The 72,089-nt window shown below is 34.8% G+C and overlaps 2 protein-coding genes and 1 long non-coding RNA gene across 3 annotated transcripts; 2 read left to right on the top strand and 1 right to left on the bottom strand.

The window, feature by feature from the left end:
- Positions 1-23,302: 23,302 nt before the first annotated feature.
- On the top strand, positions 23,303-23,961 carry LOC127115726 (non-specific lipid transfer protein GPI-anchored 31). Its single transcript, XM_051047197.1, has 2 exons — positions 23,303-23,661; positions 23,758-23,961. Exons 1-2 carry the CDS (start codon positions 23,352-23,354, stop codon positions 23,793-23,795), a joined length of 348 nt encoding a protein of 115 aa, XP_050903154.1. The 5' UTR covers positions 23,303-23,351; the 3' UTR covers positions 23,796-23,961.
- A 6,909-nt stretch (positions 23,962-30,870) lies between these two features.
- LOC127135026 (uncharacterized) lies at positions 30,871-34,939 on the top strand. The gene is made up of 2 exons (XR_007808407.1): positions 30,871-34,437; positions 34,529-34,939. It is a non-coding gene; the product is annotated as an uncharacterized LOC127135026 (long non-coding RNA).
- A 4,863-nt stretch (positions 34,940-39,802) lies between these two features.
- On the bottom strand, positions 39,803-43,677 carry LOC127135015 (beta-hexosaminidase 2). Its single transcript, XM_051061837.1, has 2 exons — positions 42,659-43,677; positions 39,803-41,053 (listed from the first exon to the last, which is right to left on the bottom strand). Exons 1-2 carry the CDS (start codon positions 43,440-43,442, stop codon positions 40,104-40,106), a joined length of 1,734 nt encoding a protein of 577 aa, XP_050917794.1. The 5' UTR covers positions 43,443-43,677; the 3' UTR covers positions 39,803-40,103.
- Positions 43,678-72,089: the final 28,412 nt, after the last annotated feature.

Below are 72,089 nucleotides of genomic sequence, written 5' to 3'. Positions count from 1 at the left end.
CGCGAGGGGAAGGTATTAGCACCCCTCACGTCCGTCGTACTCGACGGGATCCACGTTCTAAGAAAAGAAAAGGTTGCTAAACATCACACACACACAGGGAACGCAGGTGGGGTTAAGAGAAGGGAGCTCGATAAGACGTCGCGTCTTATGCCTACATATCTTGTCTGGAACAAGAATCAGAGCCTCTGTAGTTCGGCTTACGCACGCCAAACAACACAAAACAACACAAACAAGCAAGGGTGGCAAACATGGAGCCCGACAACCACTGGATGGAATTACGTCGGCATCCGAACCAAAACCCAATCAAAACGGCAAACGTGGAGCCCGACAGCCAATTACTGGACTTACGTCGGCATCCGAACCAAACACAATCAGATAACAAGTAAACACACGCAAAAAAGAAAAAGGTTGCCCGGAGTGGTCTCGCACGACCACCTGCCTACATACCTTGTCTGGAACAAGGATCAGGGCGATGTAGCTCCCCTGAAAGGGACTAAATTGCTAACCAGAAACCGGGGAAAGATACACAACTAGGGAGCTGAGACTCGAGCCTAATGTTGTCATGCATCGTTAACCCTAAGTTCGGTTTTCTATCCTACTTGCATAAGCAAACTAACCTAACCAGGAAAGAAGCTAGCACACAAGCATACAATCATATATCATCAAATGAGAACAGGTATCTCAAACAAGCATGTCAATCAGATATCCACATAACACGCACTATAGCCAAACAAGGGGGCTCAATCAATCAGGTTTGACTGCCTAAGCAATCGCCTGTATAGGCTGTGTTTGCTCTTAACCTTGCCATTACGAGGCTAAGGTGAAGCAGATGATGGGATGAAGTGAGGATCAGACCTCACAGCTCTTATCCCTAACCAGGGAGAGCTGACAAATGAGCATGGGTCCAGAATAGGGGAACCCTTCTATACTCGATGACTCTGACTCAATGTGCACTGCACAGGATCTTGGGCTTTTGATCTCAATGCTACAACCATGTAATGGGAGCAAGGAGAAGACTCACTGAATAGTGGGGGACAGACTGCTTGTCCCTACCTTCCACCAATTGCCTTACTTGAAGGACTTTTCCTGCTTGGGCTTAAAATTAAACATACACAATCATTGCCTCTTAAGGAGGACTTCAGACAATTTGCCCGGCCCGGTAACAGCCGGGTCTCCAGACTACATGAAGTCAAGAGGACCTACCTCAATGCAAGTTGCTTAAGCAACGCAAAGCAAAAGTTCACAAGGAACTGAGCAACTAAAGTACCTGGAAACAATCCAACCCAGTTAGTACTCAGACAGACAAAACCAAACAGCAAGTGTTCAATCAATCAAACTATACAAAGCAATGCACAATAAAGCAAGCTCAAAGCCCAAGCCTAAGCTTCACCACCTACAAAACAATGTTATGTTAGTGTACAAACATCAACAACATCAATTAAATTTAACTTGATTCATTCTCCATGTGCATTATGCTTTTGATCCTGAAAAATCAAGCAAACATTAGCAACAAGACCACTAGGCTAAGCCTAGGGTCCAAAACAAGAAAAAATCCTTAAACAGCAAGGCATTCACAAACCAATCTCAAATTAAAGTCAAACAAGAGCAAACACCATTGGTCTCATGTTTATATCATTCATTATGCTCATGTTATGCACAAAACAAGGCACATTGGTTCAAATGAAACACCAAGCATACAAACAGAACTATTGCATTCAAATCCACACCAAAACACTTCCAAAAATTCTCAAATAAATTACACCTAAACAGGGGCTAATCCAGGTATGGCACACCAAATTTGAGCTTAATTGGGCAAATGGAACCATGTCAATGAAAATCAACAAAAACAGACACAATTATAGGCTCCAAATCACAACATCAACACATGCTTCCACTTCAAAAATTCATAACTCAATGAAAACAAAAAAGAAATGGATGAGACCAAAACAGGGATGTCACACAATGTGTCTATTACAAGCATATCAAATTTCATGATCATACAGTACCATATGAGCATTTCTCAATCAATCTACCAACCTATGTCACATGAACTTGTAAATTTGACCAACAGAAATGAAAAATCACAATCAATTTGAAAATGCAATGTAAAATTCCACAAAAATTCACAAAGCATCTTAACATGTTAATGATTCACCATGCAAAATTTCACTTTATTTCAACAAGTATAGGTCACTCAAAAAAATCCTGCAAGTTGACATCAAGAGGTGTGACACAAATTGTCACACCTAAGTTCCATAATTTGCTGCTCAATGACTAGGTATCAAAAATTCATGAAATTTACATGGAAATGAGCATCAATCAGTCAATAATCATCACAAAAATTTTCAAGAATTTATTTAACACTATGAGTATTTCATGAACAAATTGGTAAAAGGTATCAAAACATCATACATGTGAGAGAAGCCTAGGTCCAATGATAATTCTACCATGCACAACTTTGACCAATAGGTCAAACAAATTCTAGAGTCAACAACAAGGTCAAAGAAAAAATTCTCACATTTTTATGAATTTTCTATATTTTTTTATGAATTATTTAAGGTGTTAGTAATTTTTTAACAATTAAACAAATTAATTAAATTAACACAATGGCATTACTGTAATTACAGCACAGTGGCCGCGGGAAACATGCTACACAACTTTTCAAACGAATCAATGGATCAAGCTGGAAAAAATGTCCAGAATTTTCATCATCTCTCTCGCGCGGTCTACACATTCATCATCACCTTCCAATTTCGATTTTGCTCATTTCATCACCAAATTTAACAAATTAATAACCATTGGAAAGGTCTCGACGCATAGGTCACGAATATATAACTTAATCAACCTAAATCTAACCGTGTAAACCGAATCGATCGTTTAAAGTTTCACATTCAAAGCTTCGAATCAACATAACTCAAGCTACAATTCACTATTTTACAAACCAAAAGCACCAATGGATTCTACATTCAATGTTCTATCAAACGCATATAAGCAATCAAGCAACGGTGAAATTCGATTTCTGACCTTACTTTGACGGCAGCGACGGATTTGATGACCTTTGCGCTTGTAGTGTCAAAACAGATGGAGCATGAGGATGTGTGAGGTGAGTGAAGCGCTCAAGTTCCGTTGCAATCGCTCCTAGTGCATGAAAACCTCAATTCACCATTGATGCCTCCGAAATGAACAGTCACGAATGAAGCTCCTCTTGATCCAAACTTCCAAAACAGATGGAGAAGATGATGAGAGGAATTCAATGCAAAAAGAAATTCAAGAATTCGTTGAGATTTGATGAAGAATTGTGGATTTGAAGTTCTATGTTCTTGAGAGAAAACTTGAGAGAATGAAGAGTTTTTGATCCAATCTTGGTAAATGTGATTTTTTTGTTATGATTATTAGATGATTAGGCTTATATATGTGACCTTAATCCATGCTTAATCCATCAATTAACCAAATTGGAGTGTTAAGTGAAAATGGTTAGTTTACAAGAGAGGGTAAAAATGGAATTTCACCATGACAGCTCATGCCACCTGTTTTGACAGCACATACACCTTCCAATCATCATATGTGAGCTGTAGAAACTTGCCTCATGCTCATTGGATGTGTAAATCTCAAAATCACCATGTGGATGCATTTGTCCATTTTTAACCATTCCACTTTTCAAGCCAAATCCCAATTTACAAGGCCTATGCATGAAATGATGATTCAAACAAGCTTAAAATGCCATTCATGAGGTGTAGAAAAAAGTCCCATCTCCAAATTCCAATTATTTCGAGAGTTGGACAATTTTGCCCCTGGTCCAATTCAACTGTCCAGTTGAAAAGTGACTTTTTGCCTTGGCCACTTTTGGGAAAATCCAATTATGCACCCTCAAAGTAAATGTTAAATGGAGTTTGTGCATATAAAGAACTTGCAATTTGGACAAACCATGTGGAAGTTATGGCCTCCTGATTACGGGTCATTTTTGAAATTCACTGAGCCATAATTTTCCAACCATACATTGGATTTTCAAGTTCTTGGACTTTTTGGAAAAGTGAGAACAAGATCTACAACTTTCATGTTGAACAAATTTTCATTTGAAGCTTCCTTGGACACGTGGCTTTGAGGTCAAAAACTTTCCATTTTTGGAAACTTCAATTACAAGTCACTTTCTATTTTTGGCAGTTTTTGTCCTGACTTGATTTTCTTCATTCTTAAGCTTTGAGATGTCATTTAACACTTGTTCCAACATGAATGAAGTGTATCCAACTCATTTCCACCTCCAAATCCACCAGATCATGTACAGTTGACCACAGTTGACTTTTCTACTGATAGATGAATCTGGCAATGCATAGATCAATTTGAACCTCAATCTCCAACTGAAATGGCTCAAGGGTGACACCCTAGCCTCAATGAGCACAATATAATCACATAATGAACCCCATAACCAACATGAACCCCATCTCCTGATTAAACCCTGATTGGCCCAATACAGCTGATTAGGGTTAACCAGTGGTCAAAACCCTAATCTCAAGGAATCTTCTTCAATCTTCTGATGACATCCAACCATAATGATGATGATGTATCAATTCAATCAACATAAAGACCAATACCCTTGAGAATCATAAAACCCTAATTCACAGCCCAATCCTCAGATGGCCCATGATCAGTCAATAAACCCTAGGCTTGCACTTTGACTTCCTCATCTTCTGATCAAGACTTGGGAAGATGGCTTGCACAATGTAACCACATGATATGCAATATGAAATGCCTAATGACCTAAAAATGTATGCAATATGTTAATGCTAGTCCCAAGAGAGGAGGGCAAATTTTGAGGTGTTACAGCTCTTTTCAATATGCTCTCTCAGGAAATGGTGCCGAATTTCTATATATTTAATACATGAATGTAGAACATGATTCTTAGTAAGACTTATAACGCTAGTGTTATCGTAATTGATTGAAACACAACCAAGTTTTAAATCATAATCGAATAATTGGTGGTTTAGTAATAAGACTTATGCACAACAATTACTAGTAGCTACATATTCAGCCTCAGATGTAAAAAGAGAAACACTATGCTTTTTTATTATTGTTCCAAGAAACTAAGCAATTCACAAACAAATGACAAGTACCACTAGTACTCTTCCTATCTGATTTACAACTAAAAAAATCACAAACATAGAATCCTACTAAGCTATACTCGCTTCCCTTGGGAAACCAAAGATCGTGATGCAAGGTTCCATTTAGTTACCCCAAAATTCCTTTTACCATCTTAAAGAGGGATTCCCTAGTTGACGCTTGAAATTGAGTACACATTCACACACTAAACATAATATTAGGCATACTTGCGATTAAAAAGAGTAAAGATCCTATGATACCTCTATATTTGATAATATCAAACTCTACACCATGTTCATCTTAATCAACCATCACATTGAAGCCATGTGAGTTGATATTCTTTTAGAATGTTCATATCATATTTATTTAGGAACTCCAATCAATACTTTATTTGGATGATGAATGTGCAAGCTTTTGTTTTCTTTCCATACAATCATAAGAAATAATTTAACTCTCCCATCAATTGATTTTCAAACTCCCTGCATGATACTAGCAAACTCTCTGCAAATATATTCATTAGTGTCTCAAAATATAATATCATTAACATAAATTTGTTTTACTTAAAATATTTATGAGAAAAAACATTTATTGCAAGGGGAGTTCAATGAAAGAAATTAATGCAACAAAAACATTATTTTGGTGCCTATGAAAAGTATTTTTATGCAAATTAAAAATAGTTTTGATGAAAATGAAAATAAATCAATGAACAAGATGCAAACAAAACAATTAAGATAAATTAAGTGCAACTACATGAAGATAGATAAGAATATAACAATCATACCAACTACGATGATCTAAGACTTAACTTGTTGCACAAATAAAGTTAGCAAATAACAAAAGAAATGTTGCAAAAGTAGAATACGATCAACAAAGTATGATTGGATATATTTTCTTTAACCTGTCTTGACAATCCATTAAGATTTCCAAGCACTCATGTACATGATATCAATGAATTGAAATAGGTACTCAATTGAAGTTGGGTTTTGGGGGGTTTAATAGGAGGACACATAGGTATCCAAGCCATAATACCATTAGAAACTTTGATATTCCTAACATATAAAAGAGGCCTAATGTGACCTTTATCGCCATAATAATGACAAATTGCTTTATATGAAGAAAAAAATTATCACTTTTAGCAACATGAGGGTTTTTCTTAAATATGTTCCCTATTTAACTTGAAGAAGTATAAAAAATAGTAGACAGAGAAATAACCTATGTCAATTGTCCTTTAAGGTTTTTATCGTCAATTTTCAACGCCAGACAATTGTCACACTCCATCTCAACTACCCTTTCAAATAAAATATGTGAAACACAAAATTGCTCGTTTATGAGAGATGCATGACCTTCCTTTAATTATTTTAAGGCACTATTAAAATCACAAATATCTTTCTCAAGTTTTGAAATAAGTTTTCTTTTATGGGAGGTTTTATTAAATGTGCCTAATGAATCTTCATGCATTTCTCTAAACGCTTTCGATAATTGATTTTAAGACGGTTTAAAATCAAAATCAAAATCATATACCTCTGATTCTTTATATTTTTTTGTGCACCACCAAGCACAGATTTGAAAATTCATCATCTGAGATAGAGTTAGAAGATGAAAAGGAGTCGTCATCTTCTTCTTCCTAAGTGAAATAGTCCCTACAACCTTTGGCACGATTACCTTTAGTCTTATATGAGACTTTATTCTTCTTTTTGTTGTTCTTGTTGAGACTCAAACATGTTACACGATAATTACATGACTTTCTAGGAATAAAAGGTCTATCAGTGATACTCATCCAAATCATTTTCTCTCATAACATTAACTGAACGTACATATTTCCCTTCCAATAAGCATAGTTTTCGCCTTTGAAAATTGGGGTATTGTTGTGCGCTCCCTTCGGATCACTGTTACCCACATTATATACTTTTGGAGTAAATTAGACATGATCAAAGGACCAGCTATAAAGCCCATTGTTGGGCGAGAATATGAGTATTCAATAGTTAGAATTGAGGAGGGGTTGAATATACTTACTTTTAAAAAAAATTACCGATTTAAAAATTTATTTATTTCAAAAAGTAGAGTTCAAAAGTTGAAAATTTGGACAGAATAAACACAATTTGATTTATGCGTAAAAATGGATTGGGAACTCAACCCTAGAATGCATAATCATGCGAGGAGCCTCAATAACTATAAAAAAACCAAAAGCTTAATGACAAGAAATAAAACATAAACCTGAGAGGCAGAGGAAACTTCACAAACTATCAATACTTATTTTATAAATGAATAAGAAGAATAGAGTGGCACTCTTTTCCACTACAAGTGAATGGGTTTTTAATGAGATGCCATATTCCTTTGAGTTATCTACTGGTGTCATGGTTTTCATAAAATGTTATGGGTAAATTTTGTATGGATCTATGTGCTTGCATGTATGATATCTTCAATATCCTGTTTGGTTTTGATCATGACAACACTCTAAAGTGAAGTATTCATTAGAAGTTTTGATCAAGTTCATCTGGTGTTTATGATTACAACACTATAAGGTGAATTCATCATCAAGTAATAGTGCTTGGAGATCAAGATATCAAAACTCATCTCTAGAGAATAACACCTAATGTCAAGTAGAGTTCATTGAAGTTAGTGAAGATCTATGATCAACTTGTGTGTCTAATGATGATGTTTATCATGAAGAGTTATTTCGAGCCTCATAAGGGAGAATATTCTAGGTTATACTGAAGTGCTAAAGTTAAAGACATTGAAGCAAGGGACCTGAAGCTTCATAGTTGTAAGAGAGAGGATGTTTGAAAGCTTGTCGTGTCTGTGTCCGTACATGTAGAAAGTTAGCTCTTAAACTTACTAAGGAAAATTAAACACACATTTTTGAATGATCGTAAATTGTCTCTTATTTAATCATATCAAACGAAAAAAAGTTGTGCCTAGCTAAAAGACAAGAGACTCATTCTAATTGATTATGAGGTTGTTTACATGGCATAATCGATTAGCCCATTAGGGTTAATTAATTATAAACTTTGTAACCCTAATAATAAATTAGACGAGGAGGCCTTTAAAAAAATTTCTTGTTTGTATCACATAATCAATTATCTTTATGGAAAAAGCAATTATTGAGTTTAAAAGGCCCATGGTTCATTTCATTTTTCAGTCACATTTTGTCCTATAAATAAAGGGCTTCTCCCCGTGTTTACTGTGTTTTCTTTTCCCTTCCTTGTTATAGTCATGGCTAATATGGGAGATGACTCTCCAAATGTTCTAGACATATCTAGTGGTAATCATGTTAGTGATGTTTCATCTCACACTAAAATAGTAGACCAGGAATTCCAAACATCACATGTTTAACCGTTAATCGGCCCATTGTGAACTCCATCATTCTCAGTGATAGTCCAGGTTCTTGTGCGGGCTCTATGGAAGATGGAAACAAACTCCCGAGTTCCAATCCTAACAGAAATACAAATAATTTTGTTGGTCCCATTACTAGGGATACTGGTGATGACCTCTCTTATGTTGCATATCATATTTAAAATCTATAGCCTATTGAGAGTCACAAGTATGACCTAGAAACGTGCCTTTTTTATTAACTCATTTAGGTTTGTGAATGATTAGGAACCTAGTGATAAAAAGGTTAGGGATAACCTCAACTCTCAGAGTCATTCTTTAATTCATAACAAGTATTAACTTTTTCATTACAGTTAGAATGACATGGTTTGAAAGGATCATCAATGTCTTATCATGCCTCCTGACGCTGCTCAATACCATTCGGTGAAGGCAGGGTTAGTAAGGACAATTTCCTTCTTCAACAACACTCAAAATTTAGAGGGTTCTTATAAAGATATGGGATCATCCTTTGATTGGTATGTCCTCCTGTCGATCCCGACAAAAGGATATGTATCTCTCTCGATGGATGTTCCATACCTTTCTATGAATGTATGTTCCCCAGGATGAGATTTAAGCTCCCCTTCAATAGTTTCGAGCAATGGATGTTGAATCACTTGAGAACTAACCTGTCTCAATTACACCTGGTATCTTGGGCCTTTTTCAAAGTATTCCAACATTTTTGTGAGCATCGGGGAAAGGTGTCGACCTTGAGTTTATTCTTCCATCTCTTCAATATGACATGCATTTTGGCCAGTGAAGATCGGGGATAAGGGCTGCTCTAAATTCGTCAATCATTGCATATATTTGATGTTTACCTAAAAAGTTGGAGAAATTTCAAGGACCAATATTTATTTGTGATACCCCCCCCCCCCCCCCCCCTCACACACACACAAAAATAAATAAATAAATAAATAAATAAAGTGGCTCATTCTTTGTTTTTCATCCTTCACTTTATGGCCCCTCTTTTTCGGAGCCAGTGAAATATTTTCATACCCCAATTTTGTTCAGGCATTTCAACTTTTCACACAACCAACTTTATTTTATTATGTCAAGAATAGCTCTAGAATTTTTCAGATTGACTGGTGGAAGTGATTTTTAATCGCACGGTAAATCAGCGAGCGAGAGTTTTTAGTTCAGGCATGTGACTGTATGATATTACCCGTAGGTCAGTTTGGTATGCTCATTTTATTTTTTTGCATTCATGTGCATTCATATTTTATTCAATTTGAGCCCTTTTATCCGGGTACTTTTAGTTGCGGTAAATAATCTGCGATTGTATGTTTTACTAAACGATATTGCGCGTAGGTTAGTTTGGTGTGTTCGTTTTATTTTTTCGTGTTTGTGCGTGTTCACGTTTTATTTGATTGAATTTCCTTTTCATTTTAATAATAAAATATTTTTTCCATTTTTATTTTATTTTTACTACCAATTCACAAAAATCTAAAAAATATATTTTTATGAGATTAATTGAAATACACTGTCAGTGTAAAAGGATTTTACACCATCACTTAATTATAGACGTTGGATATTAAAAGAAGTTTGACTTTTATTTTAAAAATCTATAAAGTAATACAAACGGGTGATGGTGATGAACCGACGGTGTAAAACTTTTTACACTGACAGTGTATAGTAATTAATCTCTATTTTTATTTCAAAAATAAAAGGGAAGAGGGGACATAAAACCTATTTTAACATTGTTAATTGATTGACTTTTTAAAAACATTTTACATATTATTGCATATGGATTAAATCCATATCATTAGTTTTTTTAACATGTACTCCCTCTGGTCTCATATATGTTGCAACTATGCGAAAAAACAACCGGCGAAAAAAAAAGAAAACAAAAGAGTCGCCACCGTTCATTATTTATCCCAAAAGAGAGAAAGGAAACGATCGAAGAAAACCTGAAGAAAAAGGAAATGACAAGGTCTCGCAACCAAATCTTGGGTTCGGGAGTCGATTATGCGAAGGGAAGGTATTAGCACCCCTACGCATACGTAGTACTCTACGGGATCTACTCTTGTTGTTCTAATCTAAAGGGTGTAGGTATATCTAAGGTACTATTTACTAAAAGAGGGTTAAAATAAAATGAGAATGACTTGCAAGGATGTCGCATCCACTGCCTACGTATCTCATCTGAGTATGAGAATCAGAGTCTTCGTAGCTCGGCTACCTATGGGTTAAAGAGAAGTGTCCTCGATAAGACATCGCGTCTTATGCCTACGTATCTCATCTGGAATGAGAATCAGAGCAAAACGTAGTTCAACTAACTACGGGAACAAGGGTCTCGATTGCAACTAGGGCAAGAGAAAGGGATGGTCTTGATCGCAATGAGGGCGAGAGAAAAGAATCGCACCAAGGGAGAAAGCAAGCAAGGATTAGTTGTTAGTCATTAGTCAAACTCGGCAAGACATCGCATCTCTTGCCTACGTATCTCATCTGAACATGAGAATCAGAGTTATCGTAGTTCGACTAACTAGGGGTTAAGGATTGCCATCTGAACATGGTCTTACAAAAGGAGGACACCAGCTGTGTCAAAGGAAAGTGGGCAATGTGTTCAACATCCTAGCAGTAGGTGTTGCAGCTCACTGAATCGAGTCTTAGGCAGTTACCTCTTTGCAATAGAACGGATTGACATGCCACAAGATCGGAGACGCACGGAAGGTCTAAAAGTGGGGAAGCTCTGCCCTAGAGTTATCATGCAATGTGGACCTATGTGTTAGGATTTATAGAAGGGAACATCTACCTAATGTTAGCATGCAAAGAATAAGGAAATTCTACCTATGTTATCATACAAAGGGTTCTACCTAATGGGTGTTACCTAAACGAACAAGAGTCGACGGATGGAGCAAGGAGAGGAGCCAAGAATAAGGGTAGATGGCGATGTTGAAGGCAATTGGCTTACAGGTAGATGGCGATGCCTAAAGCAATCGACTTACAAGAGAAATGGCGATGCATGAAGCAATCGACTTACAAAAGGATGGATGAATACGTGTTGGTTCTGTTAAGTTTTGAAAATGATTACTCGACGTTGGATCGAGCTTTTGATCTTGTTTTGAAATGATTATCGAATGTTCATTTTAATTCTTGTATTAACAGATGAATAAAGAATGAAAGAATAAACATTATACACTTCATGGGAGAGGGGTACATTTGTTACGAATAGGGATGGTTCATGGCAATCTAACAATAAGAATATATGCCTCATACATCATACAAGTAGGCAACAGTTATCAATCAAATCAAATAAGTAAACTGGTATACAATCTAATCAAAGAAGCAAATAATTAAATAATGGAGCATTAAACAATGCATGGGAGTATGAACATCTTAAACAATCAAGCAATAGTATGCATGGATGAACGAAACAGGTATAACAAATGACAGATGGATCAGACAGATGAAATGATGCACACAAGGATTCACTGAACTAATTTAATCAGGAAATAAGGTGAGGATCAAATAAAATCAAGATGAAAGGCCTCTAATACATGGCATATGAGATGAACAAGGGAGGATCAAAAGATCTCTTCAATTGCCATAAGCAATCCCTAAGTCCAACATCGATCATAAAGAAGTCAACTGAAAATTCAAGTCAACTTAAAAAATATGAAATAAATAGCAAATTAATCAAGAAAATTATGAAAAATTAAACTAAATTAGGTGGGGTCAGGACATCATCATCCCCCAAAACAATTTCAAAAATAATGAAAATTGGTACATGAATTAATTGAAATAAAATAGAGGTCAAAACAAAAGTCAACCAATAAGACTAGGTTAAAAATAAATCCAAATTAAATTGAAAATGGGAAATAAAATTCCAAGAAAATGTCAGTTTGACCATGGGACATTGGTCAACCTTCACCCCAAAAATCAAAAGCTAAAAATAATTTTAAGTCATAAAAATAAAATTAAGAAGAAAATGTGTGTTAAAATGGACCATTTAGAATAAATAATTAAAATAAAATATTAATATTAAATAAATACGAAAATAAAAATTAAATAAAATTAAATAAGACATTAAGAAATAGGAAAATTATTTTTTGGGATTTTTATGAATAAAGAAAATATTTTAAATTAATTACAATAAATGTGAAATAAAAAAAGAAATATGAAAGTGGAAGGTGCATTGCTGATGGGCCAGGCGTGGAGGTGTGAAAAGCAAAGGGCGTAGGCCCATGGTCCAAAACAAATAATTCAGCGTGACACCATTAAAATAAAATTTTAATAAAAAATGGTATGTGAACATTTTTCAATAGGGCAAGGTCACTTAAGTGACTAAATGACAAAAAACAAATGGGTGGCCACGATTAAAAGTTGAGCGATGGATCTAATGGTTCACAGAGTGACACGCCATCGTCTTTCTCACAATCCATAAACCCTAATGCCATGCATGCTGAAACGCGACACATGCAGTGACTTTTTTCACTTTTCCACTCAAGATTACAACCACCATAGGGCACCAAATGAGATGAAATAAAAACCAAAATTCAAGTATGAAATGTGTAGATTATCATGGTGACTTGTTTTAGTAAAAATAATGGCTTAATCATGGAGAAAAGTTGACCACAAGAGGTCAACATGGACACGGGCATGACAAAAACTCAGCATGCAAATTAATAACAAGAACACAAGCAACATGATTGGCATTGTAATGATGATGAGCATGATGATGAGCATAGCATGAAGCAAGCATAGATATATCAAAACATGACCATGGAAGAGATGATTACCTAGTGGAAAATAGAAGTGGAATGGAAGAGGAATGGAATCTGATATGTGATGAAGCTTTGCCTCCTTGCCACGAAATTCCAATGCCTTTTCTTAGGTTTAGGGTTTGCCTCTTTTAAATATGTAGGTCAAGTGTTTAAAATGGGCTTTGAAACAAATGATATCCATAAGAATAAAAGTGCAAAGTCAGGTGTATTAGGGCATGTGAAGCTTGTGTTATTTTGGGCCAAATTTAAGTGAGTAAAATATCCAATGCATGGCCAAAAACGTGGGTTGGTTTGTGCAGCATGACTTGGCTTGTTTGGCAAGCAAGACAACATTCCAAGGTGGTGACTTTATGGCCATGTAACTTGATGATCAAGTCTCCAAATGATGAAATAATGCAAACAGTAGCAAGACCTCATGGAGCATAGAAACTTTCATGTTTAGCACAAGTTGAAATGATGAATGGAAGAAGGTGAAAAATGGCCCTCAAGATCAGGTCTCACCATGCAAAACTGGTTGGGCCAGCTAGGCCTAAAATCTGCATAGAAAATCAAGTCATGATGCCCACTTTAGGTGAATGTATCTCTCAAACCATGGATCCAAATGAGATGATTACAAAATGATGTGAAAGATGATATGGCAAGGTACAATTGTTGTGAAGAAAACATTTTCAAATGATGCTTTGAAGTGCAAGAAAACTGGCCAAGAAGTCTTGACAAACTTTGAAGATCTTTGGACTTAGAAATTTTTCTAAGTGTCCTAAAAATATATCCCACTTTGACTAAGCATAACTTTCTCAATTTTAATCCAAATGGAGCAAACTTTATATCTCTAGAAAGCTTGGAACAAGAGGAACAACTTTAATGTTGGAGAAATTTCCAAATGGAGCTTTTATCTTGATGGAAAATGGGCTTAAAGTGAGTGCAACAATCATGAAAACTTGCCCTAAATGGAAAGTCAACCATTTCCAAATTAAGTAACTTCTCCAATTCCTGATTAAATGATGAATCCATGATCCAACCTTGATCAAATTTCACATGTAGGATCCCCTAGGCATGGATTTTGAGATTCCACTCTCAAAAGGCCAGGAGTTGACTTTTTCGGCCCCACAGTTGACTTTTCCCAAACTGTCTGATTCCCGATTCCAATGATCAATTGAAGCACCTCTGGCTCAAATAAAGAGCTGATTTTTTGTATGTAGACCCTTGTGGACATATGGAGGGCCATGGAAAAGTGTTTCACCCAAAGAATCAGAAATAAACTGATTTTATACCAAACCCTAGTTTAAGGCAAAATTGATCAGGAACTGATTGCACTGCTTGCCAATGGATCCTTCTGAGATAATTGTGAGTCTTCCTAGGCCAAGATGCCTCTCTAATCATGACATGGATAAGCTCCTCTACTTCCAACCCAAACATTTCCTGTTGCAGGTGGCCATGAAATCCTAATTTCCGATTAAATCCAGATGAACACTCTGATAACTCTGAATCCTTCACTGATGAACTGAGGACCATAATGAGATACCTGGAGCCCCCTGAGACCCTTGAGACTTGTATGCTTAAATAATGAAACCCAATTCTCAATCTTGCTTTGTGTGGGCTTCTTTTGTTAAGGAGTGATCAATCAAAACCTGATTTCCAAGTCACTAATGCAGTATGCAATGAGTATGACCTAGTATGATGCTAATGAAGTGTGAAACATAATCCCATGCTTCCAGGAAAAATGAAGGGTAAATTTTGGGGTATTACAATATATAAGAAAAGAAATCTAAAGAATTAAAGAAAGCTCCCAAGAATTTACCCGAGAAATCTTTTGAGCTTCCTATCAACATATCACCACAAGTTAATTCTTCCAATATTACCCAAATAAGATCCCAAGAATTTACCTAAATTATATCTAAATATATCACCACAATTTGATATTCGAGTATTTCCACTTGAAGCTCCATATGTGTTGTAATTAATCCAATTATGACTAGGACAACATCAATTAACTTGTATGATTCTAGGTGCGGGATCATATCAGCATTTGATTTTAAAACATTTAATAATTGTAAACTCATTAATTTAAGAGTATATGTGCCCCTTGAAAGAATATATGTCATAAAGACGAATGATTTAACATGAAGAATGTCTCTATCAAAGTCAATTTACCATTTTGAAACTTGATACCATTTATCGTGTGCCATGTTTTCTAAATGATTATTATGATGAGATTCATTATTATATTATGAATTTCAGAATTCCAACTTCTACCAACAAATTTGAATAAGCTTTCGTAACTAGTTCTATAAATGTTCCGGCCAAAAAATCACTTCATCCAAAGCCAAAAAAGTAAAGTATGCATGCATTTTAGAAATAAATTGTATACAATTTCCACATAATGATTGTAGATGGAGAAACTCTAAATCATATGCATTCCCCTTATAATCAAGTTATCTTTTATTATAATAACATTATGAATTAGTTTCCAAGTCACTAATGACTTAGCAGGCAGTGTGCAGGGATGTCATATAAATTTTGTTCAAAAAGGTTCAATGTGATCCCTCCTGATAAAAGACATCACTATTTGTAGATCAAGTCCGAGTGAGTTAATAAATAGTAGTATTATCAAATGACAAGTAAATATTCAAAATGTCTTCACCAAATTTAGGAGGAAAAAGGGATAAGCCATGAGGAATGTTCCAATTGATGTCTTGGATCATTAAATTGAACTTAGCACTTTGCATAAATTGAATATCCGATGGTAATACTACGTGTAAATTTTAACTTTGTATCTCAACCAATTTTCAGTCCATAAATCAATGTTCTTCCTGCCATTTACTATGTTCCTCTAGAAAGGAAAAGGAATGCTTAATACCAGACCATGTTGAAGAATAAATATGATTCATAATTGGTTTTTTATGCCTGAAGTATCTACTAATAAGCATATAAGACCATTGATTATTGATAGCCAACAACTTCCAACAAAGATATAAACAACCAATTTATTTATTGTCTCAATATCTCTCAGACAAAGACCTCCTTTAGACAAAGGTGAGCAAATAACTTTCCAATATGTAGTAATCAACTTTCTAGTATCTATGATATATGTCCATACAAAATTTCTAATGCAAGAAAATAATTTGTTAAGAAGATTGATTAGTCATTAATAAATCTTAAGATTATATATAATTTTTCCTTGTATGACTGAATAGACCAATTGAACCCTAGCCATCATAGAAAGAATGTGTCCTTTCCAAGTAATTAGCTTGGACAATATATTATTTGCTATGATCTAAAGGCAGTGAAATTTAGGCTTGCCTTTGAATATAGGAACTTGAAGATAGTTAAATGGTGTCTTTTCAACATTTAATCCAAACATATTTGTAATGTGTCTGGGCTTAGATTTAGAAGTGCCTCCATCATAAAGCTTACATTTAGTTGAATTTGTGTACTGACCAGAATTCTGATCATATTTTTAAAAGAGATGGTTAATGACTTGATCATTTTTTCTAGCAGTTTTACAAAATATCATAAGGTGATATGTAAAACCAAAATGTGATTAGGAATGATTTTCTTACCAACTAATATGCATGTAAACTTACCTTGATCAGCCAACATAGATAACTGTCTACTAAGTGCCTCTTCAATAATACAAAAGATCAAGAGAGACATAATATCTCCTTGCCTCACTCTTCTAAAGCAAGAAAAACTCATGTGGGTTTTCCATTTGTCATGATTGATAGTTTTGCTGAGTGTAGAATGGTAAGTATCCAATCACAATTTTTTTTAATCAAAACCAAACAGAACAAGAGCTTTAATAAGATATTTCCAATCTAAAGTATCACAATATTTTGTGATGTATATCTTTAAATTCATACTACCTCCAAAGGTCTTCTTGTCCAACATATTAATGACTTATGAATTAATCTAATGCATTATGTCCCTAATGAAGCATCTTTAATGTTCTTAAACAATTTTAGGAGCTAAGATGAACAATGTGACTGCAATGATCTTAGTGAGGATCCAACCTTGTTCAAATAATTGATTCACTAAATTGATCACATCAGTCCCTACAATATCCCAATAAGCTTGAAAAAAACACTCCTCAAAGTCATCGGGGCCTGAAGTATAATTACCATCCATATTGTGCATTGTATTCTTAATTTCCTCCAGTTGAGGCATTCTAGTGAGATATTCATTATCAACACGAATTATAGGTTGTAGGATAGTTCTCTCCACTATATCAGTATAATTGCAATTATTTTCTAAGTTAAATAAATTTTTGTATAAGTTAATAACATGATTATCTAATTTAATGTCCTCCTCTAAAAAATATTTCCATACCCCAGTCTAGTGATTTTGTTACTAGAATATCTCAAGTTCACTGTATTGTGAAAAAAAACTTTGTATTTCTATCATCATCCTTAAATATTTTATTTCTTACCCTGTTACTCCAAAATTGATCTTGCATATGCAATTCATTATCTAACAGAAGTTGAGCATTTTGTCCTCCAATCCAAGATCATCATTGTAACCTGAACCATTAATAAAACTTTTTATCCTGATAACTTAAATAGCAACTTGGGTGGATTTAAGATGAATATTTCCAAATATATATTTGTTCCATTTCTTAAGAATAAGTTTAAGAGGTCTCAACTTAGCAGATAAAACAAACATAACTCAACCAGCCACGCTGATATTCCAATTATCAACAATCACTTGTCTGCATATATCATATAGAGTCAGAACCTTCATAAATTTGAATGGCCTGGCCGAATCAAACCTACCTTTGTCACAATGAGAAGAATAATGTAATGGTCTAAGTGATTCTTTACCAAATTGGAGTAATTGAATATGTTCCAATTATCTTACCAATTTTGATTACAAATGGATCTATCAAGCCTAATATAATAGTAAGCACCATCTTTCCTCCCATTGGTCCAAGTGTAATAGCTTCCATTATTGTCAAGATGCATAAGCTCATTTTGATTTGTAAAACTAAGAAACTCATTGGTGGAAGTATTTTTTGGAGGGCATCTACCAAATTTCTCATGGGATTCAATAGCTGCATTGAGATTACCTAGCATGCTCAAAAGGCTAGGATTTCCCTATTGAAGATTGATAAGTTCATTACACATAACTATCTTCCAATCACATGAGAGTTACTTGCATATACAACTGCAATGAATAATTTAGGTTGATCCACTTCTGTGGAAAAAGTTACATGTTGCTCAAATAAACATAACACAGTGGGATTCATATATATTGGACAAAAAGAACATACGTTTGGATCATGTTTCTATCTAAAATTTAGTGCAAATATTTTAAACATGATTTGTTTAAAACACTTAGCAGGTAAATGAGCATTAGGAATCATTGATTCAATAATCAAAAGCAAGTCATACTTTTGTTGATCACATAGATTTTTAATAGTCAACCTAGTATCAAGGTTTCCTACTCCTCTAGCATTCTACTAAATGGATTTCATTGAATGGGGTTATGTTTATGACTTGGATCGGGTGTTAATTTCCATTCTAGATAGAGTAACATTATCCATTCCCTTACCTTTTTTCCAGGCCACAGTAAATTCTTCCTGGTGTGGCTCAGGATGACTGTCTTCATCTCCCTAAAGGTTATTATTCTTCTACAAAAGCAAACCATCACGTGAATCTCTCACCAAATTCTTACCACTATTTTTCATAACCACAAGATCAGGTTGCTCCTTTCCATCATCAATTATCTCTTTGTCAATCACTAGATTCTCATTCAAATCATTAGCAATCTCTACTACTATTTCTTTTTCATTCAAAGAACTTATTTCTTATAAATGCTCCTCATTAGCATATATATATATAAAAATTGATTTTTTTTTGTAAGCAAGGTTTATAAAATAAAAATATTAGAGATACTCTAACCCTTGATACAAAAGATCAACCTCGAAAACACAAAACGAGGAAATAAATAATTCAAACCAACTAAAACTACGACATACAAATCAAAGCTTCTTGACGAAAGTCGAAAAAATTACAGTTGAAATAAGAATTATCACCTTCTAAAGACCATTTCCACGCCGATAATTTAGTATCCCACAACAAATTCGAGATAGAACAAAAAATACCCTTAAATAAGATAAAGTTTCTAGATATGCAGATCTTCCAAATCACCGCCATCCACATTATCCCTTCGTTACCTTTCTTCAACCTTTTAAACTTATATATTCCCAACCAGTTCAAATAGCTCATCCATACAAGCTCCTCGTTAACCAATTAAAAACAAATTAATTAACCCACTAAATCCCAAACTAATTTTCGTCATCCTTCACCTAAAGAACAAGTGACTCAAATCTTCAACATCATTAAAATAGAAGACGCACGGGAGCTCATAAGAAGAAAAGATAATACGTTTACGAAATAGTTGATCCTTAGTCGGGATTCCGTTGACAAAACATCTCCAAAAGATGCCCTAACTATGAATGGAGAATTGGATTTTCAAATAGAACAAAAAGCCTTCTGAAGATTAATATCAACCTCGCAATATGTCCTTCCATTTTCTATAACCAGCGTGCATGATTTAACAGAAAAACCATCTTTCAAGTCCGGAGTCCAAACAATTTTATCCACGATTCCCAACACAGGAACTCCATGAGCTAGCACCTGCATTAATAAGTCCAGACAATCCACTGATTCCTCGCCTTCCTATTCCAGCAAACCGAAACAACCCCAAAACCAAATGCCATTATTCCAAACACCCATGTCACACACTTTCGCATCTTTCAAAGAGCTATCCAAAAACAAATAAGAAAAATACTCTTTTAACGGAGTGTCATGCAACCATATAGATTAGTCTTTTTTTAATAAGATTAAATCACACAAAAAAAAGCTTATAAAAAAGAGAGGACCAAACCAAAATGCTCTCAAGAAGTAACGAATCTAAAGAATGGCAAACCAAGACTGTTCTTTACAAAATCAACTCTAAAAAAACCTAGAATCAAAGTGTAGTTAGTGTAATTATTAACCGTAAACCCTATATTAGCAAGCGAATCCGAGCAGCTATTTCCTAGAAGATATGAGAAACCACAAAAGACATGTTCGCATTTATATTCACACAATTAGCCCATCTTGTACGGATTTTCCAAAGAACTTTAAATGGGGTTTTAAAGCTTGCACAACCGTCATAGAATTCGATTCTAACCAAAATTTTCCTCAATCCTTCTCACGAGCAAACTCAATTGCTAACATAACACCGTTGAGTTCGACAATAAGAGAATTAGAAACCCAATTAAATTAGCAAAAGCACCAAGAAATCTACCATCAAAATCTCTAACAATACCACCATAAGCCGAAGACCCTGGATTGCCTAAAGAAGCACCATCACATTTGATCTTGATCCAATCCCACCGAGGCGATTTCCAAATCACTTCCAAAATCTTTGGAGCACAAAGAGGGATAGATTAGTCTTTGAGTCAAAGAGAGAATTACAATGTGCTAAAAATCACTTTCTCAAAAAAATTAACCATGGATTCATTTCTAGATTGAATTTATAGTTTCAACCTCTAGTTAGTCTAGAAGAAACATTTATTATTTTAATTTGACTTAAATTATCACTGAATTATTGGAAAATATTTATTTATTTAATTTTTTTTAATAAATAAAAAAAATTATTTCAAAAAATAATGAATTACAAAGTCGATCCAAAGATTAAGACAACACCAATCAAACAAAAAGGACACAAAATAATCCACATTTGCTTACAAGCTTAGCAAGTTTCCTAATTTCAGCTCTCCAAATAATTATATCTATGATGTTTTTAATGCAAAAGCAATTTGTTGTCTTGTTTTGAAAAATAATCATGTTTTGAGCCGTCCATATTGTGTACACCGTTTCCGCTACACCAACTCAATTCAGAATTCTAATCGCCCGGCTTGTGACTGATATTCATCCAAGCAAGAATTTGAGTCCAAATTCTCCTAGTCTCAACGCAGTCAAACAACAGGTGATTACAACTTTCTTGCAACCCACAAAACACATTTCTCATTTGTTGCAGTCCCAATCGGTGAAATGTATCCTTCGTGGACAACCTATCTTGACAACATATCCCCTTTTGCTGGTTTTGTATATTTCTTTTTTCAATAAATAACCTTGATTAAAAATAAATAATATCAACAAATGATATAAATATATTCAAAAAATATTATATATATATATATATATATATATATATATATATATATATATATATATATATATATATATATATATATATTCCTTAAATATCTCATTTAAAGTTTGAATTAGTTTTAAATATATTTTATTTCAAATTTATTTATTTATTTATTTATTATTATTATTATTATTATTATAAAAAATTCTTTGATGGGTATATTCATTGAATTTTTTGAAAAGAATGATCGAAGAAATATTCACTAAAAATAAAGCATTTGAATATTATATATATCATGATTAAATGGAAATAATTATTTTTGAATAATATATATTAGAATAATTTTAAAAAACAAAATTTTAAATTTTAATAATTTATATTTAAATTCTAAAAGTCGAGGAAAAATAATATGAGAGAGAGATAAATTATATTATATATTTCAATTATTCCACAACAAATGGTAATTTATGGAATAAAGAAATCTCATTGAATATAATTAAAATAATATCAACAAATTATAGTTTGTTGATATTATTTTGTTGAATATAGAATATGGAATAAAGAAATTAACAAATTATAGTAAAACTTTTAAAAAATTATCATAAACAATTTATGCGTTTGATTCCATATTCCAAATTATATTTCTTAATTTCTTTATCCATGGAATAAATGATAATTTAAAATAATATCAACAAATTATAGTAAAACTTTTAAAAAAATGTCATTGAATATGGAATAAAGAAATAAATTATATTAATTGAATAGAATATATTCAAATTCAATGAGTACATATAGACCCATAGATTTATAAAAATGAATTCATAAGATTTGGTATCAAAGATAAAAAAAACATATAATTTTATAAAGTGTTAAAAAAAATTAATTAAATAAGTTTTTGAAGAGTTAAGATTTTTAAAAAACTTTATAAGACATGATTTTATTTTAAAATAATTTTAAAATTGAGAAGATGTGTGAACAATTTATGTGTTTTATTATTTTAAAACAATATTATTTTTCAAAAGTTTTATCTTAGAATTTTCTTTTAGTCTTGAAAAATATACATAATTTAGATGATTCTAATATTAAATAAAAGAGAAATATTAACTAGTGTCCCAGAGACATTCGTTAAAAATTTAAAAAAGTATATTTTTTTGAAAAATATATATTTTTAATGTATTGAAAATTAAAACAATTGACATTTCTAAAGAATAAAAGGTATTTTTTTAATTAAAAAATTTATATTCAATATAATATTTTATTTATTTTGAATCCTTAAAAATGCTAAGTATATTTGAATTATAGTTTATATTCATATCCTAACTAAATATTAAGTATATTTATAACATGTATTTTAATAATATTTTAATAATGCTTTAATTATCATATAAAAATATATTTGATAAGAATCTTTTTTTATCAAATTTTTTACATATTGAAGGTAATAGAAAAAAAAATCATTAAGATATTCTTTATATGAAAAAAGTAAACTTTATACATTAATAAAATTTGCCCATTAAAAATATCTAAATATAACCCATATGTCACATTTAATATAGTTTGTTACACGTTTCAATGATTTTTTAGGACACAAATAGAACAATGAGTTCAGATTTTTTATTGAAGTATATCAAACATATAAACATTTTATGGAATTTTAAAACTATTTGATATTCTATCACAATATTTATTTTAAACATACTGCAAACTATTTAAAAATATATGTAAATATCAAGTATTAAAATATATATCTACAAAGTCTTAAATTATTTGAAACTTTGTATTTAAGATTACCATGTTAAACGATTAAATTAATTTAATTTAATTTATATAAAAGATAATTAAAGGTGTTTTTTAATATCTGGTTTTGTTAATATAATTTTGTAAGTCAAACATAAATAATATTTATTAGTAAATATGTTTTTTTTCACATCATCATTCTACTATATAAACAAGTCTCTAGTGCATCATTTGTTATATAAACAAAAATCTTTCATCATAATTGTTGATCAAACTAAGATTTTCATCACCATGGCAACTAGATGCTTATATTTTGCAACAATAATGCTTACTGCAAGCATATTAGTGTTAGGAATTTCAGCTCAATTTGAATGTGGTGGAAACATAATTGGCATTAGAGCTCAATGTATAACTTTCGTACAAAAGGGTGGGGAAAACTTTCCACCATCAGAATCTTGTTGTGCAGCATTAAAAGGTGCTAATATTTCGTGTTACTGCAAATATGTGACTCCTTTTATTGAGAGTAAGATCAGTATCGAAAAAGCTATATATGTGGCAAACGCTTGTCATGCTCAAAATATTCCTACGGATAAATGTGGAAGTAAGTTCACATCTTTTTATTATCAATCTAAAAAAAATATTAATAATTTTTTATGAAAAATAATATTAATTTCTATCTACATTTTTACTCTTTCAGGTTATGTTATCCCTCATCCTCCTTCATCTAAGGCTTGAAGACAATATTGGATGCATCAAACTGATGCTCATGAATAAAATAAAATAAACGCGAGATGCGTCTTTTTAGTTATAAGTTTATGTATTATGTTCTTTTGATTTGTATTTATACAACTTCAATGACATGGTCTTATGGTGATAAATATAAAAAAGTTGGAAGCTTTTATTTGGTGCATGTATTAATTTTATCTAGTGTTTTTAGCATGTTCTATATTTTCTCATATAAGTTAAAATTACAAAAATAAATAAAAATGAATAAATTTGAAGGGATATGGAAAGAGAGAAAAAAGTAATACAATAAAAGACAATAAATTATACGAATTTTGATTAAAAACTCTAATATTTCGTATAGATTGTAAAATAACTTATAATTTAAGAGACGAATTTCTTATAAAACCGTTTATAATTTGGGAGGGGATTATTAACTACACACCTTTTTTAATCATAAATTACATATGTTTTAAAATAAATCCCCACTAATTTTTCTATAAGATAATAAATAAATGGTTAACATATATAAAGGATGAATAGTTAAATAACATATAGATGTTGAAATACTATTAAATTAGAATTGTTTTTAAAATAACCATTTTTAAAAAAAAAATCTAAAATAATAATTATTTCAATTTTTTTCTAAAATAACCACATTTCAAAACAAATGCGTCAGATGAACTGGCGCATCCATTTTGCATTAGGAGGAGGCGCCATCATCACTGATGCATGCTTTGGAAGCATTGCATGTTGGTGTCAAGTGAGTTGGTGCATGCATTGGGGGCCATTAGGTGGCGCCAATTCATCTGGCGCCTACATGTTTTGACAAGTGAGGCGCCTAGCCCTTTGGTGCATCCATTTTTTTACTTCTCTATAAATACATCGCCCTGCATTCAATATTTTTCACACAACTCTTATCCTACAACCACATTTTCTTTCATTCAACTTCACTCTCCTTCAAGTTTGTGAGTTTTAACCATGTCTGAATACATTCACGGACAAAATGTCGATTTAATCTTTTCTGTTGTTGCGTCTCCGATAAAGATTTGACTTTGAAATATAAGTTCCTTTGAACGTCTTAATCGGACGTTGAACAGTTGGTTAGATGGAGAAATTGGAGATGGTGAAAGGATTATAAGAATCCAATGGCTTGTATCCACGTTCAACCAAAATGGAGAAGTGCGTGAATTTGTGGATATTAAGACTGACCGAGACGTTCATAGGATGATGCATTACATGTTCAAAATTGTTTTGATGGTTGTAATCGCTTAGTTATTGTATTTTAGTTGTTTTAGTTTTGTGTTGTTGTCTATGTAATGGTATTTCCTCACAAACTTATAATATGAAATAAATTTAGTTTTTCATATATTGCAATAGAGGTACATGTGAGTTTATCTGGTTGTGCTCGTGCCAACATTAGGACAATTAGTATGATTGTGACCTGGTTGACGGCATGAACTACATAATTTAACCATTTTGTTCGCCGTATCCATTTCGGTTCGAATGCGGGTGTTGTTTGGGCGACCCTTTTTCTTCCTGCGCATAACTTCATTGTGTCAGACGATATCCCCTTGATATTCTAGCCAGTAATCCTCTTTTGCCACTACAGAAAAACTAATTTTATAAACATTTGATAGGCTGGGGATTTTGTAAACGTCAGATAGCAAGTATGATGGATCCCTTCGAATCTTTGGACATGCCGCAATGACATGGGAGCACGGCGTACGAAAGGCTTGGAACTTTCCTCGCAGTCGCACTAACCTCTATCTAGTTCGACTCTGTATTGTCTCATTGTCATTCCCTCATTGTGATCCATGGACTCGGTAAAACTATATCAACCATTATTGCGGTCAAACACCATGACCACGTGTGTGTTTGCTTTGGCAGCTTCATGTCTAATGAATTTCACTAAAGCATCACTGAACAACTGCCCAAATTGCAACACTGAACTCCATTTGGAACGTCTGGTCTCAAACAGCGCCCCTAGCCTAAAATATGTTGTCTGTACCAAAGCGGTTATAGGTAGGTTACAGATGCCTTTGATGACAAAGTTCATTGATTCCACAAGATTTGTTGTCATGTGGCCCCAATGTTGACTGTTGTCGTATGCCCTAGTCCACTTCTCCAATGGAATATTGTCGATATTGTACTGCATCTGCGTTTGACAATCTTATTTCTTCGCGGTAGTGTTTGAAAGAAGGTTCTGATAATGCGTAACCTGCATTGACAACCTTCTTCCGTGACGTTTTTTCTTTGATCTCCCGCATAAAATTCTGAGCAATATGTCTAATACAGAAGATATGCGTCAAAGAAGGATCTTGCCAACCATTATCAATGTTATTATATGCACTGATGATTGAAGGGTGTCCATCGGAGATCAAACATAAGTTAGGTTGAGATGCAACATGCAATCGGAGATTTCTTAAGAAAAAACTTCATCCCTCAGCAGTCTCCCCTTCAATAAGGGCAAAGGCGATTGAAAAAATGTTGATGTTGCCCTCTTGCGCCACTGCCATCAGTAACGTTCCTTTGTATTTCCCGTACAACCATATACCATCAATTTGTATAATAGTTTTACAAAAATAAAAATCTATGATGCATGGTTGATACACCCAGAAGAGACAGTGGAATATTCCATTTCCAATAGCACACGTCCCGTCTGGTGTATACGCGGGCAACATTTTCAACTTGACAATAGTCCCTGGAGCATACTGTTTTAGAGCCAACGTGTATTTTGGAAGTTGTTTGTAAGACTCCTCCCGATTTCCATACACTTTTTCAACAGCCTTTGTCCTAGCTATCCATGTCTTCCTATATGATGGAGTGTAGTGGTATTGTGCTACAGTATGCAAGATTATTGTACTCACCTTTAATGATGGATTGTCGCCAATGACAAATAATATTTCATTGCATATTAGCTGAGAGCTTAGTTTCCGATGGTCTTGCATTAGGTTTGTGAGCATGCATATATGAACTAGACCCATGAATCCAATCTCCCAAGAATCGCTCCTCTTTCGGTACAAAGCTGACAACCTAAAAAGGCAGTGCTCATTCGGATAATAAATTGTGTACCTCAATGCATTAGTTCTATCAACTCTAAAACCAGCTGATAGTTCCATATGAAACTTTTTAATGGCTTTTACACAATCTTCTTTTGTACGAAATGTGTCTCCTTGTTTCAAAGATCCTTGAATTTGCGCATAAGGATTGTACCATATATCCGATGAAGGTTCATCAGAATCCAAATTCAACATTGTCATGTGTTGAGGTGGACAGTATACATCACTAGCTAGTAATGACTCCTCTTATGCATCAGCATTCACCATTGAATCAACCAAAATCTCGGCTTCTTCTTCTTCATTATCTACAACCTCACCTCAGTTTGTTAGTCGTCATCAGTTTCATAAAACACTTGTGACTGATCATTAAACTGAGACACTTGTTGTTGTTGTTGTTGTTGTGGTAATATATATTTATATCGTTGTACCCAGACTGTTCGTGACCGGATAATTGGTGTCTTTGCTGTCCAAACTGCAACATCATCATGGTTAACCTGATGATCAAGACCCAAATATGGCCTCCAGATAAACTGTACAACAATAGGACATGATTAGATGATAAATAATTTGATAAGTATTTTTAATTAAAATAGATTTGGGTAGGAGTATTACATCGCCTAGTCCAATGTGATCCAATAGATTGTGATAGACTACTATAGTCTGTTTCAGACACCTATTGTAGTTCATCCCTCTAACTGACCACCTAAAACATAAACAATTGAAAAATATTATGTACACTTAATTGTAATATAAAGTCTAATTAATTATATGGTAAAGTTTTAAACTTACTTTGTTTCAAATGGGAATATGAATGGCTTCTCGTTTACCGGGGTGAGTGACGACATTCTTGACCAACCCCATGCTTGTAGAAAATACGCACATGAACAAAAAGTACAAGTATTTTTTTTGGCATTTTTACACATTGCACTATATAGATGGGTCAATACAGCTGAACCCTAACTATATGTACTTACCTTATTAATGTTGCGTAACAACAGTAATATTTTTTCGTACTCGGTTGATTCTTCGGACAATATTATACTCGCATAATATTGTTTGAGATATTTTAAATTTATACATTTCCCCCTAGCTTGACCGGATGACTCTCCCTCAGCTTGGTCGCCACACAAAGGGGCACCCAATAATTCATTGCAGATAGAGTTATTTTGGTTAACTCTACCATTCACGGTGTTACCATCTATACGTAGACCCAACAACATGTAGACGTCCTCAAGTGTGACGTACACTCACCGAAAGAAAGGTGAAATGTGTGGGTCTCGGGTCTCCATCTCTCCATCAAAGCAAGAATAAATTTATAGTTAACTGAGTACGAGACTATCTTGAGGAGATTTCCAAAATCGCATCCTCTATATATATGTTTCTATCAAAGGATCGTGGGGTACATATTCATGTACACGACATTGAAAAGATTAAATCGGCATTTCTCTTGTGAATGTATTCAGACATGGTTAAAACTCAAAAATTTGAAGGAGATTGAAGTAGAATGAAAGAAAATGTGTTTGTAGGGTAAAAGTTGTGTGAAAAATATGGGTGAAGGGCGAGTTATTTATAGAAGAAGTCTCAAAATGCATGCGCCAAAGGGCTATGCACCACACATGTGATCACATGCATGCGCCAGAAGCATGGGCGCAAGCACATGCATGCGCAAGCAGCCTTGGTGCATCCATGCATTGCTTTTAAAGCATGTGTCAATGGTGTTGGCGCCTCCTCTTACTTTTAAATGGATGCGACAGTTGATCTAGCGCATCAATTTTGAAATGTGGTTATTCCGGTAATTTTTTTAAATATTTTAGAAATTAATTTGAAAATTTTGGTTATTTTAAAAAAAAAGTTATATATATATATATATATATATATATATATATATATAATATATATATATATATATATATATATATATATATATATATATATATATATATATATATATATATATATTTATGAATACTATTTTTATTATGAAATCAAAATTTTTTTATATTTGTTTATACATACATACATATATATATATATATATATATATATATATATATATATATATATATATATATATATATATATATATATATATATATATATATATATATATATATATATATATATATATATATATATATATATATATATATATATATATATATATATATATATATATATATATATATATATATATATATATATATATATATATATATATATATATATATATATATATATATATATATTGTTATGCTATTGTCCTAATTATCTATATTTATTATTAAATTAAAATAGATTTTATCATTATATTTGACAACAAATATTTTTTTTTGTGTGTGTTATTGACCTAGTGGCCAATATTAATACTTAAATGTGCAAAAGAGTTCGAATTCTGGCATCACATTGGTCGCCAATAAAATTGTTCTGACACTCAAATTACAAGTATGCAATACTAAAAACAATTATAAATATATACTTTAATAATCAGTAAAAATAAGATAAAATTGTTAATTAGTGTGTTAAAGTTAGTGTATTTTTGTTTCTATATTTTTTAAGATAAAGTTCTTAAATATTTCAATTGATTTTTAATCTTTAAAATTAAAATCTGAAAAAAAAAGTCTATAGCTTTCTTATAGATTTTCCTATTAACTTTTTTTTCGGAGTTTAAACTAAAAGAGTTTTAAGATTCTTTCTTTCTAAAAAAATTTTGATTCCATATAAATATATTTTATGGTGCATTTGTTAGCGCTTTGTTATGTGTTTTTTTAATATAGACGGAGTCAATAGCTTAAATGATTCACTTATTCGAGTAATATCTCTATGACCCAGCGTTTTGACCCGATGGATCATTTATTCAAGTTTTGAACAATTAATTATTTTTTATGTGATTAAATTTCATTCTTTAAATAAAAAGTTACTTGTGAAACCTAACAAATCATCGTATATAAATATATTATTGAAATTTATAGATAAAAATATAAATTAAAGAACAAAATCTCATCGATTTTCTATGAAAAACGCGCGAGAGTGGGACTAAAACTGTTTGAATTTAAAATAGGAGAACCAAAACTGTCTAAATTTAAAATAAAGTCACTAATTTTGTAAATCAGGTCAAATGAGACCAATACTGTAATTTAGCCTACTTAACTATAAGAGCCAATAACAGATTGAGTAAAGTATAGGAATCCAAGTGCTCTAGAGAGAAGGATACCTTCTCTCTCTAGCTTATTGTGTTCTCTCCATCCTTGTGGTGTGTTTTTCCTGGTTCTCCATGACCCTTTCTCTCACTCTCCTTCAAGGACTGTGTTTCTTCTAGGGTTTTTTCATCCTCTCTTTGTTTCGGTGTTCTCAATTTGTTTTTTATTTGGGATCTTGTTTGTCGCTAGATCTAGTTTCGTTAACCTAAGTCTCTCTCGAGTTGTGTTTGTCATGGAGAAAAAAAGGGAAAGAATGATAGAAGGATGTTCCATTGTTAGAGGAAGAGGAAGAAAGAATAACAGTCGAAGAAGATGCGAAAATTGGAGGTGAAATCTTAAGCAGAACTCTTGCGGGCAAACTGTGGACGGATAACCCCTTCAATATGAGTTCTTTCAAGTCTACGATGATTTAAGCATGAAAACTGAGGAACCAGGTGGGGAAACGTGATCTAGGGAAGAATTTTTTTCCTATTCCATTTTTCAACAAAGAAGGATGCCAAATCGGTTTTCAAAGGGGGCCATGGAATTTTGATAAAAACCTTTTTATTTTAGAGAGGGCTTCTGGAGATAAACAACCCTCTGGAATTGAGATGCATTTTAGGAGTTTCTGGATACGGGTCTATGATCTACCGTTGAAGCTGAGGTCTGAAGCAATGGCGAAGCAACTGAGGAAAATTGTTGGGGAGTATGAAGAGGTGGATCTGAAAGAGGCGAATAGAATCGGGAGATTCTTGAGAATCGAAGTTTAGATTAACCTACGGAAACCCTTGAAAAGAGGAACTGTAATCAATTATCAAGAGCGAAGGTTGAAGGTTTTCTTCAAATAAGAGTTCCTCTCTACCTTCTATTTTGTATGCAAAAAAATAAGACATCAACTCAAAGATTGTGAGGAAATTGGGGGTGAAGGTGTGAAGAGTTTTGAGGAGATTGAGTAGCAGGATATGGCTTTCGGACCTTGGTTAATGACATTTCATTTACCAAGGAATGTGGAAGAAGTGCGGAAGTAACAAAGTTCATGATCGTGCAACATGAATCTCTTTGATTCACCAAGCCATAGCAAGAACACTGATGGGAGAAAGGAGAAGATTACCAATAAAGGCTCAATATCTATTTCAAGGGAAAATAATGGGGGACAGAAAGGAGAAAATAAAGAGAAGGCAGTGATAGTGGCAGGGGATAGAGAGGTCGAGAGTGTAGCTGAATCGTTGGGGGAAGTAATGATTTCAAATACCTATGAGGAAGGAACAATAGGGACAAGGAGAAGGGTAAAAAGAAAGAAACCCCAAAATGGAAGATACAACGGGCGAGTAAACCAAAGATTAACTAACAAGCTAGAAGTTTGGAAGAAGAAATGAGGAAAAGATAATTGATAGAAGTTATGGTAGAGGATGATATCTCGATTATCTGTTACTCCTTAAATCACGTAGGGATAACTTTTACTGATGATTTTGGTGGTGATATTGTCGCGTTTATAGGTTTCCATGGTCACCCCGAGGAGCATAAAAAAGACTTTCTTGGTAGTTGTTGAAGGACCTGAAGCCTCAAAGCGACTTATAGTGTTGTTTTGGAGATTTCAAAGACACTGTGAACACTAGGGACAACACTGGTGGAAATATTAGGAGTGCAGGCCAATTGATGTGGGGAAGGGAAGTTATGGAGGAATATGGGCTTTGTGGGTTTTTAAGGAATCCCTTTTACATGGACAAGTCGAAGAGAAAGGGAGAGGAACAACATTCAATGTAGATTGGATAGGATGTGGGGGAATGAAGAGTCTGTGAACAGATTCTCGCCTATTGGGTTCAAGCACCTTCTTAAAAGAACGTCTGATCACGTTGTTATCTCTATTGAGTTGGAAGCAAAAACCCAAAGGAACCAGAGGAAACGGGGGAGAATTTTCAAATTCTAAAAGGTATGGATGAAGGATGCCATACGCGGGGATATTATCCGTAATGTATGGAGTGATGGTCATGGTCAGTCATTGAGAGGATTATTAGGCTCAAGTATCTGGGGATTACCTTCAAAAGTACAGGAGCAAAAATGTTAAGAAGGAGATCACAAACTTGGAGAACAAAATCAAGGATTTGAACCTATAGGCAAATTCTATAGAGGATCTTAACAGGCTGCAAGTTCTCAATGGGCAGTTGAATGAGTAGCTGAAAGTTGTTGAAACTATCTGGAGACAATGCATTAGGGTTGTTTGGTTGCAGGATGGAGATAAAAACTCCAAATTCTTTTATGGGAAATCTAGGAAGAGAAGGAAAACAAACACCATTGTAAATATAAAAAATACTAGTGGTTTTTGGTGGATGGAGGAGAAAGACATTGAAAGAGTGATTATGATTTATTTTTGTGACTTGTTTTCTTCAGAGGGAATAGAAGGGGAAAGTGCAATTTGTGAAGTTGTGAAGGATAGACTGAATGATTAACATATCTTGTGGTGCGCTAGAGATTTCAATAAGCAAGAGATTAGGGATGCAATTCAACAAATGCATCTTCTCAAGGCACCAGGACCAAATGGCATACCAACTTTGTTTTCCCAAATTATTGGCACATGGTTAGGAAGGATGTGGAAACACTAACGTTGGAGATCCTTAATAATGAGAAAAGCCCATAGGATCTGAATAATACTTTTGTTTGCCTTATTCTGAAAGGGAAAAACCCTGTTTCCCCAAAAGACTTCAGACCTATCAATTTATGCAATGTTACCATGAAAATAGTCACCAAGACTATTGCTAACAAGATGAACGTTATTCTCCATGACATAGTGGATAAGGAATAAAGTGCTTTTGTTCAAGGTAGACTCATCACTGATAATGGACTCATAACAGTGGAGTGCTTCCATTTGGTGAAGAATAAGGTGAAAGGGAAATAAGGCACCATGTATCTTAAGTTTGATATGTACAAGGCTTACGATAGAATCGAATAGGATTTTGTCAACATCATGCTTACCAACATAGGATTTCTTACCAGATTGGTTAAGACTAATATGTGATGTGTCACTACAGTATCTTACATAATTCTCATCAATGGGTAACCAAGTAAGTCTTTCACTCCTGAGTGTGGCTTAAGGCAAGGAGACTCCCTGCCCCCCCTTACCTTTTCATCATGTGTGATGATGTTTTATCTAGACTAATTGCTAAAGAGACTCGGAGAAGGAATATCCATGGCATCAAGGTGGCTAGGCAAGCACCACATGTTTCTCACCTTTTCTTTGCAAATGATTCTCTCATTTTTGATCTAGTTACTCAATGTGAGGCGGATTGCATTCTTGGTGTGTCGAATGCTTACCAAAAATGATATGGGCAGTTGGTTAATGTGGGAAAGTTTAAAGTGTCTTTTAGCCGCAACGTCCCCGAAGAAACAAAAACCTCTACTTGCAACAAACTAGGTTTCAAACAGGTGACTAACCACTCTAGATATCTGGGACTCCCGATTGACTTTGTAAGGTCTAAGAAGGAGTTGTTTTATTTTGCCTTGGATAGAGTTTGGAAAAAGCTCAATGGATGGAAGAAGAAGGCGTTGTCAGGAGCAGGAGGAGAAGTCCTAATTAAAGTTTTTGCTCAGGTGATTCTTAGTTACATCATGAGTTGCTACAGGTTTCCTGAGGGATGTTATCAAGAGATTGAGCGTATGGTGGCTAGGTTCTCGTGGGGGAAAAAGGAAGCTCCAGTGGCTAAGATGGGAAAGGTTATCTAAGGCTAAAGGTAATAAAGGTATGGGATTTAAAGGTTTTTCTTATTTTAATAAGGCTTTAATAGGGGAAAAGTGTTGGAGGTTGATGAATGGTGGGAATACTCTCCTTAGGAGGACATTAAAGGCCAGGTATTTCCCTAGGAGCTATTTTGTTGATGCTAAGGTTGGTTTTGCGCCCAGCTTTGCCTGAAGAAGTATTATGAATGGATGTAGGTGTTAAATTGGTAATGGCGAATGTAAAGATTCAAAAGGATAGTTGGTTACCAGGAATTTCAAGTGGAAAAGTTATTAGTCAAGTCACCTCTTTTGAGGTTGATGGAAGAGTCGACATCCTTATTAATCCCGATACAAAGTAATGGAAGAAGGATTTGGTCACATCTAACTTTAGTGAGCATGAGGCTAAGATGGTCCTAAGTATCCCTATCTCTAGTAAACTTCCTGATGACAAGATGATTTGGCCCGCACAGAGAGATGACATATATTCGGTTCGTATAACTTACCATAACATTGGAATGGAAAGGGGACGATTTAATGCTGGTACTTCTGAAGACAATGACAAGAATATGTGGAGCGCTATTTGGAGAATCCAACTCCATAATGCAGCAAAGAACTTCCTTTGAAGGCTTGCTAAAGGAATCCTCCCCACCAGAAACAACCTCTATGACACAACTTGCCAACACTGTTTTAATTCTATTGTAACTGGTGAGCATTTGTTCCTTTTTTTTCATTCGAAAAAACTCGTGTGGTTTTCCCTCCCATTGGGTTTCAAAATCCCTGAATTCTATGTTTTTAGGTTGTGGTTGCAGGAAGCTTTAAGTTACAAGGATCAATGGCGTGCTCATATGGTTGGTGTTGTTCTTTAGAAGATTTGGCAAGGGAGAAATTTTCTCCTCTTTCAAGGGAAAGCTTTCAACCCGTTAGAGATTTTCATAGGTGTTGCTACTCTGGTTGAGGAGTTCAACAAAGTTTCTACGATGAAGACTGTTAAAATCCAAGAAGTTTTCTAATGGTGCAAAAAATGTTGATCCTGAGGCAGATGTTTCCATCTCTATTGATGTTGGATGTTTCATAATGTTGAACCCACTAAAGTAAACGCTTTAGCCTCATAATAAATAAAAATAAAAAATTAACATAAAAAACCTTAGACAAAATGATTTATTTTCTTATTAACTATATTACAAAATTAACTATAATTATTTTTCAACTCTCCTGGATAATTAAGTATAAGAATTGGAGATAGTTGTCCAAAGTTTAATATGAAATAGGCTGCAATTTAATATTCCTTGTAAAAGGATTCGATTGTATTTCGTATGAAATTAACCATAATTGTTTTAAACATTTGAGTTAAAAAAAGTTGGTATACAATTAAAAATGGTTCTAATGTATATTACAAATTAGTAAATATTATTTATATTCTTCTATTAATTCAATTCAATTAATAATTGCAAGGACATAAACGAAACTAAGACATCTCATTTATTCAATTTTAAAAAGTAAAAATTATAACATTTATTATATTCAAAAAAAATTGTTCATATTAATAAATAAGTTTTTAGTCTTTATAAATAAATTATTTTTATTTTTAACTATTTAAATTATTTTTCTCAAGTGATTTTTCTGATATTTTATGGGCTGTAATCCATTGATATTTTAGTTTGTGAAAATGAATTAATCATGATTTCGATGAGGGTGCATAAGTATGCTCCTTTATTGGTTAAATGATATTTTTAATTAAAGTCTGAGTATCTAAAATCTAATTGGTGTGAGAAAAAGTATTGGCCTTAACCCTTGATCTATAATGAATAGAGATTAGGGAAGATCCGATCACTCATCTTTTAAAAGATTCTGAATCAAGGTGGCAAAAACAATAACATTTATTCACAAATCATGTCTTCAACAAGTGTTGATATTCTAATTTCATATAATTGACCTGTGAATTTTTCTGCTTACATCTTCTTCTTCTTCTCTCATCTTTCTTAAAAAAAAACCTCGTGTTCAAACACTTACTCTTTAGTTGATTAATAATAATTGATTTGTGTATTTTCTTTAAGAGTGATACAACAATTGAATATAAAAAAATATTTTTTAAGAGAAAACTTTTAAAAAGGAAATAAAAATAAATTATTATTGTTATTATTTATAAATAATATTTATGACACCTCTTAATATTTTTGGCAAGATTCATGGATATTCATATTATTAGACTATATAGATATAAAAATGATATAACTAGAATTTATTAGAGTTTATTGTAAATAATTACTGAATATTTTGTTTAGGATTCATAAATGTATTGTAATTTAAGTGGTGCTTCTTGTTCGTCCTTCTTCCCCGTATGGGAAGTATTTTTATACTCATCTTCAATCTCCAAGTTCATTACGAAATTTCTCCCCAAATTCCATGTTTAAATGATAACCATAACGTCCGCCACTCTCATTATGTAACGTCTTCTTGATAACTATTTGTAACTCTCATGAAACTTTGGAGCTATCCCGTAACATATTTCAAAGAAGTCCTAAGTTATGACCACAACATACTTGACGAAAAATATATTTCAAAACTCTGATCTAACATAAATATTTCTTCAACCGGGAATGAAGAAGATGTTATGTCGGGACCCTGTGTGATCGGTGAAAGAGTTTGCATTACTCGACCAAGGGGAGTATCAGACGAATATTTTTATTTCTATTTAGGGGTAATCGAGGATTTTAAGATGTATCACTTTTACTGCTTTGAATTTGATCTTCTTAAAACCCTAAACATTGTCCCTTCTCAATTGCGTCCTAATGGATGGGGTTTCATTAAAGCTTTTGAACTCGTTTGTAAGGTAGTAAACATACTCCCTACTTTAGGTTTGTTCTTCTCTTTATTTGAGCTGAAAGGAGTGCATAAAGGAGGTTGGGTTTCCCTCAGTGGAATCCCAGGGAAATGTTTCCTCCAGGCCTACAATATCAACTACAAAGGTTTCAAGGATAAGTTTCTTCGAGTAAAAAGTGGGAAAAGATATCCTCAAGTTATGTATGTGTTGGATGGAGATCATCGCTTCCTGATCTATTGGACGGATAACTCATTGTCAGGTGTCCGACTTTGATTATGACAAGCTAGATGCTCTAGAACTTCGAGCTTTAGCTATTCTAGATGCCTTTTAGGTAGTAAAGGTCAAGGATTTACTAAACATGGTCGATGATCCGGAACAAATCTCTAATTTCTTGGGTAATGCGTATATGTCTCTTGTTATACTCTAGCAATCTCTTTATTTCATTCTCTCTGATCTTAACTTCTCATTCTTTTTTCATCAGAAATGACGAACCTTAAGCTTGTGGAACAAAATAAACTAATAGCTGAAGTGAGGGCGAGGCGGGGAGAACAATTTGCCTCCAAGGGTGACTTGTTCGGCACCCAGACTTGGATCCTTAAAAAAAAGAAGGAAGATGCTGGGAAAGTAGCCCCAAGTATTACGGAGCCCTAGAATTCCTCCCTTCCCCCTCCTGAAAGTTCAAAGTCGAGCTCTCCAGAGAGGATGAAAATTTTGATGGGTGGCCGTATAAGTCATGTCGATCTGACAATCACTACCCTGATGCAGGATTTTGACCACAACCACAAATATACTCCGCCAACTGAATTCAAGTTTTGGTACAACAGTTTTGATAGACTGAATTTTCTTTAGGATCATCTGAATGCGACAGAAGACGTCGAGATGGTAAAAACTATAGGTGCTCAACAGCTAACCCAAAATATTGAGGCCTATCTAATGAGGTGTGCTTTTATGACCTGGGGATTGTTTGATGTCGGTGATGCCCATGAGCATAACAAAATTCGTCTCACAAAGGAAATAACTCAACTTAAGGATAGCCTTAAGGTTTAGACCGATAAAGTGGAAGATCTGAACAAACAGTTATCAGAAGCAAAGAAACAAAAAGAAATTGTGGGATCTAAATGTTTAGAGCTTAAGGCAACCACAACTGGCTTGATCAAGGATGTTAAACATGCTCGGGGGCTTAATGAGACACTGATGAAATCCTTGCAGGAGGCATAAGTAAACCTTCTCTCAACTAGAAATGAGACCTTTGAGAGAGCTAAAGCTCAGGCGTTATGCCTCAAACCTGACCTTAATATGTCTGAGATGGATTTCTTTAAGACATTGGTGGATGGCCAATTTATAGATACGGAGGAAGCTTCTCCTGAAGCCGAGGTTTATAAGGATGCGACGACTGATGATCTGACCCTGATGCTCAAGAGGATGAACAACACGGTGTTCAAGTTTGTTTTTTATTTTTAGCCATCCATGACGATGCACTTTTTGTAATATTTAGATAATGTCTATTTTATTTTCGGTACAATTCTTAAGCCCCTCTTAGGCCTTTTTTGGGTATATGATTATTATTTTACATGTCTTTTATCATTATATTTACCTGATTGTGTGTAAAGCCCAAACGTATCTTAAATTGTTCATGTTTATATTGGTATGCATTAGAACCATTCCTTGAGGCATATCAATTTGTTCCTACTTTAGTTAAGTCATAGATCTTAAGTGAACTTATTGACTTGCTAGCGATTTTAATTTAGACCTTTAGGTTAGGTTAGTGGCTAATATAACCGGTTTGCTAGAGATTATTGCTATATCTAGACCTTTGATTTGGTCCGAAATTTTATTAACATAATATGATCAGAGATTTTATCACCATAAAAATTTTATTTCGAAAATACATATTTAGATTAAATTATGACAAAAAATAAAGGTATTGTTCAGTTACACATTGATTTGATATAAATGAATGAGATATATTTCTGAATTTATAGAGCATTTTCAAATTTACAAAAAGTATTTCTCTACCATCAAAGAAATAATCCCGGATTTAATATTATATGTTGAATCTATTCCTACTCAACTAAATAAGATATCAAAAGGAAATATATTCAAGCTTAATAATGTGAAAATACAAAGAAACAAAAATTTTAAAAATAAATTGCTTTGAATCTATTCAAGCTTTGTTTTGAATCGTTTTAAGACTCAACCCAAAACAAAATTTTAAAGTGAAAACACATTATGCATGTAACTATGGCATGTTTGTTTTAGTTTTAAAAAAATAAATCTTTTTTTTATATTTTTAAAAATGAATTTTATAAAATTATTTTTAAAATATTATAAGTATTTTTATATTCATTTTTTTAAATTGAATGATTAATTTTGACGTCGTATAACATAAAACATTATTGAAGATTAAAACATAGTCGAAATCATAATTTTTTTAAAGGGTTGTATTTCAAAAATATTTTTTATGAAAAATTATTTGAAATAGTTTCAAAATTAAGTGATTTTTTGAAATTTTGATATTGTTTCAATAAAATAATAAAATATCTAAAATCACATTTTAAGAATAACTATTGAAACCAAATTTTTATTTGAAACTTTTATGAAAAATATCTTAGTAAATTTTTTTACATAAAATTATGTTACACCATAAAAATCATTTTATAAAAAGACAAAACAAACGGGTCCTATGTATTTTCAAAAATCATTTTCACTATTTATACCATATTCAACCGATTATAAGAGGTAATTCTAGACCGATTTTTTACCGTCCAAGTAATAATCGTATAATATAAAATTGAACTGTTTTTATTCTTGAGACGTCGTCGTTGAGTGACTGCTATGTATAAATTTGAAGAGTGTCACAAAATATCTTATAGAGGATGACCTAGTCCACAACTCGATCCAATAATTTCTTCGGTGACAATTTTAAAAAACCATTTTCTCTTTAATTTTTTTTTGGTTCAAGTGATGCGTGGATATGGAGATCAACATAGAACTAGATTATCTAATTTAACTATAATAACAATCATCAAAACTTAATTAAACTTAAATGACACATTGCACTCATAGGATGAAGTCAAATGAAGACATGTGGAGTTCTCTCTCAATCAAACATGTGGAATTTGCTTAGCTGAATTCAAATGAAGACATGTAGAGTTGTTTTTCTTTGTCGACATAAGTCTTGATCAACATAAATATTAATCATATAGTTTGATCTATCATTAAATGTGAACACCAATTCAACTCAAGATATGTTCAAACTCATGAAAACAATCAAAAATATTCATTTGGTTTTTCAACTTTAATGTTCAAATACATGTAATACTGTTTGACAACTACAATCTCTCCCAACGAAACAATATGTTTTCTGTAGGATCACACAACAGCACTCAAAAGAAGAATGCAACTTCCAATTAAACTAACTACTATAAGTTTTCTGTGTTTGGTAGCACGTTTTGAGGTCTTTTTCACTGTGATTTTGAGAAGCTGATATGTATAGCTTCTGTTCCACCGTGATTGTCCACCATGATTTTTAAGTTTTCCAAACACACCCTTAAATTGGATGTACTGTGTTGCACATACCAGGATTCCTAACACACCAAAGTGGCTGAATAGGCTCAGCTCCTATACCTCTGTTAACCATTCTGCTCCTCCATTCATTCAATCTATCTGTTGCCTCGGCGTATCTCTTCATACCCTTTTCATCCGTATTACCTGACCACAATGACTCAGCCATAGCAGAAGTTCTAGGCCAAATTCGTGAATCCAGAACAGTTTCATCCGCTTGCTCTGACCATAATGCTACCTCCCCGCCCAAAACCAATTTCGCTTCTTCTTCTGTCAGTCCGTATGTTATATCATAATTGTATATAGTTTGCCATGTTTTAAAAGGTCCACACCAAGAGCCACCATTGTTTGCGTCACTTCCTGTCTGGTTATTGTAAGCACTGTTGTTTCCGGTGAAGTCACCATGTCCACAGTCAAGATAATAGAAGTCGGATGACGACACGATGGCACGGTAACCAGAAGATACTATCCTTTTAGTATTGTCATGTCCATTGTTCCATGTCTGCAAAATGACATGTTCTTTAGGGAGAATAGTCGGTGAAACATGGACTGTATCGTCTAAAAGAACGTCTTCCCAATAGACAACGGTGCGGTTGAGGGATACAATGTACGGGAGAGTGTTATTGATAAATGTCTCGAGAACTTGGTTGAGAGTTCCGCCGTTTGATAGAAATTTCTGAATTGTTGGATCGGTTTTCCAGCAACCTGGTATGACTTCATCAGCACCAGAATGGTAGAATTGTTCTGGGAACATCGTGGTTACATCGCGTATGACATTCTTTAGGACTTGGTAGGTCTTGGGGTTTAAAGGATTCAAATGACCTGTTCCTGGTTCGGAAGCAAGACGATTCGGCCAATCACTCTCAGCTGGCCACCAGAACATGTTAGCACATGTTACAATGTCAGGGTAAGCTAAGGCCCAAGAACCTGTATGCCCTGCCAATATCAAGTTCTTATCTGTCAATAACAATCATTGTAATTCTGAAAGCCACAGTTTTGCAAAGCTAAATTAAGTAAGAGACAAAGAGAAGTACAAAAAGTGCAAAAAAAACATTATAAAGTTACACATCAGACAAGCCTCATTTATTTGTTTATTTAATTGGTTTTATGATTACAATGTTTAGTTTTCTGTTTCTTAGTGCTGAAATTCTTCTAACTTTATAGAATTTAAAATTCTCATGGTAAGTCACAGTCCTTGATACTTTAAACTTTGGCAATATATAATTTGTTTTAATAACCAACACCATAACTCATCTAACTATTACTTTATGGTAATGTTTAATCATTCAAATATATACCAAAACATCTTAGAAAAGAAAACGGAAAATTGGATCCGGTCGACCACCTGTTACCATTACTTTGTAGTCATGTTTAATTATTGAAATATATACCAAAACATATTAGAAAAGAGAGACAAATTTGTTACGGTCAACCTTAAGCCCGCTTTGGGCGTGTGAAAACTCAGAAATTTGTTCTTTAAAAAAGGCGTATCGTGGAATTGAGGTGTATTTACACTCAGAGATTAAACTACTTTTAATCTCGATTCCCATGCAATGCGGGATTATTTTGGCCATCTCCCCGGGCGCCAATGTTCTGGGACCTCAAGTCTAGGCCACTGCGCCTACAAGGTCACGCATACTTGTGATCGACGAGAACAAAATCTAAAGTGACATTTAATATGTGATGGAGACATGAGTATAATGTTCTTGAATCTGATGGAAATTAAACAGGAATTACCACTTAATAAAAATGTTAATCAGTTCAGTACAGTTATTCACACAAGTCTAATTCAATTCCGTAACCTGACAAACACGCAGACAAAGAAACATGCATAATAACAGGTATAGTAATCAAAGAGACGGCAATGGATGAATTAATTAATTCAGTACTGCTCTCTAAAATTGTACCTCAAAGTAGAAGACAAATACAAATAAACAAAATCCACAATAATAAAAAATAGAATAAAATAGTATTTTTCTAATCCCAAATTGTTAATGGTTAGTATTATATTTAAATAAGGATGGCAAAACGGGCTCGGTCTTCGGGACATGTCTGGTTTGTTTGCGTTTTATCATGGGGCAGAGCAAGGTTTAAGACTTGCGCCCTTTAATATATCTACCCTGCTCCGCCTATTTTTTGGACTTTGAGTGGACATTAACAAGAATTTATACAACTTTTCGCCTTTAGATAGTACAAAACATGCAGTCCGCCCCGCTCCACACTCATTTTTTCTAGGACAAACCAAAGTTTTAGACAAACACTCTCAACTAAATTCGCTTCGAACCCGCGACATCTTATTTGTTCCCCTTTAAGGATGAATTCCAACCAGAAAAAAAGAACTATCATTCATTCAAAGATGCGCTCTGAATGCGCGGAATATTAATGTTAGTGAATTCAATTTTGATGTTTATTTAGTCCTTTTATCTTTGGCAAAGTTAAACACATGACACACGTGTTACATCAAATAAAATACAAAAAACTTTCATCACTCACAAATCCCAATTTAGTAAAGCAAATCAATGAAAGAAAAATAGAACTAACCAGGCGAATCAATCTCCGGCAACACTCTCACACCGCGATCAAGACCAAACTCAACAACCCTTTTCACATCTTCTACCGTATAAACCATATTAACATGATAAGCCCCTTTCTCCGCCAACAATGGCTCCGACGGAACCACCAACGGAAACGAATGTGAATCCGTTATATGCCAATGAAACACATTCATCTTATTCATACTCATCGCTTCAATAGTCCTCAACAAATCCTTCACCGGATAATAGTTTCTCGAGGTATCCAGCGTCAAACCTCGATGACCAAACAGCGGCGCGTCGGTGACACGCACTTCAACTGCGACGCGCGTTGGGTTCCCCCAGGTCAGCTGTGAGAAAGTCTCCATCCCGCGCATTGCTCCCCATGTTGTTGAGGCTGTGAGAGTTGCGTTGGGAGTGGAGATTGTTAGCGTGTAGGATTCGTCTGTGGCGTGGGTGAGTTCTGCGTTTGGGTTTGTTACGGTTAGTGTTAGGGATTGTAGAGGAGGGAGGTTGTTGTTGAGGGAGATGGAGAGGTTTGTTTTGGGGTGGGTTAAAGGACGGTGGTTTTCTGTTTTGATGAGTTTTGTGTAGCGGGATATGGCGGCGGAGAGGTGGTTGTTTTGGTGTGAGGTGGTGGTGGTGGTGATGATGAATGTTGGAGAGAGGAGTGTGGTTTGGTGTGGTGGGGTCCACGTGAGGTTTGTTGGTTTGGGCCATACGTTGATTGAGGTTGTTGTTGATTGTGTTGAAAATGGATACAGAAGGAATAATGTGAGTATTAGTGGTAACATGATGATGTTTTTGTTGTGTTTTTTTTTAGTGGCTATGTGTGTGTGAGGATTTGTTAGTGTTAGTGTTACTGTTTGAGGATTTTGATTGAGTGGTGTGAGGTATTTATGGAGGTTGATGATGAGGATGTGTGTGATATTGAGGATATAGGGACTTTTGGTTTAAGAGTCAACAAGAATAGTTTTGATTGTTGGTAGTGCAATGCTGCTTCTTTGTTTTTGAGCACTTGTTTCTTTGCTTGTTGGCAAATGGCAGGACTTCGTGATTTTGGCTTTTCGTTTAGTTTACCTTTTGCACATTTCAGGAAACTATTAGTTAATTTGTGCCTGCTTTTTTAATTTTAAAAGGAGTAAATTTATGAAAAATATGTGTTCTTCATTTGAGCTGTTTGGATCAACCGAACTCCGATCTAATTTCGACCGAGTTGTTATAATCAATTCTGAACCGTCGTAAGATAATGCCAGTAAACACTCTAAAATTGAGATTCAATTCTGCGACATTCCAATCAACTAGAAGTATCGGCTTTAAACGTTTGGGAAAGTCGGTCGATTAAGACCCTCAGTGCCAGATTCAGATTCGCCAGACCGGGATCAATTGACTTCAATTTCGCCCTCAACTGAGCCATGTTATGGGTATGCCCCTGCCAAATGCGTTTCCGGGTGGATTTCTTCAAATCCGAGTAAGGGTTCAGTGCGAACTCGGGCAAGAGTGAAAAAATCACTTCCAAGATATGTGGTGGCTCAAAAACCACCATGACTGATCAATGTTGGATGTCTCATCATCAAGATTGTCAGAATCAAATTTTTACCTTGACTCGTTTTAGGTAGGTAAAATCAAAACGTAAAATCGTAGAATTTACCCGATATATATATATATATATATATATATATATATATATATATATATATATATATATATATATATATATATATATATATATATATATATATATATATATATATATATATATAATTTAATATAGAAAATTAATAGATATGTAATGTCTAATAAAAAAAGGTTATATAAAGTGAATAAAATAATAAAGTGGAAGAAGTTTTATTGGGATGGATTTTTTAAAATTCCAAGAAAAAAGGGTAAAATTAAGTTAGAGTAAAATCCAATGATTTTACACGATTTTATAGATTTGAGAGAGATTTAAATTGTGTAAAATCGTTCAAGTATACGATTTTACTTAAAAATTATTTACCTGCGATTTAACACCAAATGCCGACCTAGAAACGTAAAATCTAAGAGTTTAGGTTTTAAACCACAATTTTAACAACCGTGCTCATCATCATAGAAGTCTCACGTCAGATGTCTCATCATCGTAAAAATCTCACGTTGGATGTCTCATTATCGTAACAATAAGAGCCCAGTTCTAGATAATCAATAAAGCTCTCGAACTGCAAAATGATAAGGGAGTTGTGAGATGAGGAGTAATCTCGGACGTGTGGTAACTCAGAAGATCAAGCGGTCAGACGAATGTTCGCCGATGGAGTGAGGAATGGCGATATGGCACTCCATCAGTTGGAGAAGTCCCCAACACCCTGGCTTTGTTCCTATGGGAAAATTAGAAGGGTAGCAGGGGTGCAAGTCAGGAAGAGGACGACCCATGTCTGATGAAGTACGTCGGGCGTAACTACCTAGGGAGCTCTCCACGATACGAAGTCAGAAGGGCGTCAAAGAGCAATCGGCCTGTACAAATGGTAATTAGAATCTCCTCGACACCCGAGCAGATGGCCTACCTTTTGAGGCATCTCAACACTAGAAGTCAAAGTCGAACACGTTGAACAGAGGCATGACATCTCGTTAACTAGGGACCCGATCCTCCATATATGTCGGACTCTAAGCCACCCAGATAACACATCTGAGGATGAGCGACCAACATACACTTACGGTCGACCGTAATATTTAATTAAGGATTTGGTCCCTTAACTTAATTTAATATTTCTTTTTAGTCCATTATCTAAAAAATGTTACAAGTTAGTCCCTTAAAACACTTTGGTTAGTCGATTTAGTCATTTTCGTTAAATTTTGTAAAAAATCGTTAATTTTTACCTATGTGGCAATCTAGTTGGATTTATTTTTATCTATGTGTTTTTTTTAAAACTATTATATATGTGACTTTATTGGTCTTCTCTATTACCTACCATTCCTCTCTTTCTATCCTCTCTTTCAAAAACTCATATTCTTCTCCTTATATCTTCTTCTTTCTCCATTTTTATTCTTTCTTTGTTTTTCACAAGTCAATAATGCTTCTTTTACCGTCGATACAGTTTCGATTGATTCCTACTTGAGTAGGTTTTCTCTCTTTTCAAGTTTGTCTAGGTTGAAACTTTGTTATATGTAATGGATCTAAATTTGGATCTTGAACTGACACTGAAACCCTTTATTTAGGTTGTTTTTGGATTTGGTTTAAAAAAATAAAACTCATTCAAAAAGGTGGTGGTGTTTTAGATCTTGAATATGGAGAAAAAAGTTCCTTCCCCATGGTATTTGTTCAGATTCCTATGTACAATGAGAAAGAGGTAAATTACAATTATTATAAATTTCATAGTAATATTATTTGTATGTTAAATTTCACAAATTACAATTACAATTTTTGTTTTATATGATGTTTACCTGTTTAAGGATACTTATTTTTGTATTTCCCAAGATCCTATCGTGTCGTCGAGCATTATGGGTTTCCTGCATTCCTAATATGAACATGCAAATATTTGGCGAGACAAGCCAAGTGACCGGACGTGTACTTCAAGTGATTGATGTGAGGAGGATTTGGACAAAGCTAGGATTATGCAAGACAAGTATTTTTCACGAGAGGGCAAGGAGTGCGCAAGTTTTGGCTTCATCTTTAGCTCCTGTTTCTCTGGGCGAGTCGTCATCCGCTAGATAAATCATTCCAAGGTTTGAACTAACAACTTTAATATGGTGTTATGCCAAAGTGTTTCCTTTTGGATTTACATACTAACACATGTTCTAACTTTCAGGTTTTGGTATTCTATTATTGTATAACGATAAAGCCTGGAAAATTTGACCCAAGATACTCGGGAGAGTTGTTGAAGTATACTAATTATGTTTATATTTTTTGTGTTTTTCCTAACATGAATTATCTGCTGTGAGCTGTTATTTTATATTTCTTTCTATTCTATGTTTTTGGGTGAACAAGCATATGGATAAGCAGAATGACGTCCTTATGGAAACATATATATTAATGTTGCATGAATTGCAAAAACTTCAGGTTGTTATATTTCACATGCATACACAATCCCTTCCTTGGGTATTTGGATTTGTATTATTACATTATTAGTTTTGTATAGTTGCTTGACCACTCTATTGATGTTGCACTTTTGTGCAGAATGAAGACAACTCCAACGCTTCCCATAATAGTGATGGAGCTGAACAAATCAATAATGAAGTCAGTACAACACATGAGGATCAGTAAGGACAATTCTGCAAGAATCATAAATTTTCCATCTTAAGTGGATTAATATTAAAGAGATATTGGTTGAATGTGTATTGCACTTTATTTACACTATTAGATGTCTAGTTAATCGAAATGGACTTGCAGCTAAGAGCCCTCATTTTAGGGCCACTCATTTTTTCTTCTGTTATTTGTATAGTATGTATAAATATTTAGAGAGGTGCTAATTTTTTGTAATGTATTTTTGTGTAACTTAGTTGTTTCTAAATGGAATTATCTACTATAATCGTTACAATTCCATTAATTTAGTTGTTTATGAATGGAATTTTATAATGTAGTTATATACTGAATGTAATTATATATTGTTTTTCTTTTGGTAGATCGAATATCCAAATGTACTATAGATCGAATATCCAAATGCTACGGTCTTACACATTTGAACAAATATTAGTATATCCAATTGCTCTTTAAATACTTTGTTATCATCAAAACTTAAGGGATATGGGACAAACCAATTCTTTTCCAACATAAGTCACTCCCTGCAAATTTAAAATATGCATTTTTAGAATTAGAAGAAAAATTATCTATAATAATTTCATCTAAACTTGAATCAGAACAGGAATAAAAGTTGTTGCATGTATTAAAGAAACATAAGAATGCAATTGGACGAACCTTGGTTGACATTCCTGGTATTAACCCGTCCATGTGTATGCATAGAATCTTACTTGAAGATGGAGACAAAGCAGTGAGGCAACCCCAAAGCCTCTTGATTTTGGATGTTGTGAAAAATGAGAGCTATATTTCACCAGAGGACAAAGAAAAAATTACTTTCACTTGCCAATTCAACACTTTTACCTATAGAAGAATGCTCTTTGATCCTCGAATAAAAATTAAAGGCGCTGATGAAAATTGAAAATTCAATGGACACCGCCTTAAATTACTCCATGAGAGCTCACATTGGAAGAAGAAGCCATATAAGATCTATCGTTGGGAAATGCTACTTATTCAGTCATCTATCCATCTTGACTCCCCGAGTATGTTCTTTCCTCTCTCTATCTCTCTCTTATTTTACACTTGTTTCTTTTATTGAGAATAATGTGTGTGTCTTAAGTGTGGGGGATGAAGTCCTTTACTTGTATGTTTTCTTATTTGTCATTTACTTGTTTTCTTATTTAAAAAATAAAATTAAAATGCGTATTTTTTTCTCTGGTTTTTTGGGTTGCAAGTGTGAGTAATATTTTGTTCTCTTAACTAAAGACTCCTGGTGTGATGTGAGCTAGTATTTTTTTGCATTTTTAGTATGATAAGTAGGACTAAATTCTAAATTGTGCATCATTTGTTGTTGATCAATGTCCTTTGTGAGATTTTGATCCTTATAATGAATAACATACAAAAGTTCATTTCTTTCTTTCTTGTGTGATTTCACTCATGTTTATTAGTTACTCTAAAACTTGATTTGACTCTTGTTGAAACAATTTGTTTACATGTACACACTGATATGATAAAGGAAATTATTTTTGTTTCAATTTTTAACCATTTAGCCAAAAAGTCATCCTAGAAATTAACATCTCTTGTTTGAAACCCCTTTGAGTCTATTTATCCCACATTTTTGTTTATAACTCATTACAAGCCTAAAAGTGAAAAACAATGTTATGAATCTATTTAAAGGAATGAAAGAGTCTTGTTTGGAGTTGTGGGGGGGCTGAATTAGTATATTTATGATATTTCACAAGTTGACAGAAAAAAAGGAAGAAAAGTCATATTACTATTTCTTCTAGAAAAAAAATAGAAAAAAAAAGAAAGGAAAGAAAAAGAGAAAATAGCTGCAAAGAAATTGTTTAAAAGTGAATAAAGTCATATTACTATTTCAACCATAGGATTAATAGTTAAGAGTGGCTAGGATTGAGTGAAAAAATGGAAGTTGAGATTTGTGTTTGTTTGGAAGTTAAGTGTTAGTTTGGAAGTTATGGTAGTTAATGGTAATTAGGTAAGTTAATGGCTTATGGAGAAATAGGTAGTTAAGGGTAGTTAAAGACCAATGGTGTTGGAGTTTATCAAAAGTATCAAGTTAGGATGTAAGGCAAAGAATCACTAGTAATTAACTTGAATTTTCATGCATTTGCCTTGATTTTTCTACCACTTTTGGCTTGAATTTTGAGTGACTTAACCCATGACTTTTAGTACTTTTGAGAAGTGATATTTTCCACTAAATGAATAAAATTTCCCTTTTATTCCAACTTTTTCCTTTTCTTTGAATCCAGGAAAATCTCAGAAATAACCATGAATCTCAAATAAAGAGATGATCCTCACCACAAGTAATACGAGAAACAAGCCCGAATAATTACCAAATAATATCCACCTCAAAAATCCACTTAAACCGATTAAATCTATTATCATCATCTAACATTTGACATAAAATTGTTATCATAAGCAAATGTCGATGAATGCATGATCAGACTGTAGCAGGGCCAGAAATTTCGTTGAAGCTGCTGCATTATTTTTATATTTTGTTTGGGTTAGTTGTATTGGGCCTGGATCGTACATTTGACCCGGTTGAGTTGTGAAACGGGTTTGGGTGTTTTTACCTAGCGGAGGCAGCCAAAAACAGGGTTACGTTTTTCTGTTCATGTACGATTTTTTGAGAGCTAGCAAGATGACTATGGAGAACTAATCCCTTTTGAATCAACCTGCTGTAATTCAGAATCCGCTTTGAGGTTTTTATTAATTCCAATTTGTTTCCTTTGAATTCTTCTTATAATTCAAATTATTTGCTTAATCTAATTGTTGCTATAGGATAGAATCCTTAAATTTGATTGATGAATGATGATCCCGAATCAATTTCGTGTTAACATAGCTTTTATTTTATCACGAACGATCAAGTTGCGTCTGCTTAATTCGCAATAGTTTTTAATTCGTTTGCTTAATTCGGAATTTGGGAATATTACTCGCATAATTTCCTTTACGCTTGTTAATGGTAATTGTAATCGAATAGGAGCAGACCCGTTAGGGATTTGGAATTTTATAAGAATCAATGATAAGTCGGAAGATGATGTAGTAGGTTGGTTCGTGTCAGCTTATTCTATAATCACTTTTTTTAATCACTTTTCATAATCACTTATTCTAAATCGAATTGAAACCCCCATATTTTGTTTTCATACTTGGTTAATTTGTCAAGAGTCCTTGCGATACGATACTCAAGGTGTCGCTTTCCGTTTACTATATATTATTACTCGTTTTGACCCGTGTGCGACAGCGGATTAATCAAATAGAAATCAAGTATGAAAATGAACAAAACAATAAGCTAGGGGGATTGATTAATAAAAAAAAGTAGGGAAAATTTTGGGGTATGACAGTAGCCTTTACAAAATCATTTCCAAATCGTCGACTGCAAGGTTAAGAAGTACAGTGGGAAATTTGATCTCAAATAGCCAATTTGCTTTCATACCACTGAGGCAAATGTTGTATGGAGTTTTGGTCATCAATGAATTGATTGGTCCTTCTAAAAGAAATAGGAAAGAATGCTTAATTATCAAGGTTGACTTTGAGAAAGCATATGATTGTGTATGCTGGAACTATCTTAGAGGTAAAATGCATCGAATATGACTTGGAGTCAAGTGGAAAAGATGGATGGAGTCATGCGTCTTTAATAATTCATTGTCCATATTATTGAATGGTAACCTAACAACTAAGTTTCAAGAAAAGAGAGGATTGTGCCAGGGTGACCTGTTGTTGCCTTTTGGTTGAAATTTTGGCAGGTGTCGTGCACAATGCAACACGTTTTGGGGAAGTTCAAGCATTCCAAGTAAGTGAAAATGTCCAATTCGAACTAATTCAATTTTCTGATGATACTTTGTGGGTAGTGGATCTAGGGTAAATATGTGGTGCATAAAGTCCAGTAAGAGGGTTTGAACTAACCTCATCCTTGAGAGTGAATCTATGTAAGCGTAAATTTTTGGGTGTCAATCTGAAAGATGATTTTATGCTCGAAGTTGCTTCTTTTATGTCTTGCGGCTTAGGTTTAATCCCATTCTTGTTAATTGGAATCCCTATGGGGGCTAACCCTAGATGAAGGGAACTTGGAGTCCAATCATCACTTAAACTCGAAGAAGACTTTCGGGTTGGAGTGGCAAATAGTTATCAATGGCGGTTATGTTTATATTAGCGAATGTTTTACTTAATAATATCCCTACCTATTACTTTTCCTTCTACGAGGTTCCTAAAGTGGTTGTCAAGGAAATTGTGAGGTTACAAAGAACCTTCTGATGGGGGTGGAAACTAAACAAAGAAATCAATAAACTGCATGAGTTAACTTGATGTATGCATGGATAAAAAAGAATGTGGTTTAGGCATCAAACACTTGGGCGGATTTAATTTGGCTTTGCTTAGCAAATGTAATTGGAGAGTTTTTAGTGAGAAGGAATAAATGTTGTCTGAACTATTATCTTTCAGGTACGAAGACTTAAGGCTAATATCATTGATGCTGTTGAACCTTATTATTAAAAGAGAGACCTTACTATGGCGAAGTGATGTGAGAGATACAAGATTATCCATTAAAGAGGAACCTAATTAGTTCTCAAAGTCCATAAGTTACAAGTTAGGATATGGTAAGAGTATTGGATTTTGGAGGCATACCTATCATGGTAGTGAAACACTTAGTGGTGGGTTTCCAAACCTATTCAGAAACTCACCTCAACCCTATTCAAATGTGGCAGACAATGGTTTCTTGATGAGAAATCACTAGTGTTGGGACTAATTATTGTAACTTAACAATCAGAGGAGGAAAACAATGAATTAGAAGAATTAATAGAGGTGCTGAATGGAGTAGAATTAAGACATGATGTGGAGGATTCATTTGTATGATGGAGAAGCAAGTTTGGTTTTTTTGTCAATAAGAACTATTCTATCTTGATGGAGATCAACAATGAAGGTAAAGGCGGTCCGGCCTGTTGGGCATACTCTTTTTCCCACTCTTTTTTGTGGGGCGGGTCAAGGTTTTATGCCCACATCCTCTAACATGTCTGCACCATCCCATTTTTTGCAGGCTTTTGTGGGCGCGTGAATTAACATAAAACTTTGTAATTTTTAGACAAAAAATATGCAATTCTTGTGCGCCCGCCTCACCCGCCCTCTTTTTCTTTTGTGTGGTGTGCCAAGATTTTAGGCTCGCACCTTAACTATGCATGTTCTGCTTCGTCCTATTTCTTGAGGGCTTTTGCAAGGAAATTCTAAATCGGGTGCGCATGTTCATTTGCCATCTCTAAATGGAGGCTCTATAGTGGAAGCTAGCATAATAGAGGACATGAATATAATATGGAAGTCATCCTTGCCAAGAAAGATCCAATTGTTTGGATGGAGAATGGTCTTGAACAAGCTTCCAACACTAACATAACCGGCAATGCGCAAAATAATTAGTGGGAGGCATGAGGTGGTTTGTCCTATGTGCCTTGGGGAAGAAGAAACATTTTAAATTTTGTTTATGTTATGTCCTATTACCGTGAAGATATGGATTCTAGTTGGAAATTGGATACACATGACAATGCAACATGAATAAATCACATTAACACATAACATTAAACTTTTATGTAAATTGCTCAGAGGCTGGTCAAAGGAGAATTTGGAATATGCACTTTGATTGGTTGCATGTTGGGCAATATGGCTTTGTAGGAATGCAGTTTTGTTTGAAGGTGGTTTCAAAGGGGTGAAAGAAGTTGTGAAACTAATCAAACAATTGGCATGGGAATGGTTCATAGCAAGGCACAAAGGAATTTCTGAATTTGCAAAAGTAGATTGGTTAAATAATCCAATCAATTGTATTAACTAATATGTGTTTTTAGAGACTGATGTGTTAATAATTACCTTGATTATGAACCTTTGTACCAATTACATTTGAGTACCCATAATATTCAATTAATGAAATTAATAACATTGGTTATGAAAAAAACTAAGACAATATCTTTGTTTTCATTGGAAATTTTGTTCCTGAGAGAACAAATGTTTGATTTAATATTGAGATAATTATTCCAACATGTTATACCAGCATGATAGTAATGTATAATATCTTAACTTATATAAGATGATGAAGTAGAAAAGTAATAAAGGATACAAGAGATTGATAACGCAGTTCGGTGAAACCACACATACGTCTCAGGGTAGTCTACCCAAGAAAGGAAATCCACTACTTTGAATTATAACAATTAGTCTGATAAGAACCAACAGACCCTATATTGTTATATGCCTCTTCTTAATCCTAGTGACTTTCTATTTAAGTACTCCCTCTAAATATGAGAACCTACTCACTTTCTACTGAATCACACAACCCGTGATTGATTTATATAACTCAATGAACAATGTTGAATATTGCAACTCAAATATTACAAACTAACCATGCCAAGTTACTGAAACACAATGGTGTACAACAAAGATTCAACATTAACCCAGTTATGGCATCAGAGTGAAATACAAGAAACACTATGTTTAAAAGCTTATAGACTTAATATCTTAGAACAAGGTTTAACTCAATAAACAAACCAAACTCTATGCCTTAAGATATGAAAGGAGGCTCCATAGTAGTTCACAAATAAATACTCAAAAGAAAAACCCTAACATTAGGTATCTTTACAACTTGCATACCTCAAAAGTCAGGTTTGAGTCTCCTTAAATACCAAAGCAAAAGTGAGGGTTTCTTCTTAGATTTATGATTTAATTTCATCCAGAGTAATAGCAGAATCTTGTTGGATTTAATTTGCTCGATAAAACTCTCCAAAAAAAGATATGATTTATTATTAATTCAAAATCAAAATTTAAATCTCCATTTAAATTGAGTTGATCTTCAACAGCGGTCAAACAAATCACACAAATGCATTTCAAATACAGTAACAAATCTTGTCAAATTTTAACCAAAATTTTGCTCCAAAAATGCAACAGCTATGGCCAGATGTTACACTACACACATGCCGGAACACCGTATTCAGCATGTTGCACAAGTACATCCAAATTAACTATACTCTTTGAATTGTAGATCTCTTTGAAGATTGAACCTTGGATAGAATAGATCAGAGCCAATATTGCAATAACATTTGTCTGTTACCAGAGATCAGATGTTGCAGCACACATGTTAGAACATCGTGTTCCACATGTTACACTAGAGCATCCAAAATAACTCTCTTCATATAAGTTTTTTTTGTAGAGTAATTCTTGGAAAAAAACTTCCTTCAAGGTACACCCAATCAAATCTTCTTTGAATGAATCAAATCTAACATCTTTCAACTTTATTTTGAATTAACAAAACATACTTCTTCCGGAAAGTAAAACTCTGCATCTTAAAGAAGTCAACACCTCACCACTTCTGAAGGACATTTGGAGATAGTCAGAAATCAAACCTTAAGCATATTGCTTAGCTAGTTCTGTTAAGTACTTTAGCCAAACAACTCTTGCAACTAGTTTTATCAAGCACTTTAGCCAAAAAAATCTTACTTAACTAGTTGTGTCAAGCACTTTAGGCGATGACTCTTCTTGGAAACAAACTCAGATGTTGGAACACATACTGGAACATCTTGTTCCACATGTTGCCTAAAATGCATCTCACTCATATGCAGTATTACCTAATGCAGCCAATCTGAAAGGAACAATACCATGCATGTACCATCCTTGCATTATTTACTTGTTTCTCTTTTGCGTATTCAGGTAATCATGTCAAGCACAAAATATTTGTCATCATTAAACACTTGAATATTATAAAGCACATGGATATCCTTAAATTTATTTCTTATCATTAAACACTTGCATCTTCAAACAGTGGCATGCATTTATTTTCTAGGTTGTGCAGTTCGTTGTGCTGGTTTTGTTTGTTCTCTACTTTGCGGCTATGGAGAACTGGAGTAAGATGGATATCCTTCTTCTTGACCAACTTTTATAAGAATGTGACATGGTGGGATTTGAGAAGTTTTTTTTCCTGTTTTGTCTTTGTCGCGGACATGTTTATTATGATAAGAAGGGATAAAATAGGTAACCAATTTCATTTTTTTAGGTGTAAAGATGTATAAAATTTAGGTTGTTGGAGGTTCAACTATATAAATTTTTGGAGAGGGATTTTAATCTTAGGGTAAACAAAGCTATGATTGAAAGGAATGGTGGTGGTTTCCCTATGGGGAATGTTAGAAATTCTATGAGGGTTAATCAGTTTCGAGGTATTGGTGTAGGTTCACTTAAAGAGTTGGTAGGATTTCAAGAAATAAATCTTTCTCAGAGGTTGTTAATAATAGCAACGTAGGCATGAGGAAAGAATATATAGACATCCATCCACCTCTGGTAGGGATATCAGGTTTTCAGTGAGATTTCTTGAGTTGTCTTTGTATGTAAGGCAAGTAAGTTTTTTTGTTAGATCCTTTAAAGCCTACCTTAGTTTCGAGTTGGTAAGGGATTCTATATAGATGAATAGTTGTTCACATATAAAATTCATCCCCGTGGGTTATTTCCAAGTACTTTTGAGCTCAATGGTTGATAGAGATCTTCTCTCTTTCTTGGCCAATGAGATCGAATTGAGTCCCTTTATTTTTGACTTTATTGAGAAGTGGTCCATAAATTCTTCCTAGGGAGAGAGATTGGCATGGATGAAAATTGTTAGTCTCTCTATTCACCTATGGGTAGAAATGATTTTTGGAATTTAAGGAGTTTGTTTGGAATTATGGTTCTGAGAGATCCTTCCACTATGTCATATGCCACTTATGCTTTTGGACGTGTCAAGGTTCTGGTTTCCTCCCTAAGAATTACGTGTCAAGTTGTCTAGGTATTTCTTAGATCACAACTTTTTCTGGTGCCAGTGGTGGAGGAGCTCACATATGTGGTAACTTCAAATTTGGCTAAGCCTTCGTGTTGCTTTTTTCATGTCAGTGGATGCTTCATCCGTAATGGGTGGAATGCATTTAGAAGCTACAAGTTTGGAAGATTTTTTTTTTGTAGGGGTGAAAAGGAGAGAAAATTAGTGGTTGGTAGGGGTAAAGAGGAGAGAGGTTGTGTGACCCCTGTATTTTGGGTTATTTTATGGCTAAAGAGGCGTGGCTTTGTCTAAGTGACTTGATTTGTTATATAGTCACGATGGTGGTTTGATGGTTCATCTTTGGCAGGGTGGATCTTAATAAAGTACATTTCAAGAAAATGTGTGTGGCAGGTTCTAGGAAAAGTGGCATGCCTTTTAAGTTTCTTTCTCTTCCAATGTGAGTTGAGAGTCTTAATGTAGTAGGAACCAGTATGCAATCTTACCTCGTGCTTGTTTTCATATGGACCCGGTCCAGCCAGTTGGTTGTCCTTCCCTCAGTTGCGTTAAGACATGTGGAAGCTCCATTCAGAACTCACTTAGCCCTTACTTACGGCTTGTGAGATGTGTAATGTAACACCCTTCTAAAATACCCCAAATATTTAATTAAAATAGCAATATGTCAATCAGAGTAATTATGCAACTAAGGGTGTCACACAATCATTTCACACCAATTTCCAAAATATCCTGTCATGCTCATACTCAATATCAACACAAACACACGTATAATATTGGAATACATCCATTCATATTATACGCCATACACATATTATGCAATGAGACTCCATGCATGCGGTACCGACTATTTGTGAACATATAGTTCACCTCACCGTCCAAATCCAGGCACGGCTACCAAGCCCACTAGTCCCACTCATTTGAGACCTAGTGACTCACTCACTAATTCCTCACCATGGAATTAGCTACCACCCCAAGGGCCATGCTATGCACGCTAATTCACCTAGCATGCAAACATCAACAACAGTCCAAAATGACTAACTCACTAATTCCTCACCATGGGAATTAGCTACCACCATAAAGGCCACAATATGCATGCTAATCACCTAGCAATGTTAAATCATCAGCCACAATTCAAGAATAGACATATGCTCACACTCTAAGCCATAAAACAGTCTATTCACAAATGCACACATAACTGATTCATTCACAGCATCATGCATACCATCACACATAATCAATATTTTATCACATAAGCATATCATATCATGCCAAATAACAACCACAGTATTAGCACACTCTACTAATACCTATACTACTCAAAACAACGGGAAATGATCCCTAATATATCATACATCAGCTGAATTACGTTACCCAGCTGAACAGTGAAAAACTGCACAACAACAGCTCAGGAAAATCACAATCCTGCCCATACGCGTATGCCCCATGTCCATACGCGTATGGCCCATTTCCTGGCCAAGCCCATACGCGTAACACCATCTCATACGCGTATGCTACGCGTACTACTTCCTCCTACGCGTACCAACAGAGACCAAACCATGTTCAAAACCTCATCTTCCTCATCCATACGCGTATTGCCTAGTGCCATACGCGTACCAGGCCATCTCATACGCGTATTGCCTAGTGCCATACGCGTATGACCAGAAACCAGAATTTCCAGATCTGCAATGGCTTTCTCTGCTACGAAATCTATCCAATTCAACCTTCCACAGTCCAATTTTACACCTTATTCGTTATATCATCTAACACGAATCATATCTTATTCAATCTCACAAATCCTAACACTATTGCATCTAATTCCTACGAATTTCTTCCAATTTTAATCCAGATTCGTTCATCCCAAAAGTTCACAATTTTCAGCATAATTATTCCAATCAGAGGCAAATCAATGGTTTATCACTACCCATTACATATTATCCCATAATACCCATTAAACGATGATAAACCCCCCTTACCTGAGTTAATCCGGCAAATCTCTGAGCTTCAAGCTTTCCTTCCTCTCTTCAACCCTTGTTCTCTGGCTCTCTTTGCCCTTTTCCACTTTTCAGTCTCCTTTCCTTTTCACGTGAAAATAACCCTTTTACCAAATGGGACCTTTTCTAAATTCCAACTTTTATATTTTCCAATAATTATAATAAAATAATCCAATAATAATAATCCCAATTATTTAATTAAATTAATAAATATATTATTAACTTAAATTAAATAATTATCTTATTTTTTATTGGGGTGTTACAACTCTCCCCCACTAAAAGAGTTTTCGTCCTCGAAAACATACCTCAAGCGAATAACTCCGGATAAGACTCCTTCATCTGACTCTCAAGTTCCCAAGTCACATTGCCACCTGCTGGTCCTCCCCAAGCTACCTTCACCAAAGCAATCTCTTTACCCCGCAACTGCTTCAACTCTCGATCCTCAATCCTCATAGGTGATGTTTCAACAGTCAGGTTATCTCTCACCTGTACATCATCTACTTGGACTACATGCGACGGATCAGGAATGTACCTCCTCAACTAAGACACATGAAAAACCTCATGCAAATTCGCAAGCGACGGCGGTAAAGCGATACGATAGGCTACCTCCCCTATCCTCTCCAAAATCTGATAAGGACCAATAAATCGAGGTGTCAACTTCTTCGACTTCAAAGCTCGACCAACCCCAGTTATCGGAGTAACACGAAGAAACACATGATCTCCCTCTTGGAACTCAAGTGACTTCCTCCTCTTGTCGTGATAACTCTTCTGACGACTCTGAGCAATTCTCATCTTCTCCTGAATCATCTTAATCTTTTCCGTAGTTTGTTGAACAATCTCCGGTCCAACCACAGCACTCTCACCGGACTCATACCAACACAAAGGTGTCCGACATCTCCTACCATACAAAGCTTCAAACGGTGCCATACCAATGCTCGAATGAAAACTATTGTTGTAGGTAAACTCAATCAAAGGTAAATAACAATCCCAAGCACCTCCCTTTTCCAAAACACAAGCCCTCAAAAGATCCTCTAGTGACTGAATCGTCCTCTCAGTCTGACCATCAGTCTGCGGATGATATGCAGAACTCAATCTCAGCTTAGTTCCCAAAGCCTTCTGCAAACCTTCCCAAAACTTCGATGTAAATCTAGGATCTCTGTCCGAAACAATACTCGACGGAATACCATGCAAACTTACAATTTTCTCAATATACAACTCAGCTAATCTCTCCAACGGATAATCCATTCTGATCGGAATGAAATGAGCCGATTTCGTCAATCTGTCTACAATCACCCAAATAGCTTCAAAATTCTTATTTGTCCTCGGTAAACCAGACACAAAATCCATACTGATACTATCCCACTTCCACTCTGGAATAGTCAACGGTTGCATTAGCCCAGACGGCTTCTGATGCTCAATCTTTGACTTCTGACAAGTCAAACAGGAATAAACAAAACTCGCAATTTCTCTTTTCATTCCCGGCCACCAAAATAACTTTTTCAAATCATGATACATCTTCGTAGCTCCAGGATGAATACTCAGGCCACTACGATGTCCTTCCTCCAGAATACTCTTCTTAAGTTCGGTAACATCCGGAATACACACCCGATTACCAAATTTCAAAACACCACTCTCATCAACTCTGAATTCACCACCTTGACCTTGATTCACTAGAGTCAACTTATCAACCAAAAGCACATCGGATTTCTGACCCTCTCTAATCTCATCCAGAATACCACTCGTTAATTTCAACATTCCCAATTTAACACTATTGTGAGTACTCTCACACACCAAACTCAAGTCTCTAAACTGCTCAATTAAATCCAATTCCCTAACCATTAACATAGACATATGTAATGATTTCCGACTCAATGCATCAGCCACTACGTTTGCTTTACCCGGATGGTAATTCAAACCAAAGTCATAATCCTTCAGAAACTCTAACCATCTTCTCTGTCTCATATTCAGCTCTTTCTGATCAAACAAATACTTTAAACTTTTATGGTCACTGAAAACCTCAAATCTTGATCCATACAAGTAATGCCTCCATAACTTCAGAACAAATACCACAGCTGCCAACTCTAAATCGTGTGTCGGATAGTTCCTTTCATGAATCCTCAGTTGTCTCGAAGCATAAGCTATAACCTGCTTAGTTTGCATCAACACACCACCCAAACCCAACAATGAAGCATCACAGTAAACCTCAAATGATTCCGACGAACTCGGTAATATCAGAATAGGAGCAGTAGTCAACCTTCTCTTTAACTCTTGGAAACCTTCTTCACATTTTGAGTCCCAAACAAACGCTTGCCCCTTTCTGGTCAACATCGTCAACGGTAACGCCAACTTAGAAAATCCCTCAATGAACTTCCTATAATAACCAGCCAATCCAAGGAAACTTCGAATCTCAGCAACAGACTTCAGAGCTTCCCACTTAGACACCGCTTCTATCTTAGAAGGATCAACAGCAACACCACCTCTTGAAATCACATGACCAAGAAAACTAACTTCTTCTAACCAAAATTCACACTTAGACAGTTTAGCAAATAACTTCTTTTCTCGGAGAACTTCTAAAACCACTTTCAAATGTTCAGCATGCTCTTCTTCAGATTTCGAATACACCAAAATGTCGTCAATAAACACCACAACAAACTTATCTAGGTACGGATGGAAAATCCTATTCATATACTCCATAAACACTCCAGGCGCATTAGTCACACCAAAAGGCATTACAGAATACTCATAATGTCCATACCTTGTTCTGAAAGCAGTCTTCTGAATATCTTCAGTTTTCACACGTATCTGATGATACCCAGATCTCAAATCTATTTTGCTGAACACACTCGCACCAACCAATTGATCCATCAAATCATCAATCCTCGGCAAAGGATACCGATTCTTGATCGTCACTTTATTCAGTTGCTTGTAGTCCACACACAACCTCATAGTACCTTCTTTCTTCTTAACTAATAACACTGGTGCACCCCACGGTGACACACTCGGACGAATAAATTTCTTATCCAACAGATCTTTCAACTGACTCTTCAATTCAGTTAACTCAACAACAGACATACGGTACGGAGCCATCGATATCGGTCTAGTACCAGGTACCAAATCAATCGAGAACTCAACTTCACGCTCTGGCGGTAATTCATTCACTTCTTCTGGAAACACATCAGGAAAATCACACACCACGACTAGATCGCAAATCACCAGTTTATCTTTAGCCTCCAAAGTCGCTAACAGCATAAACAACTCTGCCCCATCTGCTACTTCCTCATTCACCTGCCTTGCTGATAGAAACAAACTCTTCCCTTCCTCAATCTCAGGAAAGATCACAGTCTTATCAAAACAATTGATATAGACTCGGTTAAACACCAACCAGTTCATACCCAGAATAACATCAATCTGCACAAGTGGAAGACACACTAGGTCCATCCCAAAGTCTCTACCAAAAATACTCAAAGGACAATCCAAACAAACCGAAGTAGTAGTCACTGAACCCTTCGCAGGAGTATCAATCACCATACTACCACGCATCTCAGATATCTCTAACTTAAGTTTCACAGCACAATCCAAAGATATAAAGGAATGAGTCGCACCGGTGTCAATAATAGCTACAAGAGGAAAGCCATTAATATAACACGTACCTCGGATCAAACGATCATCTGCAGAAGTTTCAGAACCCGATAAAGCAAAAACCTTGCCCCCCGACTGGTTCTCTTTCTTCGGCTTAGGACACTGTGGACTGATATGACCCACCTCTCCACAGTTGAAACAAGTCACAGTCTTCAACCGGCACTCTGCAGCCAAATGACCACCTTTGCCACACTTGAAACACTTCATCTCAGCACTGGTACACTCATGGACACGATGTCCAGCCCGACCACATCTATAACACTTAGCAGGGGCGCTAGAGTCTCCCCCACTAGGCCTCTTCATCCCACTCTGCTTCTGAAAACCTTTGCCAGCTGCATACGGTTTTCCACGATCATTCTGATTCTTGCCTTTCCTATCAACCCTTTGCTGATAGCTCTCTGCTCTGGCTTTGGAATCCTGTTCAAAAATCCTGCAACAGTCAACCAAGTCAGAAAACACTCTGATCCGTTGGTATCCAATAGCCTGCTTGATCTCGGGACGTAACCCGTTCTCAAACTTCACACATTTCGAAAATTCTCCAGCAGCCTCATTATAGGGAGTATAATACTTTGACAGCTCTGTGAACTTAGCAGCATACTCAGTAACAGACCTGTTACCCTGTTTCAATTCCAAGAACTCTATCTCTTTCTTTCCTCTGACATCCTCTGGAAAGTACTTCCTCAGAAATCTCTCTCTGAACACAGCCCAAGTGATCTCAGCATTCCCAGCAGTTTCCAACTCAGTGCGGGTAGCAACCCACCAATCATCTGCTTCCTCTGACAGCATATGCGTACCGAACCTGACCTTCTGGTTATCGACACACTCAGTCACTCGGAAGATCCTCTCAATCTCCTTCAACCACTTCTGAGCACCATCTGGATCGTATGCTCCCTTGAACATTGGAGGATTGTTCTTCTGGAACTCACTCAGTTGACGAGCAGCTCCCATTCCCACAACATTCGGGTTCCCTCCAAGTACTCCAGCTAGCATACCCAGAGCCTCAGCAATCGCAGCATCGTCTCTACCTCTTCCAGCCATCTCTATTCTGAAAACCCAACAAGCTAAAACAATAAGTACTGATAGGGTTACACAACACCTATCCCGTACAGGGGAACAAAATAATTACGACTCGACTCGACCGACTATGCTCTGATACCACTAATGTAACACCCTTCTAAAATACCCCAAATATTTAATTAAAATAGCAATATGTCAATCAGAGTAATTATGCAACTAAGGGTGTCACACAATCATTTCACACAAATTTCCAAAATATCCTGTCATGCTCATACTCAATATCAACACAAACACACGTATAATATTGGAATACATCCATTCATATTATACGCCATACACATATTATGCAATGAGACTCCATGCATGCGGTACCGACTATTTGTGAACATATAGTTCACCTCACCGTCCAAATCCAGGCACGACTACCAAGCCCACTAGTCCCACTCATTTGAGACCTAGTGACTCACTCACTAATTCCTCACCATGGAATTAGCTACCACCCCAAGGGCCATGCTATGCACGCTAATTCACCTAGCATGCAAACATCAACAACAGTCCAAAATGACTAACTCACTAATTCCTCACCATGGGAATTAGCTACCACCATAAAGGCCACAATATGCATGCTAATCACCTAGCAATGTTAAATCATCAGCCACAATTCAAGAATAGACATATGCTCACACTCTAAGCCATAAAACAGTCTATTCACAAATGCACACATAACTGATTCATTCACAGCATCATGCATACCATCACACATAATCAATATTTTATCACATAAGCATATCATATCATGCCAAATAACAACCACAGTATTAGCACACTCTACTAATACCTATACTACTCAAAACAACGGGAAATGATCCCTAATATATCATACATCAGCTGAATTACGTTACCCAGCTGAACAGTGAAAAACTGCACAACAACAGCTCAGGAAAATCACAATCCTGCCCATACGCGTATGCCCCATGTCCATACGCGTATGGCCCATTTCCTGGCCAAGCCCATACGCGTAACACCATCTCATACGCGTATGCTACGCGTACTACTTCCTCCTACGCGTACCAACAGAGACCAAACCATGTTCAAAACCTCATCTTCCTCATCCATACGCGTATTGCCTAGTGCCATACGCGTACCAGGCCATCTCATACGCGTATTGCCTAGTGCCATACGCGTATGACCAGAAACCAGAATTTCCAGATCTGCAATGGCTTTCTCTGCTACGAAATCTATCCAATTCAACCTTCCACAGTCCAATTTTACACCTTATTCGTTATATCATCTAACACGAATCATATCTTATTCAATCTCACAAATCCTAACACTATTGCATCTAATTCCTACGAACTTCTTCCAATTTTAATCCAGATTCGTTCATCCCAAAAGTTCACAATTTTCAGCATAATTATTCCAATCAGAGGCAAATCAATGGTTTATCACTACCCATTACATATTATCCCATAATACCCATTAAACGATGATAAACCCCCCTTACCTGAGTTAATCCGGCAAATCTCTGAGCTTCAAGCTTTCCTTCCTCTCTTCAACCCTTGTTCTCTGGCTCTCTTTGCCCTTTTCCACTTTTCAGTCTCCTTTCCTTTTCACGTGAAAATAACCCTTTTACCAAATGGGACCTTTTCTAAATTCCAACTTTTATATTTTCCAATAATTATAATAAAATAATCCAATAATAATAATCCAATAATAATAATCCCAATTATTTAATTAAATTAATAAATATATTATTAACTTAAATTAAATAATTATCTTATTTTTTATCGGGGTGTTACATGTAAGGCTGGCTCATCTCGTGTCCAACATTGTTTCATTTCATTTCATTGCGTGGGGGTTGGTTGGGGGTGAGTTAAAGGCTGGACCTTCTAGTGCCTAACATTATTTGATTTCATTGTTAGATATTGGTGGATCTAGATTTAAATCTAGGTCTTGTGTTCCTCACTCTTTCTCCATCTAACATGATAGTGGTATTTTTGAGATTTATGAATTTAGAGAATTGGCTCATAGAGTTGGTTATTTGGATTCTAGAGATGGTTTTTTGCTTACTTCCTCTCCAAAGGATTTTAGAAAGCATAATAGATGCAATTTGGTAGGTCTAGAAGGGGAGTTCTTAAAAACGGTTGACCCTTATTAGCCAAGAGGATCACTTAATTCTTTCTCTTTGTCAGAGTGCCTTCTTGTATTTAGAAATCCTTCTTCATTTAGTATTATCCGATTGACTAAGTTTATGCATAGGAACCCGAGTCCTATTTGGGCCTCCTCTATGGTGAAGATGTATTCATACGATTGTACTGGGGATCTCCCTCAAGTTCTTGCGGAAGGAAGGAGGGTCACTACTTTGCCTACTTTTTTAGGGGATGTTCAAGTAAGCATATACAATTATCCCTTATGTGTCTTTATCCTTATTTTTTGGTGTATGTTTTAGACTTAGTTGCATGAGTCGTAGACCCAGTTGTAGTGGGACACACTCAACCAATTTCTTCCTCAAGCTCATCCAATGATTCAATCGAGATTTCTATCTTGGTGTTTTGGAGAATTAGCTTGTTCCCTTTCATATCATATGGATTTTCCCGAGCTCTTATCTAGGTATAAAGAGGTTGAGTATTATTTTGACAAATAGTATTGTTTAGAGGTTAAAAGGTTGGTTAGACGGTGGAGAGACATGTTTACCCAAGTTAGATAATTTATTTATTAAGTGAGATAACTTGATTAATTATCGAGCTAAGAAGAGATTAATTCTTAATTAATTATTTAATCCTTACTAGTTAGGAAAGAATGACAAAGTAGTAAAAGTTGTGAAGAGTGTCATTTTGGAAACTATGAGAGTTAGCAGGGGAACGATGGTAAAAGCATAAGTAAGCTACATAAAAGACAAAAGACCTTACTATATATCATTACCAATTATTATCTTCTTTATAGTTTTCATCATCATTTTCCTTACTAGAGGTGATTTCTAGTTTCGTTGTAGCTTTGGGGGAAACTTTTATGAAAATGGAGAATTAGGGTTTTGTGAATCTTTGTTATGTTTGTCAAATTGATATTTATGCATGATTTCTTGTTGTGTTATTTTTTCTAATCTATGAAGTTGATGTTATGTTAGTGTTGTATTATTAGTGTGTGAACATGTGATGAGACTATGTTGTTGTTGTTGTTTCTTGTTGTCATGACATGTTGATTACATGAGTTTTGTTGTTATGGTTAGAGATTAATGAGGTTAAGAAGTGATAATAATATAATTGTCTATATATCCTTGTATGATGATGAAATTTATGGTCTGAAATGATTGGGTATGTGAAAATATGATTGAATATGTGTAGCGGGAAATTCATGATCATCAAGCTATTGACAAGCTAGAGATCAATTAACAAGAGTCGCCACCGCGCTTTTATTGTTTCCAAGGGAAAAAGGGAAAAGTACAAACAAAACCCAAAAGGTAAGAAGTTTTCAAATAAAAACAAATAAAAATCAGAGATCACAGGTAAGGGGGTTGGTTACACAGAGGGAAGGTGTTAACACCCAAAGTGTCCTAGGTACTCCTAGGGAGCCCTTTTTGTGTGCATATGTATTTTGTACAAAGTGATGTTTACAAACAAACATAATGGGGGGATGAGAAAATAATTCATTAATTATATTGTTGTGTTTGACAAGACCTTCGGTCTTATGCCTACGTACCAACATAAAAAATGAGGGATCAAAACCCCGTAGTTCGTGATACAAATTTCAAAGTGGGTGCATTGATTTTAACAAAATTTAAGTTTGAAAGGCACAAAGGCCTAAAAATGGTTTGAATGATTTAATTCTTTTTGGCTTTTTTTTGAAAGTTTAAGTCAAGTATAGTTAAATTTGTTTACAAGTTTGCTTTAAGAAAAGAAGTTTGAAAATGCAATGGCATAAGGCCAAAGTTTTTATCTTTTTGCAAAAGTGGTCAAAGTCTAGAACAAAAGTAGGTCACATAAAGAAGATTTTAAAAAATGGAGGGAGAGATTTTGAAATTAAAGAAATGGGTAGAAGATGAAGAGACTATCCTATGCACCAAATTAAAAGTTTAGAGTTGAAAAGATTTGACCAAATGGGTAGCAATCGAATAGACAAGTATGTCAATAGAAACCCAGAATTCCCTTGGACTTTTTAGAATCAAACATCACACAAATGTACAATTATATTATCTTGAAGAGCAAGGCATCAAATAAAGATGGCCACATCCAAGCTTATCCCTTCCATGATCTTCTTCAAAATAGCCCATGTAATAGATGAATTCCACAAGTCACAAGTTCAAAATAACAACTTCACATTGATCAAATTGTAGATGAATCTCAGAGAGATCTTCAAAGATGTATCAGATGAATTTCAAATTGCAAGCACTTGGTTCTTCAACAAGTTGGCATTGGCCAAGTCCATTAGCAAAGGATGTTGCCTAAATTCTAAGTCCACTTGTCCAAGATCAAGCCAACAGTCCACTCAAAAGTTTTTTAGGGTTCTTGTTATTATTATGTGCATTAATGGTCAAAGACCATACAAACAAGCAAAGTATACACAAACAAAATATATCACACCATATGGTCCAAATGGACAAAGTGAAAATTGTATTAACATAAACAATTAGAATGGTATGAACAATGGCAAATGAAATAGAGTGCTAAAAGTAAATTGCATCAAAGTAAAAGCTTGAAATTAAAAGTTAATAGTTAGTAAGTTAGAAGTTAATTTTGTTTTTCTTTTTATTTCAAGACATTCTTTGGAGAACACTCAACCCACTTATCACAAGCATGGATCCTTGAACCAAAACATCTTCCAAAGGCAGGAAAGAAGGCCAAGTTTCCACACAATACTAGAATGCTTATGCCTTTTATGTCACAAATTTAGCGCTATGTTAAGCAATCATAATTGGACTTATGTAGAAGTCACAACTATTTGAGGTTGGGCAATAGACTTTTGGTGTTAATGCATGTTGGAGACATAGTATTATGAACTATGCTCATGAAACATACCACACACAAAAAATATGCAAAAGGTGTGGCCTAATATCATCCATACTCATGTTAATCTTTCAATCAACTAGCATTAGGACTTTGAGATGTCATAGGCCAAATGGAAGTAAATGAATGAAGAAGAGGAATGAGATGAAGTGGGAAGGGGATGAATGAGATCACAAATTGGTCAAAGGAGGACTTTTACCAAATTAATATCATTCATTCATTTTGGGAGGTGGAATGTACATTCCATCAATCCCCTAAATCCAATGATATTAATTTGACAAAGTCAAATCAACCTTGACCAATGCCCAACAACAAACAAGCAAACTCAAACAAGTCAATACAAGTGGTCAACAAAATTTAAATGGCATTTATTCAATTAAAAGTAATAAAATAGTGCATTTAAATCAAATATGTTTTGTCCAATTCCTAAAATCTCATCAAAACACCAAAGAAATGGCCATGAGATTTATCATAGGTCAAACAAGGTCAAAGGACCTTGGAGAAAAAATTTCATAATTTTTGGGCATTTAACAATATTTTTAAACAATTAAAAACAAATTCAAAATCAATTAATTCATGAAAAATATTAATAATGATCCAAAAAATAATTTTTATTCAGAATATGAAAGAGAAAAATATTTGATTTTTTTTGGTGAAAGTCCCATATTTTTTGGATCAATATTGAATTTAATATGAATCATCGAAGAAAATGCAATTAAAAAAAAATTCAGAAATCTTAAATTACGTGGACCATCAGATCTCCCTCATTAATTGAGGTGGCAGATCAGATGGTCCAAAGCACGCTATCCACCATGGACCTTAGTCAGCGCATGGCAAATGTGGTAATCAACACCAACGATCAGGATTAAAACGTGAGAGACAGATCATGTGGTTCAGATGCCAGCCAACTCATCGCCAGAGCCAGAGCTCCGTTCATCTTCTCTGGTGGACCTCACCGGACTGGTCCACCATGAACCATCACCATAATGAAAAACAAGGACATGATCTTGAAGAAAAAATGACACTGAGCTCGAATCTGACCTCCATTCACTCCAATTCCAAATATATTGAGAGATATGGGAATTGAAATTTGAGGTACATGAACTGAGTTGCTTCGATTTGACCTCAAAGCAACTCAATCTTCTTGCCTACATTGGTAGGACTTCAGACAACTAAAGAATCAATGGAATTGAGCAAGAATTTAAGAGAATCGAAGAGTTTAAAATTTCTGGAAAATACCTTCAATGAAGGTCTGGATTCGATGGATCTTGATCTTGCTTGTGCTTGGACTCACTCCACTTGCTTGCAGGAGAAGGATTGAATGGTTAGAAAGCAATGGATTCCTGGAGAATTGAATTCCAAAACAGTGGAGATTCAAGCTCAAATTCAAAAGAATTTTTCAGGCTTATCCTTTGAGAATTGAGGGTTTGAAGTGAGGGATCAAAGCTGGCGCCAATGTGTATCAAATTATGAGCAATTGAAGCTCTATTTATAGCTGAATTGGTTGATAATTGCACACTCACTTTCACTTTCCAATTTTGGCAAATGGTGATGTAATGGTACATGGGCGTCCATAGTCCCATGAAATGATAGCTTGAGGTCCATAATTGAATATCAGATGGTTTGAAGTAAGCTTGGATTGCAAGGAAAATGCACATTGATGTTTGAAGCTTGATCCTTGGAAAGTGATGTCACCCTATTAAATCCATGCACAACCTATTCATTTCATGTCCAAAATGAATGAATTTGAGCTCTTTGGAAAGGTAAGATCAAGAGGAACAAGTTTTATGTTGAACACGTTTCCATTTGGAGCTTGGAACTTAGAGAAATTTGAGGTGGAAGTTTGGAAATTTTGACATATCAAATTTTTTCTAAGTGTCAAGCCATATGTCTCAATATTCCACCTTGTTTAATTTTTTCTGGGAGCTTCACATGAGAAAAGTGTCTTCATTAAAGTTGTGTATCTATAAAATACCTTCAAAATGGTCACAAATTTCATGTCATTTGGATTTGAAATGATAGAGTTATGCATTTTTGAAGTTTGGAAAAAATCACTTGATCAATGGTATAGGTCAAAAGTGACCTATAATGTACCCTCATATCACATGCTCAAAAAAGTTGAATTAGATCCCACTCTAAACATAAAAGTTTAAGTGGACATATTTAATTTGATTGTGAAACTTGGAAATATTCCATATCATAAAAATTGAGCAAGTTATGGCTTTGGGAAGTTGACTTTCAAATTAGGGTTTAGACAAAATGACCTATAATGTTTCAACATAGAAAATGATTTTCCAAGCAAAACTAGCTCTAGGTATATACATGAAAGTTGTTTATAATGTCATTTAGAGTAAGTTTTCTCTTGGAATAATTTTCATATGGTGAAAATTGTAGGATATAGGGTCTAGGGAGACCCAGTTTTGATCAGATGAATTCATCTGGCCAACCACCATCAACCAACTTACTAACTTCCAATCCTCCTGACTTTATAGGCTCATGGTAGATAATATATGCATAATATGATGAAATTTGAAGTGTACCTTGAGAAATTTGATTAATTGGTGAGATAGCTTGTTGGAGAAGTTACTCAAGATACCCAGTCAAACTAGGGTTTCCAAGGCAAATCACCTTCAAACTTTTGAAGAAAACTTGATCAATATAACATGTAGAGAACATTGGGACTCATATATGATGTTCATAACCATTCTTGAATCAATTCTTGGTTGTGCTCTTTGTTCATGAGGGTTTCAAACCCTAGATGTGATCTTGATGAGTCAATTAGATCATGCCCTACCTACAAAAGAGTTAGGCAAAAGAGTTTGGTATTTTGGTTAGTAAAATAATAAAATATAAGTATAATATAATCACAAAGTTCTTGGTGATCTCTCCAAAAAAAAAACCCAATGAAAAAGGGGTAAGGAGGATGCCAAGGTATGATCCCAATGCTAGTGCTTATGATGAAATTGCATGAGGGATCTTAGGGTCAAAATTGGGGTCTTACAATATGGTTTGAGTGGTTAGTGGTTTAAGAATATGGGTTAAAAGTGACTTTTTTGGAAACTTGCAGAGGGAAATCAATTTATCACTCAGGGAAACAGATTTACCTGCATAGTTTTCACGCTTTTGGTTGGCAAAGAAGAGGGAAATCGATTTTCCTCTTAGGGAAATCAATCTACCTGCATAAATCTCATGTTTTTGGTTGGCAAAGAGAAGGAATATCAATTTACATCCCAAGGAAATCGATTTACCTATGTATTTTTCTCAAAATTTATTAACCGAGAGGCAGTTTGTGTGTAAACTTTTGATTCCCTTATAACTTGAGTTTCGTACCTCCAATTGAGATGTGGTTGAATGTGTTTGAAAGCTTGTTTAAATATCTATCTCATGATAATAATTGATAATGCTTAGTTGCATGTTTTCCTTGTGTGAATGTAGTGTGCTTTTGTTTACTTATAGTTGCCATGTTCCATAAATATTGGAAATGTAAGGAATTGAAATGAACAATAATTGATCAAATTTAATGATAATGAATTTGTTTAACCCTAGGGCCTTAGTTAGGATAAAATTAAAGGAAATATGGACTTAGTTTATAATGAATAACTTTGGTTGTGATGCTCGATTGTGAAAGGTACCTCGGTGTGTACCCACGAGAGAGTAGTCACTTGAGATGATTTGTTCCATGACGAACGTCACGCGGCCAAAATAACAGAAACGCCTAGAATTCTGGATCTGTGAATGTGACGACCGTCACAAAGCATGTGACGACCGTCACGTCCATCTTGTTACGATCGTCACAGGTCCATGACAATCGTCACGCGGCAAAAAAAAACAGCGCTTTGAAACAGTTAACATACGTGTTCCAACAAGCCCTCAATTCACAACTCCTTGACGACACAACCTATGTGCCGTCACTAACCCTAATGCACCAATTTCAGACCGTCAAACACACCTCGATTGTTGATTCAGTATTATTGATCAACAGGTCATTGCTTCACCATACTAATGTCGGATTCCGAAGCAAATGACCATTGATCGCTCAAAGGAAAACAACCATTTAGTGTTTGAATGAACGAAACAGAAACAATATATCATATATACCATATTTTGCATTAGGATTACTTATATCATATATAAGTTGATCGGTCTCAATTGCGTAACCTATGGACGATCGATGTATCACTGCTTCACCATACTAATGTCGGTTCCGAAGCATAGTCAACATCAATCATCCAACTCGTACACTCATGATGCCAAATTTAATTACTCATTTAATTAATTTATTCATTCTGTCTTTTAATCATATTAATATAGAAAATAAACATCTATCCGATGCATTGTTTCGTAAGTGGCTCTGATACCACTGAAGGAGAACGACGATCCAAAACGCAGCGGAATTTAAAATTTTCTCCTTTAGTGATCCTTACGAATGGTCATGATCAGTGATAGAATAGTTACCTCTTGTGACGATTGAAACCTTTGATGCAGATCTACAGAGCGATCACGAACGTTGAACGATGAAAACGCCTCTACTCAATCCACACGAACGGATTCCTTCAATCTCAGTGCTAGCTGCTATGAATGAAGGCTTTGAGTGAGAGAGAGAGAAAGAGAAATTGAAAATGCAACCGCAATGGATGCTTCTACACAAGGGTTCTATTTATAGAACCACTTGTGTGGGCTTCAAGCTAAAAAGCCCACTTAAGTGTATGTGGCCCATATCTTATAATATGCCCAAAATCACCTAAGCGCATGGTACCTTACCATATTTCGTATTCTACTTAAGTACACCGTACCTTACGATGTTCTACAAT

This window comes from Lathyrus oleraceus, chromosome 1 (genome assembly GCF_024323335.1).
Source record: "Lathyrus oleraceus cultivar Zhongwan6 chromosome 1, CAAS_Psat_ZW6_1.0, whole genome shotgun sequence".
Taxonomy (NCBI): Eukaryota; Viridiplantae; Streptophyta; class Magnoliopsida; order Fabales; family Fabaceae; genus Lathyrus; species Lathyrus oleraceus.
This window is presented reverse-complemented; position numbering and strand designations above follow the sequence as displayed.

What these genes read in the sequence shown, in the direction of transcription:
- LOC127115726 (XM_051047197.1), top strand. Translation starts at nt 23,352, where the DNA reads ATGGCAACTAGATGCTTATATTTTGCAACAATAATGCTTACTGCAAGC. An exon ending in TCCTACGGATAAATGTGGAA is followed by an intron (nt 23,662 to 23,757) that starts GTAAGTTCACAT and finishes TTACTCTTTCAG; the next exon opens with GTTATGTTATCCCTCATCCT.
- LOC127135015 (XM_051061837.1), bottom strand. Translation starts at nt 43,442, where the DNA reads ATGTTACCACTAATACTCACATTATTCCTTCTGTATCCATTTTCAACA. An exon ending in GCCGGAGATTGATTCGCCTG is followed by an intron (nt 41,054 to 42,658) that starts GTTAGTTCTATT and finishes TGATATTGGCAG; the next exon opens with GGCATACAGGTTCTTGGGCC.